The sequence below is a fragment of the Lathyrus oleraceus genome, chromosome 5 (assembly GCF_024323335.1).
Source record: "Lathyrus oleraceus cultivar Zhongwan6 chromosome 5, CAAS_Psat_ZW6_1.0, whole genome shotgun sequence".
Classification (NCBI taxonomy): domain Eukaryota; kingdom Viridiplantae; phylum Streptophyta; class Magnoliopsida; order Fabales; family Fabaceae; genus Lathyrus; species Lathyrus oleraceus.
This window is the reverse complement of record NC_066583.1, coordinates 621673978-621746066: the sequence shown is the minus strand read 5'-3', so window position 1 is coordinate 621746066 and position 72089 is coordinate 621673978. Positions and strand designations below refer to the sequence as shown.

The 72089-nt window shown below is 34.3% G+C and overlaps 6 protein-coding genes and 1 non-coding gene across 8 annotated transcripts; 4 read left to right on the top strand and 3 right to left on the bottom strand.

The window, feature by feature from the left end:
• The first annotated feature begins 21844 nt into the window (after window positions 1–21844).
• On the top strand, window positions 21845–24819 carry LOC127087181 (uncharacterized). Its single transcript, XM_051028046.1, has 4 exons — window positions 21845–22241; window positions 23254–23357; window positions 24221–24350; window positions 24459–24819. The coding sequence occupies exons 1-4, from the start codon at window positions 22140–22142 to the stop codon at window positions 24495–24497; spliced, it is 375 nt and encodes a 124-aa protein (XP_050884003.1). The 5' UTR covers window positions 21845–22139; the 3' UTR covers window positions 24498–24819.
• Window positions 24820–39745: 14926 nt separating this feature from the next.
• LOC127087179 (PGR5-like protein 1B, chloroplastic) lies at window positions 39746–42329 on the bottom strand. Its single transcript, XM_051028042.1, has 7 exons — window positions 41895–42329; window positions 41763–41825; window positions 41590–41676; window positions 40829–41066; window positions 40635–40708; window positions 40297–40392; window positions 39746–40129 (listed from the first exon to the last, which is right to left on the bottom strand). The coding sequence occupies exons 1-7, from the start codon at window positions 42105–42107 to the stop codon at window positions 40046–40048; spliced, it is 855 nt and encodes a 284-aa protein (XP_050883999.1). The 5' UTR covers window positions 42108–42329; the 3' UTR covers window positions 39746–40045.
• Window positions 42330–42513: 184 nt separating this feature from the next.
• TRNAG-UCC (transfer RNA glycine (anticodon UCC)) lies at window positions 42514–42585 on the bottom strand. The gene has a single exon. It is a non-coding gene; the product is annotated as a tRNA-Gly (tRNA).
• LOC127087180 (dolichol-phosphate mannosyltransferase subunit 1) lies at window positions 42548–45367 on the top strand. Of its 2 annotated transcripts, none has more exons than XM_051028043.1 (9): window positions 42548–42790; window positions 42889–43004; window positions 43320–43419; window positions 43557–43590; window positions 43661–43737; window positions 43834–43859; window positions 43942–44106; window positions 44201–44315; window positions 45120–45367. In XM_051028043.1, exons 2-9 carry the CDS (start codon window positions 42895–42897, stop codon window positions 45222–45224), a joined length of 732 nt encoding a protein of 243 aa, XP_050884000.1. In that variant the 5' UTR covers window positions 42548–42790; window positions 42889–42894; the 3' UTR covers window positions 45225–45367. The 2 variants fall into 2 exon arrangements, with proteins under 2 accessions (XP_050884000.1, XP_050884001.1); XM_051028044.1 differs by having other exon boundaries at window positions 42605–42790; window positions 42889–42947.
• A 2922-nt stretch (window positions 45368–48289) lies between these two features.
• LOC127082496 (uncharacterized) lies at window positions 48290–49468 on the bottom strand. The gene has a single exon (XM_051022743.1). It carries the CDS (start codon window positions 49466–49468, stop codon window positions 48290–48292), a length of 1179 nt encoding a protein of 392 aa, XP_050878700.1.
• A 1844-nt stretch (window positions 49469–51312) lies between these two features.
• LOC127082495 (leucine-rich repeat extensin-like protein 2) lies at window positions 51313–52158 on the top strand. Its single transcript, XM_051022742.1, has one exon. The coding sequence runs from the start codon at window positions 51313–51315 to the stop codon at window positions 52156–52158; it is 846 nt and encodes a 281-aa protein (XP_050878699.1).
• A 1108-nt stretch (window positions 52159–53266) lies between these two features.
• LOC127087178 (RHOMBOID-like protein 1) lies at window positions 53267–55939 on the top strand. Its single transcript, XM_051028041.1, has 6 exons — window positions 53267–53814; window positions 54171–54334; window positions 54518–54681; window positions 54786–55042; window positions 55238–55364; window positions 55529–55939. Exons 1-6 carry the CDS (start codon window positions 53483–53485, stop codon window positions 55652–55654), a joined length of 1170 nt encoding a protein of 389 aa, XP_050883998.1. The 5' UTR covers window positions 53267–53482; the 3' UTR covers window positions 55655–55939.
• Window positions 55940–72089: the final 16150 nt, after the last annotated feature.

Genomic DNA, 72089 nt, shown 5'->3' with positions numbered 1-72089 from the left:
ATTTTGAATTGTATTGGATTATGTGAACATGTATGCATATGTGACCTTGCCTTACTCTTTCTATTGTGAAATGCTTGATTTTAATCCAATGGACATGAAATTTTGCATGATGATTCTTGACATATTGGTGGATGTTTTAGGCTTGGTTTGGTATTTTTCTCATTTACCATTTCTGTTTTGTGTACATGTTAACATGGTGTGACAATTTGTGTCACACATTTGGTTGTTTAACTTGTGCAATTTAATTTCCATGCCAATTGATCTTTGATGCTTCTGATTTTTTGTATGGTGATCATGTTGGATGTGTGGAATGCTCCTGAATTTTTCCAGAATTATTTGAATCATTTCTGTTTTGATTGGGAATTTTCATTCATGATGATCATATATGAGCTTTGAAATTGTCTTTGACTTCCTTTGCACATGAAATGCTTTTGCTTGATGATTTTGATGTGTTCCTTTTTAGGACATATTCATATGTGTTTGAAGTTGCATTGTGTTGAATTTCAGCTCCTGTTTTGGATTTTTTCTTCACTTTTGACCCTAGGCTTTGACCTAGTGGTTTGGACTTACATGTGAGCTTTGAATTTCAGGACCAAGCACCTAATCTCCATGGTTGATGTTGCATCATCATTTGAATGTTGATATTTGCTTTTGATTGCTAACATTTGCTGTTTTGTAGGTTGATGATAAGTCACTTGAGTTTGCCTTATGGCTTATGTGTTATACATTGGGATTGTCTGTTTGATATTGACTGTTGTCTGTTTGTCTGAATTCTGTACTGATTGGTTTAGTTGTTTCCACAGGTACCTAAGTTGCTTTAAGTTCATTTGAACTTTGCTTTGCTTTGCTTGTGGTTGGCATACCACTGAGGTATAATCCCTTTTCTTCATGTAGTCTGGAAGACCTGTCATGTTATTTTGGCAGGCACCTGTCTGAAGCCCTCCTTAAGAGGCCATGTTTTTGCTTGTTTAATTTTGTGCCAAGCAGGTTAAGTCCTCTTAAGAGGCAATTGGCAGATAAAAGGGGTGTGCAATCCACCCCCTGCTATACAGTTGTGTCATTCATCTTGCTCACACCCTGTGTTGATGCACTTTGAATAAAAAACCCAAAATCTTGTTGTGTCAGTCATGTGGAATAGAGTCCCACATTCTGGACTCCCACACTTTCATTGTCTGAAGCTCTCCCAGGCCAGGGATAAGAGCTGTGAGGTCTTACCCTCACTTCCCATTTCATCTGTTGCATCCTAACTCTCAATGTTAGGGTTAAGAGCTCAAAACACCCATTTCCAGTTGGTTTGTTTGTCAAGGTCGATATGACCCCTTGACTAAAGCCTAACCTTGCTTGAGCCCCCTTGGTTGTGTATAGTGTGTGCTATTTGCTTTTGATGTTTATCTGCTTAGCTTCTCATCCCCTTTCTGTAGGAGTCGTATGATCAACTTTTGAGGAAGTTGACGTACGTAGAGATAGACTTGAGTTGACTCACTGCCTGTGTGAGTCAAACTCTTGTTAGAGACTTCAACATAGGGATCGAATGCATGACAACTTCTAGGCTCGAGTCGTAGTCTCCCTAGTAGTCTGTTATCTCCCTAGTCTCTGGTTAGGATAGAAGTTCTTTCCATGTTCAGGGGAACTACGTTGCCCTGATCCTCATACCAGATGAGGTACGTAGGCAGGAGATGAGCAGATCTCTCCGGGCACCCTTTTCTTTTTTCAACCCTCTTGTTTGTGTTTGAAGTCTGACGTAAGTCCAATGATTGGCAGTCGGTTTCCTGTGTGTGGTTGTTTGCTTGGAGTCTGACGTAAGTCCAGCGATTGGCAGTCGGTTTCCTGTGTGTGGTTGTTTGTTCGGAGTCTGACGTAAGTCCATGCGATTGGCAGTCGGTTTCCTGTTTGCGTTTCTTTTGTGGAGTCGGATGTAAGCCCAGCGATTGGCATTCCGTTTCCAGTTTGTGTTTGGGTGTTTGCTCTGACGTCTCAGCGTCTCCATTTAGCGTTTTGTTTGGCGTGCGTTAGCCGAACTACGATAGCTCTGATTCTCATTCCAGATGAGATACGTAGGCATAGGATGCGATATCCTAGCGAGCTCGTTCCCCTCTCTTTCCATCTGTGTTTTATTCCAGTGTGCGTGCATTCTTTGAGCGGTTTTAGCAACCTTATTCTATCTTTCTGAGCGTGGATCCCGTCGAGTACGACGGACGTGAGGGGTGCTAATACCTTCCCCTTGCGTAACCGACTCCCGATCCTTGCAATCTCCGGTCGTAAGACCATTTCCTTTCCAGGTTTACTTTGAGCGTTTCCTTTCCCTCTGTTGGGATAAATAACGCACGGTGGCAGCTCTGTTTGTTTTGCTTTTCCCGCCGGTTGTTTTTCGCGTTGCGCCATTATGCTTGTTCTTTATTTAATTGTATTGAATTTTTATTCTTACTTTGTTTATTTAGTACCTTAATCATCGCCGTTTTGCATGGAAACTCAATTGATTTTAAATCAAAAGTTGAAAAGTGTTCTTGAACCTTTATAAGAAAAAGTGATTTATTGTTGTATATATATCTCTTATGCTTGTTCTTTATTTAATTCTATTGTATTTTTACTTTTGCTTTATTTATTTAGTACCTTAATCATCACCATTTTTCATGGAAACTCAATTGATTTTAAATCAAGAGTTGAAAAGTGTTCTTAAACCTCCATAAGCAAAAATGATTTGTTGTTGTTTATATAGGTCTTATGCTTGTTCTTTATTTAATTCAATTGTATTTTTACTTTTGTTTTATTTATTTAGTACCTTAATAATTACCACTTTTATATGGAAACTCAATTGATTTCAAAATCAAGAGTTTAAAGTGTTCTTGAACCTCCTTGAACAAAAATGGTCAAAATGCAAATTTATGTTTGTTTTACATAAATAATGTATCCAATAACTTTCCAACATCATTCCGTGCATGAATCTATAGTTAGTTTGTCACGAGGATGGATAAAATGGTCAAATCAAACAAATATATGTTGCTGCATTTTGTTGACTTTCGAATTTTGTTGTTGTTTATTTTCTAATTTTGATTATACCATTGTGTTTGTAAGATCGAGTAGATAAATTTTCATTATCTATTTTCTTAATTCCGTGAAAAATTGAGAAAGTTATGATATTCTTACGTTTTTGTTAGAACCTTTTTTCTTCCATTTTTGTTGCTACGGGAATATTTATTTAATTACATTTTCATTATTTATTTGCTTTTAGCATCGCCATCAACCTCACATAACTTACGCTTGAACTTTCTTACAATGAGATCTATTTGATTTTGATTAATTGATTATGTGATCGATTCACCAATTATACCCTTAATTCATTCGCGAATGCAAATTCAAATCTCGATCCAACATCGAGTATTTTATCTAAATCAATTCAAAACACCTAATTGTGATTAAACATCATTTATAAATGAAAAGGGGGATGGTTTCTAGCCTTCAACTCCTTTCCTCAATTGCTTGAGTACGAGTTCCCTTACTCGATTAGCCAAACAATTGTCATTTCTCTTAAAAACTTCTAAACTGATTAAATCAAATCATTTTCATAATAAACTAAATGAAAAGGGAGATGGCCTGGAGCCTTCGATTCCTCTCCTTGATTACTTGGATACGAGTTGTCTTACTCGACCATCCAAGTAATAGTGATTCAAACCAAACATTCAACATATTAACTTAACTTCTCGCCCTCGTGCGATCTAAAACCTTTTCAGAAATAACATTGTTTAATTCTTCTAACGCGCATAACAAACTAGTACTTAAGCCTCCACCGAGAGTAGACAAGTCAATGTTTAGCCTTTAGAACACGATTTAAACAATTGTTTATTAAAAAACACCAACAAACCATAATACCCCAAACTACGAATACTCTTATTTCCTTATTGCACTATAAGGATACGTAGGCACGAGATTGCGATATCTTTGCGAGTACACTAATAAAAAACCCTCCATTTTTTACCCTTTAGAGATTTCCTTTCTTTTCTCTTTTTGATCTTTTATTCACTCGAATAAAATAGATAACATTAGCTAACATTCAATCGCAAATTAGACTAAAAGGTTCTCGTTGAGTACAACGGACGTAAGGGGTTCTAATACCTTCCTATTGCATAATCGACTCCCGAACCTGAATATGGTTGCGACGACTATTATTCTATTTTTAAAGGTTTTATCGATATTCTCCTATTCCTTTACTGGAATAAATAAAGTTTGGTGGTGACTCTGTTTGAACATATTTTTTCCACGACCATCGTGAAGGATCTTATTTTTTGAGGTACGACAGTTGGCGACTCTGCTGCGGACTTATGCTCCATGCAAGAGAGAGTCAAGCCTAACCTAGTTAAATTTGTGATTAACGTTAGCTTTATTTATCTGCTTTCTTCTATCTTATTTTGTTTATCTCATTGTATTATTGCTATTTCTAATTATTTGTTTATTCTTATTTTCCTATTAGAGCTCTCTGATTGTTGGCACTTTGTGAGATAAACTCTCTACCCGAGTCTGAGAAAAACCATAGGATTAAGATGGCGGTTGTATAGTAAAGTCCCACAAGGAGCCTTCCTTGTTGGGACGATACGAAGACCCCGCCTAGAGTAGATTCTCTTGAGATATTATTGTCCGATGAGCCTTCATCATGACGATGGTGTTTTCAAGTTTGATCAATGACTCTAGGGACCTTTTAACCTGTTCCATCTACGGTGCTTGTGTAGTATTAGCCTACAAGACTTCGGACTTGTTGCGTTAATACGAAAGCTCCAACCAGATGAGATTCCTTGAGCGTATTACTACCTTAAAATAATTTTTCCAACCTTGACCTATGACTCTGAGAACCTTGTTAGAACCTTGGACTCGATGGTTATGTAGTAGAGCCCCACAAGAAGCCTTCCTTGTTGGGACAACACGAATACCTCACCTAGACGAGATCATCTTAAGGATATTATTGTCCGAAGAGCCTTCGTCACGACAATGATGTTCTCAAGAAAGATCCATGACTCTAGGAACCTACAAACTGTAGAGCCTACCCATGGGGTTCCATTAATCAGAGATACCATTTATTTACCCGTTATTCTGATTGACCTAAGAAAATGATGTACTTGTGATCCTGAACATGGCATTACATCCATTCACATATCATTGCATTTGCATCCATTAGTATTGCATATCATTTTCCACAAAATAAAAAATTAAAAAACTCATCCACCCTTTGTCAATAGCCTACAGCTGATTGCCTGACACTCGTATCAGACTTGAAGCATCCCTTGAAAGATCATGGATCCGTTGGAGAAAAGCCATATTATATTAAGAGGAGATGTTGACTCGATGAAAACCAGATATACCAACTTGGAGAGGCTATGATAACTTTAGTAAAGAGAGAGGACAACATTCAGCGGACTGTAGTCATTGAGAATGTTATTTCACTTCTAGTAAATGATCATACCCAGCCTCAGCCTGTACGAATCCCATTTGATAACTCTATTGTAGAAGAGCGTCATATTGTCTGAGATAGGTGTTCCTCATATCATGATGTTGTTGAGTATCATAACTTTACATTCTTTGTGCCAAATTCCTGTTGGACAAGCCCGATGGTCAATACTGAACGACCACGAGATGATAAGATTGCTGAAAGATGTCGCGTGCTAGAAAAAGACTTAAAGCCATATAATGGCGGGATATTGTTGAACTGAATGCTTCAAACATGTTCTTGGTACCTGTCCTATTTATACCCACAAAGTTCAAAGTGCCAGAATTTGAAAAGTACAAAGGGGATAGTTGTCCAAAGCACCATTTGGTGATGTTTTACCGAAAGATAACCTCTTATGCTCACAACGATAAGCTAATAATTAATTGTTTTCAAGACAGTTTGACCGGGGCGTTGTTGAGTTGGTACATGAAGTTAGAAAGGAATTACATTAATTCATGGTTAGACCTAGCTAACGCTTTTTGAAGCAATACAAATACAATTTGGACATGGCTCCCGACCGCATGCAGTTGAGAGCCTTATCTCAAGAAACAAACAAATCCTTTAGAGGGTATGCCCAAATATGGAGAGAGTTAACGACTTGCATTGAACCATCACTCTTAGAGAAAGAATTGGTTTACCTATTCAAGGATACCTTACAAAGTCCTTACTTTGAAAGGATGATTAGCAGTGCGACATCAGACTTCGCTTACTTGGTGTGAATCGGAGAACGCATCGAATGTGGCCTAAAAAGTGGAAGAATCTAATGAAGCTCAAATAACTAGATCATCGAGAGTAAATCTATTATCAGTTCCCAAGAGGAAGAATAAGATGAAGTTAATGCAGTATGGGAAGCTCTACAAGCTTCATATCAGACACCATTCTCTCCATAGGATCGATATTATCCTACACATCAAGGATCTCTTCAGTATCAACGATAAATTTTGCATCAACAGCCATACCGAAGGCAACACGCTCCACATCAGTAATGTCAACACACCCGACAAAGGCCAAGAAAGCCAGAGAGACATATCAATTTGCTTCCAATGCCATATAGGAAAGTATTACCATATTTAATCAAAAGAGGACTGATAGTGCCAAAGGAACTAAATCTAGTGATTCCTCCATACCCAACAGGTTTTGACGCTAATGCTTGGTGTGACTTCCATGCTGGGGCCCTTGGGCATTCAATTGAAGTTTGTAACATGCTCAAGAGCAAGGTACACATTCTGCTTAACTCCAAGTTGTTCTCATTTGCGCCCCAAGTCCTTAAAATTAACAATACTCCTTTACCTAGTCATGTGGGTCCATCAATCTATATTGTGGAGGAAATTGTCGAGGATAGGTATGAAGATGATCATCATACTGGTCTCAATGAGCAGAACAACCTCCAACTCGGAAGAAGGCTAGCCCAATAGTGAACCAAGCACGAGAGAGCTTCCTCTGCATTGGCAATCATTTGTCTATTTCAACATTTTCATTTGTATTTTCTTTGCATGTTGAACACTTATTTTCTTTTTAGTATTGTTGTTTTCCTTTAATGGTAATATTAATGAGATGATCATACATTTTTCGAATCAATCATTTTGTATTCACCCATCTTTTCCACTTATATCAAAAACAAAAATATTTATCCCATTCACTTATCAAATTGTTGTTTTAGAAAAGATTAGAGGGATGATGATGAAAATGAAATACCCATAATTTCTAATAGTATGCTTTTGGGAAAAAATCCTATTGATGATGTACATGCATTATTTCAAATCCCCAAATACTGTAGATATAAGAAGTTAATTCCTAGTTAACCACTTGGAGCCTAGAAGTAGGAGCTTGTTTCAGATCTAAAAACCCTTACATTTAACCCGGGGCAGGATAATATTCAGCTAATCTGACTACGCACTTAAATTACAAGATGAAACATCCCATGTGGAGATCAACCATATGTCATTCTTCATACATAACCTTAGGTGTTGAAGGAACCATGCAAAATCAAAAAGTTATGTCGGTTGTTCTTCAATGACCAATGACTTGGGAGTCACAACCCTTCAGCAAAATTTAAAAAAAAACCCTGCTAAGTGGAACACCCCAAAGAGGAGACTTAGGCAAAAACCGGGACAATCCTGGTGGACTAAAAGCTTTAAAAGAAGTGGTTCAAGTAAAAACTAGGGATCAATAAAATTAAAAGTAAAGGAGGTCATCAAATCCCCTAGCAAAAACAAAACAAGATTCGGTGACCACCATATCAAAATCCAAAGGGTCATTGACATCCGTGACAAAAAAGAAAATAAGGTGACTGCCATTTCAAGAGGATCTTGAATCATCATCTTCACCATACACCTTTAAACTCTCTTGGAAGATGAATATGTGTGTCTAATTAACTGAATGTAGGACTAAAGACCATCACGAGGAAGGGGTGGGTTAAAACATATTTGAGTTTTATATCCTTTGTTTCAAAAATCGTGAACCAAGCCACGTTACAACCCTTAAAAGACCTAATTGAAGCAGGGTTTATTCTAAAAGCATACTACATCAAGATTGCATAAACTGACTCCTAGAGATTTGCTAATCTTTTGTATCAATATCATATTCTCATTGTATCTTTCACACACTAGCTAAATCGGAACTGCATTTGGACTAATGGCCCATGCCTCACACACTATCACATCATTCCAATAAATGATTTTTTAAACTTGCATGAACATCACATTAAAATTACCATTGTTAAAAGAACAATCTTAACTGCAAGTTATTACTTGACATCAGAGAAATCCCAACAAGGCGCATCAAAGAGGAACTTGATCATTCGTCAAGGTTGACCCAAATCAAAACCACTTCCTAATCCTATGGATCATGGGCATAGCATCCGATGACTATGTGGACCTAAGAGTTGGTCAGGCTGAAACAAATCTCCAAGCATCAGTTGATTTAGGAGGCAAATCATTTCAAAATATCCAGTCCATCTGGGGCAAGCCCTTCAAAAGCTCAATCAGGGGCAAACGACTGAAAGATTCATACATTGGGGAAAATTTGGTTCAGGCCATGGTATAATCATTCCCAGGGTTTCCTTTTAAAGGTGGATTCTTTCAAAGACCCTACAGGTTGGGGAAGACAAGTTACAAAGAGCCTTGGGGCAGAATAAAAGCACAATCATCATGCATTGATCACGGTTCTACGCTAATTAAATCATTTGTAGGCCATCAGGCATATCAGGCAATGAAGTTGAGGTTCTCTCAAGAACAAACATAAAACTTATTAGAAACGGATCAAACTTGGGGCACCAACAACATCCACATCTGCTTCCCAATCATCACATCATTAATAACCGAGTTTTAGGAAGTCAAAAAATTTCACCAACCAAAAATCCAATCCACAATGGCAACTACCAAAAAAACCAAAGTCCAATCCCTATTGGCATCTCCAAAACCAAAGTCTAATCCATATTGGCAACCATTAAAAGTCCATCTTGTTGGAATCTTCATAAAACCAAATCCAATCAACATTGGTATCCAAAAATAATCTCACCCTTGAAAAAGGATGACCAATCCAAAAAAACAATAACCCCCTTGCATTCCCACATATGTTGCATACAACATACATGCATAACTCTCTCGACGAAATGATAAGTTTTCATCAACATGCACCATACGCATACATAACACATTTCTTTCCGTCAACCCCTTGATGAGAAAAAAAACTTTTTCCGTTAACCCTTTGATGATGATATCCTTAATTGTTTCTTTTGACAATGATGAGTTTTTTCCATCAACCCCTTTGATGATGTCACTCATTAGTGAAGTCCTTTCCATCCACCCTTGGATGACGACATACCATAATTATTCTTTTCCATTAACCTTTTGATGATTCCATCAACCTTTTAATGATGATATTCTAATTTGTTTCTTTCTCATCAACCCTTTAATGATATCATCAACCCTTTGATGAAGATATTCCGAAATTATTCTTTCCATTAACCCTTTGACGATGATATTCTATGATGATTCTTTCCACCAATCCTTTGACGATGATAAATTCTTTTCCATAAACTCTTTGATGATGATAATCCTTTTTCGTCAACCCTTTGATGATGTCACTCTATAGTGAGGTTTCTTTCCGTCAACCCTTTGACAATGACAAATTCTTTTCCATAAACCCTTTGCTAGTGTCACTCCATCGTGAAGTCTTTTCCATTAACCCTTTGATGATAATATTATATATTTGATCCTTTTCTGTCAACCTTTTGACGATGACAAATCCTTTTCCGTTAACCCTTTGACGATGACAAATTATTTTCCATCAACCCTTTGATGGTGACATTCACTATCTTCCATCAATCCTTTGATGATGATATTCCCCAACAATCTCTTGTTGGAAAAAAATAAAGCCCTACAAAAAATCCAAGTACACAATTGCATTCCCACATGCATCACATGCATTAATTCATGCATAATTTTCCTTCCAAAATAGGAAAATTCATCAAACACATTCCTATCAATCATTGGCATACACATGCATAACACTCTCGCCGACATGGGGAGTTTCATAAAAAATGAACAAAAAAATTATCTGCATTCCTATATGCACATCTAAATATCCCCAACAATTACATCCTACATACATCTTCATGCATCATTCCATGCATGGTATCTCCATCTAAAGTGGAATATCTTACACAAAAATCATATGTAACACCAATTAGGATCCAGGAGCAATCACAAGTATCCAGGATAGTCCTCATTCAAGGCAATGGTGTTCTCACCCCACATGTGCTAGTGGATTTATTTTTCCAGCAAGTCATTTCTTCAACGTTGATAATGATATTCCCCATCGTTTTTGCTTTATTGCTCCCTAAGCAGAGGTTACCCTAAAAAGTCTCTTATGAGCTTTGCCAGTAAATCTCCTCTAAAGGGAGTCTTTTCTGAACTATTTCTCCCAACAGATGAACGTTTGAGATGCTGCTTTGTTGATTCGGAGAATCTCACTTGTTGCTTGAGATATTGCTCTAAGTATCCTCGAACAATCTTAGATACGATTGAGGTATCGTTCCCCTTGTTGGAATATCTTGATCATATCACCTAAGATATTGCTTCATTGATTTAGAGAATCTCATAAGCTCTTATTTAACTGCTCTAGTATCTTCGGTGAATCTTATATACGATAGAGGTATCATTCCCTTATTGAAATATCTCGATTATACCATGTAAGATACTGCTTTGTCGATCCTCATGGAATCTCGTGTGTTCAGTTTAAGACACTGCTCTACTAATGTTTAGAAAATCCTATATACAATTGGGATTTCATTCCATCTTTGGAAAGTCTCGATTACATCATCCAAAATATTGTTTTGACGATTCTCAGAGAGTCTTGATTGTTTCATTCATCCTGTGATAACTTTTCTCACTATATTTCTTACTACACTTTCTTTTTTCAGTTCATCCATGCAATCTCAAAGGACAAAATTCAGGGTCTTTTCGTATTTAATTATCTTCCACCATGAAGGTACGAAGACTGTTGTCATTCATACCTTCTCGTTCAAGGTAATTAAATAGGGGCAACTGTCATACCCCAATTTTGTCCAACCATTTTAAATTCATCTGATACCATCTGTCCAGTTTTTCATTTTTATCCATATGCATTTTTATCATCAAATAAAGTCAACATAATTATGCATATATGCACATATAGTAAAAAAGTCAACATAAAGTCAATATTTTACATATTGAAGAAATTGACTAAAATTTCATTTTTTTCATTATGCATTTTGAAAAATAAATTCATGATCATTTGATTTATCATCAAAATGTTCATTTGAATTTTATTAATCATTTTCATACATTATTAAAAAAATCAATGTTTATAGAAAGTCCAAAATATCTCTCATTTATTACATCATCATTCCATGCATATATTACATCATTATTCACTATTTAATTAAATAAGTTTCTAGAAGGCACGCACACTCTTTGCATAATTCCTGAACTACCCTTTTTAGAGCCTATAAATAAAACCATCCTCATTTACAAATCTCACCACCAATCATTCACAAAAACTAAGTCAAAACTCTCTTCATTTTCTTTCAAGTCATTTCTTTCCTTTTATTGAATATGTAGACTTTTATGCTTGTTCTTTATTTAATTCTATTGCATTTTCTTGCTTTATATATTTAGTACCTTAATCATCACCATTTTGCATGGAAACTCAATTGATTTTAAATCAAGAGTTAAAAAGTGCTATTGAACCTCCATAAGCAAAAGTGATTTGTCATTGTTTAAATGAATCTTATGACTGTCCTTTATTTAATTCTATTGCATTTTTACTCTTACTCTATTTATTAGTACCTTAGTCATCACCATTTTGCATGAAAACTCAATTGATTTTAAATGAAGAGTTGAAAAGTATTCTTGAACCTCCATAAGAAAAAGTGATTTGTTGTTGTTTATATATCTCTTATGCTTATTCTTTATTTAATTCTATTGTATTTTTACTTTTACTTTATTTATTTAGTACCTTAATAATCACCATTTTTGTATGAAAACTCAATTGATTTCAAAATCAAGAGTTTAAAGTGTCCTTGAACCTCTATGAACAAAAAGAGTCAAATGCAAATTGATATTTTTTATATAAATAATGTATCCAATAACTTCCCAACACCACTCTGAGCATGAATTCATAGTTAGTTTGTCATTAGGATGGATAAAATGGTCAAATCAAACAAATATATGTTGATGCGTTTTGTTGATTTTCGAATTTCTATTGTTGTTTATTTTTTGATTTTGAATATATCATTGTGTTTGTGAGATCGAGTAGATAAATTTTTATTACTTATTTGCTTAATTCCATGAAAAGTTGAGAAAGTTATGATGTTTTTACGTATTTGTTGGAACCCTTTTTCTTCCATTTTTGTTCATACGGGAATAGTAATCAAATATGGGGTTGGGGAAGATGAAGTCTCCCTACACCCCTTGATTTCTCAACACACCTCTGTAGGGGCCCCCTCCTTTGGGTCTAGAGCATTTTTATAACTACACCCCCAATTTTCAGTCTACTTTTGTCTTTTGTCTTTTTTTATTTTTATTTTTTTATTATTGCTTTATTTATTTATTTTTGTTCTTTCTTTTATTTTCTTTAGTTTTTTTATTCTTTTACCTCTTGTATTAATAGTGTGTCCCTTCCCTTTTATTATTATTTTTTATTGCTTTATTTTTTAATTTATTTTATTATATTTTTAGCTGATGCATAATTGTTTATCCAATAAGACAAAATGACCATTAAAATTAACCTTTCAAAAATACTAAAATAAAAGGTGTTTGATTAACATCAAATACATTTTTCAAAATCATACCAAGCCTTTTTCGTTATTAAGAACCTCATATCATTTCAACAATCATTTTTAAATTACCAACTCGATTTCAGTCATAATCACTCCAGCTTCATATCATTTCAAAATTATCTCATCATCGATTCAAAATCATATCAAACCAATTTTAGAGAAAGATCACATAATTCTCGATTCAATATCGAGCCCCATTTCCATACCTTTGTAAGTCGATTGCTTTTAGCATCACTATCAACCTCACATAGCTTACTTTTGGGTTTTCTTACAATGAGACCTATTCGATTTTGATTAATTGATTAGGTGATCGATTCACTCATTATACCCTTAATTCATTCACAAATGCAAATTCAAATCTCGATCCAACATCGGGTATTTGATCTAAATCAATTCAAAACACCTAATTACAATTAAAGATTATTTATAAACAAAAAGAAGGATAGTTTCGAGCCTTCGACTCCTCTCCTCAATTGTTTAGGTACGAGTTCCCTTACTCGATTAGCCAAATAATTGTCATTTCTCTTAAAAACTTCTAAATTGATTAAATCAAATCATTTTCATAATAAACTAAATGAAAAGGGAGATGATCTAGAGCCTTCAATTCCTCACCTCCATTACTTGGATACGAGTTGCCTTACTCGACCATCTGAGTAATCTTTATTCAAACCAAACATTCAACATATTAACTCAAATTCTCGCCCTGTGCGATCGAAAATCTTTTCAGAAAGAACATTGTTTAATCCTTCTAACGCGTATAACAAACTAGTGCTTAAATCTCCGTCGAGAGTAGGCAAGTCAATGTTTAGCCTTTAGAACGCGATCTAAACAATTGTTCATTAAAAAACACCAACAAATTGTAGCACCCCGAACTACGAATGCTCTCATTTCCTTATTGCACTATAAGGATACGTAGGCACGAGATTGCGAGATCTTTGCGAGTACACTAATAAAACTCCCTCAATTTTTTACCCTTTAGAGGTTTCCTTTCTTTTCTCTTTTCGATCTTTTATTCACTCGAAGAAAACAGATAACATTAGATAACATTCAATTGCAAATTAGACTAAAAGGTTCCCGTTAAGTACAACGGACGTGAGTGGTGCTAATACCTTCCCCTTGCATAATCGACTCCCAAACCCGAATATTATTACAACGACCATTATTCTATTTTTAAAGGTTTTATCTCTCCTATTCCTTTATTGGAATAAATAAAGTTCGGTGGCGACTCTGTTCAAACACATTTTTTCCTCGACCATCACGAAGGATCGTATTTTTCGAGGTACGACACCCATGGTCATTGTTTTACATATTTTCATGTGGACCAATTAAGTCATAAAAGGGTTTGGCTTATGCTTAAGATTTCTGTTTTGGATGGTGACATATTTAATGATTGAGGAAACTTTCAATTGGAACCACATGGCGTTTAGAAATTCACAAAGGAAAAAAGGAGAATTTACAAGTTTGACATTTTGAGCCACTTGGTGCAACTTTTGTTCTTAACTTTCTCATCCACATCCAAAAGGACAACAACATCTTTTCATTCTAAAGTCCATTAAAGTGTTACATTACAAAGGCAACCATTGGAATTTACAATAGTTTTGAACATAAACTTGAAAAATTGTTACAAAAACTTTGGGGCATAATACAAAGATAATAAATAAAGTCCAAGCTTGAAAAAAATAGATAAGAAACTTAAAGGAAAGTCCTATAACTAGATTCTCTCTCCAAATTCTCCATGAAGTCATTTTCCCTCATTCCAAACCATTACAAATTTTGCTTAACTACACTAGTTGAAACATGACTGTACAAGCTATCTTAATTCTCCACACAAGCTTTACAAACATTTATTACAACCAAGATGACCTAATTGGGATCCTCCTACACAAACATTATTATCCATATTCAGGAAACACCAACCACAAATTCCCAATGACAAATACCAAACAGAACTTTCAAACAATGCAAACAAAGGCAATTATACAGCAAGTGTAAAGGCACAAGATCAAGAAGAAAAAGTCGAAGCAAGGCATCATTTTCACTAAGTTCTAATGAAGCAAGAGTAGAAACCAATTTTACATTAATAAAATTAATATTTTACTGAATAATATCATTTAGGACCACTTGTATTCTGGAAGGATTTTTTAACTCATTACAGATAAAGTTGAAAATCTCCCATTATCCTAAATTGCCCCTAATCAAATTCTATGGTCCCAAAAAAATCCAAAAAACTAATCTCTCTAAACAGATTAAGATATCCTCTCAATCACAACTCATGATCAGATGGAATTTCACAACAAACTTTCACATGTATGAAATAATATTTTGCAAATTCACACATGCCTAATTTTCCTCACAAGCTCTATAACTAGGGCATTTGTTGCTCACTCTAAAGAGAAGTGAAATCACCCAACTAAGCTCTATTAAAATCCCCTAACAACCTCAATTAAAGCTCCCTCTATCTCTCTTTAGATCCTTGTGCTTCATCTTGAAGCACAAGAGATCTGAGCTAAACCAAATACATCCACACAACAGAGAAGAAGTTGGAGATGGAATGAATATTTACATAAGTGAAAGGAAAGGAACATAAGCTAACCTGAACGAACATATTCATTGAGTGCATCCTTCAGTAGATTTTTATCCTTTTCACACAATTAGCTTGGTCTTTGCGGTTTATTATGATTCTTGTAAATATTTAACCGAAAGAAATGATATAATGGATTTTACAGGGGTTTGGGATTGTTGGGGTTTGGGGTGTTGATATGTGTTGTTTTGTTTTGTTTGTGTTTGATTTAGTTTTGTTCTTGCCGATTTTGACATGATCCTTGCTTGAGTTTTGTTAGTTTTGTTTAAGTTTGAATGTTAGGGTTTGGGTTTTGTTCGCGAGATTATGAGTCTATCGGATTAACTAACTGCAAGTGTACAATTTATCACGTAGTTTTAAAAGATATCGATCCCACAGAGATATAACTGTCAATCTACCATTTCTAGTTGCTACGGTGTTTATCTAAGGCGAATGAATTAAGCAAAGGAGATATGAAATAAATAACTTTAATAAATTCAGACAAATAATACTGGGACATGGCTCTCATCAAACAACATTACTCTTGATTGTTTCTAAATAGGATCGATGTACGGGGCAATATTTTCTACTTTGAAAAGAGTGTAATTAAACAGGAACTGTCGCTTTAGCGTATTCAGAACTGGATTTTACTCTCTAATTTATACCATCCACTGTCATGTGTGACCAACTCTTATTGCATTTGTAAATCTTATTTTAAGAAATCAGACTCTTTACTCAGTTGAAAAGTAATTTTTATTGGAAATTTTAACTTAAAAGGGTTCCATGCTTTCGCTCAGGTAACCGGATCCTAAACCTATAAATGCGCCCGCAAATAGTTTTAAAACCTCTTTCTAGAAATATTATACTTTCCTAATTAACTAACAAAGTGCTTTCGCGGTATTTGTTAATCAAACACAAACCAATTTTATTCTTTAGTGTCAAACGACTTTCGATCTTACCCGACGTTTTCACGGCTCTACTTTCGTAGTGATCGGTTAAATTGAGTTCAGAAAAATTATATTAAAACCAAAACAGTCTGCAATTGAAATCCTAAACAAACAACAGTTAGAGTACCACCGAATGACGGTCCTCACATCCTAGCATCAATAAATAAGATGGACATGTTTATGACAAACATAAAAGCGTAGTTTTGAAACTTAGAAGTAAACATTTCGGAAAGGTAATTGAATTGAAAAGAGAGTTTTAGAGATTGGTTTTGAAAACTAAACAACGACAAAAACATGCGATTATAAAAAGTAAAGTAATATGATGCGAGAAATAAGACTTGAAAATAAAAGAAGTAGTGCGAGACGAGGAAAGTAAAATGCAAGTAAATAAATAAAGAGATAATAAAATGCATAATATAATAAAAACCTGCTCCAAACGGAGGGTTGAATCTGCTACAGAATAAATTGCTGAAGACTTGTAAAGAAATATAAATGGCGGCAAGATTAAAGTGCGGGAATATAAAGTGCTCCAAACTTCGTACAAACTCAATGCTCTCTGGTGCTATAACCCCTCGATGTGACAATTTATAACTTTTAATCGGTTGAGTTGTGATCGGTTGATGAGTTTGGGTGTGAGAGTGTATTGTGATATACTGTGAATGAGATTGTGTAGAACATGTTGTATTTGATATCCTGTCTTGCAGTATATGCCTGTTATTATTGAATGTGATTTCTCACCCCTTCTGTTTGAATGTTGCCTTTACATGGGCATCGTGCAAATGCTCAAGATTAGAGTTGGTTCTGTGTGTGGAAGCTTTTTCCTAGAGCTATTTTTTTTTTAGCTTTGGTTATGCTCTGATATGTAACATTGGGGAGTGATTTCTTTATTTTATGTTGATATTTCTGACAGACAATGTATGCTCTCGTATTTAATGTTTTGGTGTGATAAGCATTTGGATAAGACTTATGAGTCGATGCTTTTTAATTATTATATGAAATTTATTATGAGATTTAAATTGGTGTGTTTTAATTAAGTGTTTCCGATGCGATGATATCCTAAGTAAAGGTGAGCATGTGATGACAGGTGTTGCATGTTTATTTAAATTAAGTGTTACATGATCAACATGTATATGTTTCGAGATGTGTAACATCGTGTGAATGTTGTGAAAAATCTCCGATTTAATTATAATTATGCATTAGGGAAATAAGGTGTTACATGAAGCGCCATTGAAAGGAATGGGTTTTTAGTGAGGAGCTTAAGGAAGAAAAAGCAAGTTTAGGGTTTTTTTTCTCTCTTTCTGTGTTTAAGTAGCAAAATGATGGAAGTAAAGTGAAAATTATTTGAGCAAACACCTAAAATACCCATAAATAAAAACGGTTCAATCCCCCCCCCCCCCCCAAAGTGATTTCAGCCACGTGACGTGTCTGAGTTAACAAATGGCGCCGTAAAAGCCATGGGGAAATATGAAATGGAATTTAGATCATTTTTAAGAATTTCATTTTCATTTAAATCTCCTAGAAAATAGGAAGTAATCATCATGGATTTGCACGCACGTCTGTGACATGACATTTTTGTGTAAAATGGTCATAATGGCCACAATAATAATTAATTACTTTGGTGTTTTGTTGATGTGACGTGTACAAGTTGAACAATGTCGAAGAGTTTCAAAAATGCCACCTTTCTTCCATTCAACCATGATCGAAAGTGTCCTTTTTGGGGCATCTGTTGACTTGGGATTTTTTACTTAATAAGAAAATCAAGTCAATGTTGCATTTGGTGAAGTACTGAGTGTAGCAAGTGATGGACAGGAGTTGACAGTGATGGAACGTCAACTGGAGCTTCTCGTCTGACATCTTGAGATGTAGTTTGGAAGAATATCAAGAGGATGTCTTGAGGAATTAGTTGAAAGAGTCTCAGAAATAGACTTAAGTGACTACTCGACACCATGTCGAGGGAGGACTCTTGATAGACTCTAAGCACTTAAGAAGATTGAGGAAACCAAAGATGAAGGGCTTTTATACGCTCAATGACTTCCTTCGACGAGCAAGAAGTTACTAGCCTCTAAGCAGTTAGAGAATGTGGGATACTGATTTCTGCGGTCTTAAAGCCTTAAGAACGTGTCAAGATGTGAAGGCATGAGTTACATGCATTTGAATGACGTGTCAGTTTCTGTAGAGTAAACTGTTGAAGGCAATTATTCGTAGTTAGTATTTATATTAGATTCATGTAGTGTAATAAGGGTTTGCAAGTTTTCACATATATTCTCTAGAGAACTGGAGTACCCAAGTCAAAGACTGAAACGGTTTGTGTGCGATTATGTGGGTCTGCGTGCCTTTTCTATTATGTACTTTTACGTTTCCTTAATTGAAACACCCTTATTTTCCTGTCATTTACGGAATTTCTTTTAATGTTGTTTATTTCAAGTTCTTTTTACTTTAATCTAAGCTTTATTGTTTTTAAAGTTTATATTCACTTTGTCTGCAATCAGACATCTTTAGTGACGTCTTACACTTACGTCACAATAACTTTTAACGTAGTTACAGAACATGGGATAACAGTTTCAATAGTTTTAAACCCTTGATAACGTGACAAGATGTGAAGGCGGAAGTTGCATGCATTTGAATGACATCTCTGTTTTTGTAGAGTAAATTGTCGAAGGCAGTTATTCCTAGTTAGTATTTATAGCATACTCATGTATCGTAATAAGGTTTCGCAAGTTTTCACATATATTCTCTATAGAACTGGAGTACCCTAGGCAAAAAGCGAAACAACTTATGAGCGATTATGCGAGTCCGCGTCCCCTTTCTATTATGTACTTTTATGTTTCCTTAATTGAAACACCTTTATTTTCCCGTCATTTACTGCATTTCATTTAATTCTGTTTATTTCAAGTTCTTTTTACTTTAATATAAGTTTTATTGTTTTTAAAGTTTATTTTTACTTTGTCTGCAATCATACATTTTTAGTGACATCTTACACTAACATCAAAGTAACATTTTTCATATAAAACCGATCCCAAGATTTTTTTAGTTAATCTCAAAGATTTTCAAACTCGTGATTGTTTGCTAAAAACACATGCGAACACATACATATCTAACTAATGTATAATACATCATATACTTACTGATTTAACACCTAATTATTTATCATGAATCTAAGATTATGTTCATAAAACAAAAACACATCAATAACAACTACAACATTAAGATTCATATCGATCCATCATGTAATATCTTTAGAGTAATTTATAGCACATATTTCATGTTAACAACATCAATCACAATAGATTTATCACCAACTTTTCTTTAAGAACATATAAACATCAACAATAGTAAAAGGATGAAAAACCTATAGGAGGGTGAGAATACCTCTCTATGCTTCATACAATTAACACCTATATTCAAGTAATCCCCCTTATCTTAATTTCCAGTAGAGCAAGCTTGACTATGACTTCTTTTTCTCTCACAAAGTCTTGCTTTGCCTCTTTTCACACTTGCCTCTTTTTCCTAATTTTCACAACTTATACATACCGACAAGTTTGACTCCCCTCACTTTCCAATTTATTTTAACCTAAAAAAATATATTCAACTCACTTTCACACTATTACCCTTCAACCCAATCTACTTCCACTACTTTCACTTATTTTCTAGTAATTCTACTTTATACCCAAATATCATTATTTCTCATATTTTATTATTATTTTAATCAAATAAAACTCCACTGCATTCAAATGAACCCCCAAAAATCACATAACACATGCTATCACCAAAATAAATAATTAAAAGTATAATATTAAATCACCCAAATAATTAAATAAAAGAAATAAAAATTCAATTAAAGAAGTTAATCAAATTCAGGATGTTACAAAGGTCACGCCAATTGCCATTGTGTACTAGAGGGATAAGTTACAGAGGCACATTATCTAGAAAATTATCAAGAGCCAGATCTTTACTTTAGCACCTATAATCCATGGTGGAAAGATCATCTAAATCTTAAATGGAGTAACAATCAATGTCAAAATTTTAACCTAGCTTCTTAAGATCCACCACCAAGGAAGTCACCAATTTTAGAAGAGACTTTGAAATAACTAAAAAAGATGACTCAACGCAACCTCGAAGCATTAAAGGTCAATCAAGAAATATCCAACAAGAACTGTGAAACTTTCATTAATAACCTTCATCAAATTGGGCAGTTATGTGAGCAAGTGGAAACTCAATCAAATGGAGGTTTTAATGAGAATACGTTGGATAATCTTAGGAATGAGGAAGTTGAAAGAGAAGTCGAATAGAAATGAGAAGTAGTCGATGAAAGAGGAGTTGAAAAATAACAAGGAGAAGAAAAATGCATGCATCAAATAAAAAAAAGAATCAAGAATAGAATAATATGAGGTGAAAAATAAATATGTGAAAAGAGCAAGAATGCAAAGTAAGGATAATCTAGTTTTGAATGAAGTTCCAAATTCAATAATTTGCTTAAACATAGATATCTAACAAGAGAATCTTCAACAAAAACATATCCATAAAATTTATTTTAGCAACAAGTTAAATTGAAAAAATAAATTGATAAAGTATTGGATGTTATTTATGTCTTATTCGTTACTACAAAGCTGAAGAAGATATGGGAGCAACATTATCAATACCTCAAGTGCATGAGATTCCTACCAAATAAAAGGAAAGAAGAAAGATGATATATTTTCTGGGGTCATATATGCCGCTCCAACAGAGAATCAAACGGTCACGCTAAGGACCTTAAATAAGTATTGCATGAGAGACAACCCACAAATTCATGTTATTTATTTTTCTTTCATTTTGTCTTTTCTACTTTCCCATTTTATGAACTACATTATGCTTTATTTAATGAATAAATTTGTTTCGGTTGTTTCTTCAGTTTTGAGTACGATGATTTACCAATAACAAAAAGAATAAAGACACAAGGAAAGAAAAAAAAACAAAGTTGTTATAGAAGTGAAGAAGAGTAATATTCAACAATCTTGTACTCAATTACCAGATACCTCGACAAGTATGATTTTAGCCAAATAATTCAATATTTATCTCATTTCTTGTATGAATGTTCGTATGATTGTTCATTTTCTAAAATTTATTTTAATTTTGTTTGTTTTAACTTAGATTCTTTCTGAGATGAATATAAAAATAATTTTTATCCTTTGCTAAATCTTTTAAATCTGAGTCATTATTTTAATAACTTAACCATAAAATTAACCGATTGACATGAAAGAGAAATTGTTTCACCGTTATTATTTCTTTAAAAAATAAACTTGTAAAATTTATCAATAATCAATACATTTATAATACTTCAAATATATATTTTTTTAATTCTTGTGAGGTATTCTATTGAGTTATATTATTTTGTTTTATCGTATGATATTTTTTACCCAAAAAAGTGCATATAAGTTTTAAATTTATATATCCCAAAGTTATAAAAGTGATAAAAAATGATTAGTTATTTATTCCAAAAAAAATAAATTAAATATGGTGTAAAAGTGCTTATATCATATAAATTCAAAACTTAAACTCATGATTAGGTTTAATTTATTATTTATTTTAATTTGCATCCACTTGACGATGAAATTGAGAGATTCATATCTGCAATTTTTAACTCTCCAGTCGTCTTCTAATTCTTCACTCTCTCTGTAACTCGCTTCTCTCACTTACCAAACCCTAATTCCCAATTTTACCACTCTCGCCGCAATACCTCACCATCAGATTCAAAAATCCACACTTTATACCAATTACTTCGTTTCCCGTTATTGATTTTATCTTCTATATATTTAATTTGATTTGATTTGATTTGATTCTTCTCACTCTAATCTCACGATGAAAGAAGGTAAACTAAATCATCAACTTCAGCACCAGAACGGTCACCTTTCTCCTTTCAAATTCGCCAAATTGCTCGATCCCGAAGCTTCCTGGGACAAGGTTTCTGTTTAATTTTTCTTTTTAATGTTATTTTTTCCCCTTATTTTTCGATCTAATTGAGTTGTTTCCAGGAAATTTGATTAAATTATCACTCAACTAGGTTCTATGTCTGTACTATTAATTTACTCTCAATTTTTAAATTGAATATTAATTTGATATTTAAAATGGAGCAATTTGAGTGTGTGAAGTCTCAATTGATTATATTTAGGAACAAGTATAAGTGATTTGGATTATTGCTTGTTTCCTTTAGAGTTGGAAGGGTGTGAAAAGAAAAACAGAACAGAAAAAAAAACATGTCCTGAATATGTTCAGATTCATTAATGTTGTTGGATTAAAAGAAACATAGAATGCATCATTTAATACTAGTTACTGTTATGTGTTTAGCTAATATGAGTTGTGAGTTTGACAGTGATCTCATGACCTAGATTAATCATTTAGTTTTGCTGATTTATTGGGAGTTTCAACTTCCTGTTTGATTCTTGTGTAGTTTCTTTGTTTTGGGTTTTAATGCAATATTTTAATATTATTGGATTCATTAATGCAAAATGGTTGCTGAGGGTTTAGCTTATATGGGTTGTGAGTTGGACAGTGATCTCATGGTCTATGCCCATCATATGCCCCAGATTAAGCATCTTGTTTTGCTGATTTGTTGGGAGTTTCTACTTCCCGTTTGATTCTAGTGTAATTTCTTCTTTTGGGCTTTAATGCAACATTGTAATATTGTTGGATTCATTAATTTAACATGGTTGATGATGGTTTAGCTAATATGGGTTGTGAGTTAGACATTGATCTCATGATGTATGATCATCCTCCGCTCCATATTAAGCATTTGGTTCTTGCTGATTTGTTTGGAGTTCCTACTCCCTTCTCTATAATGAAGAGGGCACTTTAGAAGTCAATGATCCACATTATGATGATTTTGTATTCCTCATTCTAGAGGACCCAATTGTATTGATCTGATCTCATTTTCAATTTCTTTATTTTTGTCTTTTACCTCTCCGACCCCAAATAGGATCAACTTGGAGATGTATTGCATTGGATTCGACAAGCAATGGGCCTTGTATTTGGACTACTTTGGGGTGCCTTTCCAGTGGTTGGGGGATTTTGGTTTATCCTGTAAGTGTTTGTTTTATTAGTCGTGTTTGTTCACTTTAAAGTTGTCTACCACTCTATTCCATATGGCATTGCCTTGCCTGATGATTTACTCGTTCTGAAATTCTCATATTCGTTGATGATGTGATATTATGCATAGACACCTTGATTGGTTTTATTACTTTGTGCCTACATAATTTGATGTCACTATAATTTATAAATCTGAAAATATCATCTGGAATATCAATGCCGGAGAAGATTTTATTGGGTATCTTTGTTCTTACAAGTTGTGGTCTCAATATTTGCATGAGACTTCAAAGTACATTCTGAGGAGAGTGTGTGAAGGCTGTTGTTTTTGCTTTGTGAGGTGAATTTTTTTGTCCAAAGAGAATCCTTACCTTAATCATTTATCTTTCCCAACCCAGATTTTGAGTGACATTCTTTGCATAAATTGGTTCTTTTTGTAATTATGTATTAGAAAAATTTATGAATTGGCGAGACCTTTAGGTATAGCATTTCTTATCCATCAACTGTTTTTTTGTGAGGTGAATTTTTTCAGGTAAATTTTTTGTACGAAGAGAATCCTTACCTTCATCATTTATCTTTCCTAACCCAGATTTAGGACAAATCTCTATTTTCCGTAGATGCTTCTAAGTGTTACAACTTGTAACATTATTGTCAAATCAAAATATTACGAGTATTGTTTTTATTAAACCTCAAATGTGAGATCTTCACATACAAGTGTGAGGAAGTTAAAAATAGTACACACCATACTTTTATTGGAACTTTATCTGAGTTTGGTCTTTAAAAGTAACATTGCAGTATGGTCTAACACTTCTTTAGTTTGTGTTTGTTCCTGAAGTGAAGTTTTCCCGTTTGAATTGCAGCTTTTTAGTTTTGTCCTCCGGGATCATATATGGTTACTATTCAGTAATATTGAAGGTTGATGAAGAGGAATTTGGCGGCCACGGATCCCTTCTCCAAGAGGGGCTTTTTGCTTCTACAACTCTATTCCTGGTAATGTTGTCCATATTACTCTTAACTGAAATAAAATTTTCTATGGCCTCACAAAATTACCGAATTTTTTTGTTCCACGAGCTGAGCATGATTCTCTACTATATGCAGCTTTCCTGGATTCTAGTCTACAGTTTAGCACACTTCTGATTGGCGAGGAACTTGAAGTGTTGCTAATATCTCCGAACGTCTGACTTTTAAAGTTTATATTGGATTTCATATTGGACCGTAGTGTTCTGAAATCAATGAGAAAATGTGGGTTGCGGGTATTTAATTTTCTATGTAAACCATTCTGATTTTGTGGAGGATGAATGAATTTGCTGCTGCTTTCCATGATGGCAAGTAGCTGTTCTAGTTAGCATGTCGAGTGACACCACATGTTTGTGGCAAATTATGGATCGCAGAATTAACGACAATCAAAATTCTGTTAAACTGTTGAATAAAGGTGCTTGCAGGCATATTCTGAAGGTCATTTTTGCAATTGTCAAAATTACTTCATGCTGTGTCTGTCTCAATATTGTCCCACTGATGCCCCAATTTAACACTTGAATTCTGAATTTTATGATCCTTGACTTGCAATATTAAAAAGTTTGCAATTAGATTAGTGTAGCACTATGTTGGATGACTTGTTTACAATCTGAAAACGTTTTTTTTTTTCATGTTCATTCTAAATTAGTAACAATGAAATGGAATACTCGTATAAAAATTGTGATAGATAGAATATGAATAAATTACTCGAAGAAAATGTAAGATCTATTTGTGAAAATTGTAAAAAAAAAATGGTGAAGAAATATTCAATAAATATAAGAGGCTTCTTCTAATGTGCACTTATATGGTGTACAATTTTTTCTACTATTAGATTGAGTGATCCACCAAATTATTTCCTTTTCTTTTTCCTGCTTCGCCTAGAGTCCTAGTCTCCCTCCCCTTCTCACTAGTGGAAAAGGTGCACCAAATTAAAAATTCTTTCGACTATCATCAAATTTACAATAGAAAAATTATCAAAACAATATACTTCAATGCGAAATAAATCCCGATTTAAATAGGTAATAGAATCCAACAAAGAATTTTTTTTATCTCATACCTCTAGAATTATACCTATATCTCTATTTTTTTTTACAAAATGTTAATTTTATCCTTATTTCTTTTTAGTCAATTTATCATTTCACTTTTTATTTTTACTATTCATTTGAGACTTTTAAAAATTACACATCTTAATAATCGCACCGGAAGATTTTGAAAATGACATCCGATATGTTTTTTTTTTCATTTCAGAAGACTTACTAAAAGAGCTCAGGTGTATAGCAAAACTAGTTCTGAAAGACTGACTAAAAGAGTTACAGTTGTTTTGTGAAAAAAATATATTGTGTCCCGTTTTATACACTTATGTGCACCGAAACACATTTATACAAGTTATCCAGTTTGTTCATTTTGTGTACCGGAACTCTTTTATGAAAATATCCGGTTTGCTTTGCTAAATGTATGTTTTTTACAATTTTTTTATGCTTCAGGTATGAAAATTCCTCCGCAAATATGCGATAAAAATCAAATACATATAGATACTTCTGATACTTTTTCAATTACTCAAAAATTTGGTACACAAGAAGAGGTGATAAGGTGGATTAAAGAGGATGGAATCCGAAATAAAGTAATTGTTACCATCACTCGTTCAGATACTGAAACAGACAAGAAAGGGAGAAGTAACAAATTAATATTTGGTTGTGATAAAGGTGAGAAATATAAGGATATTGATAGTGAAACCCAAAGTGCGACAAAATAATATGGACGTCCATTTAAAATCAAGTCGATTCCGGCGGAAGATGGGTCTGGATTAAAGGTTGATGTAAAATGTAGAGTTCATAACCATGGTTTACCTGATAGATTAGAAGTCATTCATTTGTTGGTAGGTTGACCACAGATGAGAAGCAACATATTATTGATTTAACAAGGAGACATGTCTCACCTAGACACATATTACTTTCCTTGCAAGAGCGAGATTCAGAGAATGTACTCGGATCATGCAAATATATAAGCATAAGAGTAAGATAGAAAAAGAGATAAGAGATCCTAGAAGTGAGATACAAACATTTGTTTAAGCTTATTAAGAACGTATGCTATGTTTAATGGAGTAAGATATATTTTGGGCCCATCCAGATTCAATTAAGTTGTTGAATATTTTTCCTACAGTGTTAGTTATGGACATCACCTACAAGACAAACAAATATAAGTAACATCTGTTTGAAATTTTTGGCATGACATCAACCGAGTTAACTTTTATTATTGCATTTGCGTATATGGAGTCCGAACAGACATGAAATATTTGTTAGGTGTTGGATAAGCTTAAACGATTGTTTATGAAGAAAGATTTGTGTTCACAAGTGATTTTGACAAATAGAGATCTTACTTTGATGAAAGCAATTGAAATTGTGTTTCCAAGGTCGATTAATTTGCTATGTCAATTTCACATTAACAAAAATGTTGGTGTAAAATGCAAGCAATATGTGGTTAATGACATGCAAAAGACGATCGACACATTATGGATGGAAGTTGTATGGGCAAGTGACGAGGTTGAGTATGATCAACGGTTGCAACAACTTGAGCAAGCATGTGTTAATTGTAATGAATTTATTGATTATGTGAAAGGCACATGATTGGCTTCACATAGACAGAGATTGTTGGAGCATGGATTAATCGAGTGCTACATTTGGGTAACACCACGACTAATCAATATGTATTTCTTTTAAATATTTTTTACTGTGTATTTTTTTATATTTTTAATATGTATTATTTTAGTATTTTAAATATGCATTATTTTTAGGGTTGAGTCTGCTCATTGGAAGTTAAAGCAGATCTTGGGAAATAGTATAAATGATATGGTCAAATGTTGGGAGGTTATGAATAACAACTTGAAGTTACAATTGAGCAATATTGGAGCTTCTTTTCAAAAACATTTTTATGAAGTTGAGCACGCGTACATAAGTCTATTTTATGGTAATCTGCGTGGTTCAGTGTCTCGAGCTGCTTTGAGACACATTGCTGAAGAGTTATTGAGAGTTGATTATGTTAGAACTAATAAAAAAATATGTGGTTGTACTCTTAGAACATTTTATGAGTTACCTTGTTCTAGTGAGTTAGGAAGATACACACTTGATGGTATACCAATACCAATAGATGTTGTTCATGTTCATTGGAGGAAACTAAGTATGCAAGTTGAGTTAGAGGTAGATGTAGATGATGGATCAGATATGGATATGAGTAGTGTAATAAATGAATTATAGAAAAGGTTTAGGTCACTAGATGTTATTGGGAAAAAGATATTAAAAAGTAAGGTTTATGAACTTGCCTACCCCATAATGACTACATTGTATCCACACCAGAGAAATTAAAAACCAAAGGAGGAGTGAAGAAGAAAGGGACAAGACCCAGTAGGATATGATGTTTATAGGGACCATTCATACCATGAATATGTTGATCAAGCATCTCAATCTTCATAGAGGCAATCTCAACCATCACAGGCTTCGAAAAAGTTGAAATTATCAAAGAAGCAGTCACAATCAAAGAAACATTTCATTCTTCAATTTCCTAATCATATTAGGTCATATATTAAAGATGTAGTTAATGTTGTGTCACATGGTAATTGTAGATTTAGAGGCATTACATCATTGCATAAATATGATGTAGATGGTTAACCAATGGTTCGTCGATACTTGGAGTTGGAGATAATAGACAAAGAAAGATCAAGTTTATATGCCAGGTTATTTGATAATCGGTTAGCAGAAGTGAGAAAATCTTTGATGATAGATTCTGTTAGTCCTCAGCCACCACAAAAATGGTTGACTCTATGATCAATGCATTTTGATGCACATTCTTCTACTATTCTACTTAAGCAACTATATAGTTTATTCTATTATTTTGACTATTTTAGTGTGTTTTTATATTTAAGTTTATTTTTGGTTTTATTTTATTTTCAGCATAAATAGTTATTTGATACCTTGTTACTAGACAGATCATAACTTGAGCTACGATGATCAGATTGATGCGTTCTAATATGCTTGGAAAGCTGAGAAGATAAACTAAAAGTTTCATGTTAAAGTCAGAAGCTGATTCGGAGTGAAGAAGAGTCAAATAATTCGTTTTATTTCCAGACTTAAGAAAATACTTAGTTTTTGGGCCGATTTTGTATTTTTTCGGGTCGATTGCTATTAGGCCCAAATTCCCTTGCTCTATTTAAACAACTTAGTAGTTTTAGGATTGGGGGGATTCAGAATTCATGAAATAGAGAATAGGGCATATGAACACCATGGAGAACTAATTCCCAAAGAGTTGATCTGCTGTATTCGAATTCCACTTTGAGGTTTTTATTAATTTCGATTTCTTTTCAATTCTTCCTATAATTTCGTTTGCTTAATTCGATTAATTTCGTTTTCTTAATTAGATTGTTTCTTATAGGATATAGTTTATTAAATTTGATTGTTTGTATGATCCTTAACTATAATCACGTTAGCGTAGTTTTTTCGTTATCATGTTTGATTAAGTCGTGTTTGCTTAATTCGCGTATGCTTAAATCCGTTTGCTTAATTCGGAAATTAGGAACATACATCATATAATACCAATTGTGCTTGTCAGTGGGTATTGTAATCGAATGTGATCGAATCCGCTAGGAAATTAAAATTATAAGAATCAATGATAAGTCGAAAATCGATACAATAGATTAGCTTATTTATCAATTTTGCTTTTTCTTTTAATCATCTTCAATTTAAGTCTTGAACCTTAAAAAAACCCTTCTTTTCATTCGTTTGGTTATAACCTTCAAGAGTCCTTGTGATACGACATTCGAATGTCGCTTCCGTTTTACTACACTTTTAACTCGTTTTTGACTCGTGTTCGACAATGGATCAAATTGGCGTCATTGCCGGGGACTCTTGTAGATTTTAACCATTATTATAGTCATAGGTGTTCTGTTTTAGCATTTTTCCCCTAACTTTCTTGCGTTATGGTCTTTTTGCATTTTAGGATAAAAAAAAATGTTTTTTTAAGAAAATTGTCTCAAATTATTCCGATTATTTGTCGATTAACTAGGAAAAAAATTCAAGGATCAAAAGCCTTTATTTAGAGACTAAATAGTGGAAGCCGTCATAAAAACCCGAAATTCCTTATTTTTCTATTTTTTATGATTTTTTTTTTCTATTTTGTTAGTTTCAGAAAATTCTGAAAAAAATTTCCAAAATTCTTAATTGACTTTATTAGATTAATTTTCGTGTTTTTGTATTTTGTTTCTTTTATTTTAATCATTTTTTCCATATTACAATTGTTTTTACTTAATATGGACATTGTCGGTATCTTCCTATTTGTTGCTATATTGTTGAATTAATTATGTATTTTCTCATTGTTTGTTGATTTTCTTTTCTATTGAGTTTAACATGGCTGACCAAAGAACTCTGAGAGAACTTGTTGCCCTTGATGTTGATTATAATGCTTTGCGTATTGAATATCCTGCTGTCAAATCCTTGATTGAGAACATGTCACTTAACTCCCAATAGTTCACAACAAGAGATAATTTTGTGGTCCAAGCAAAAAGTGTGAGTGAGATTCAAGTTCTTTCTTCCAACAAAACTCTAGAAATCAGGATTGATGAACTTACCTCTTTAGTGAAACAATTGATGCTACCCCTTCCACCACCACCACCACCATATAACCCTCCACAAGTAACCACCTTTTCACCTTCTGAACCTTCACTAGAGGAACTTGTCAAGCAAATGGTTGTAAATAGTCTCCAATTTCAACAGCGAACAAGTTATAATATTCAGACTTTGCAAACACAAATTGGACAACTTGCCACTTCAATGAATACTATGCAACAAGCTCAAGGATCAAACCAACTATCTACCCAAACAGTAGTTAATCCAAAAGGCCCTAATATGAGTGAATTTTCCTTGAGATCCGAAAAATTTACAGAACCAGCCCCAGAAAAAATAAAAAAATTGTTAGCGTAACACCTGGAAATAAACCTGAACCTTCTATTGTTGTTGAGGCTGAAAAAAAGTATGTATCACCAATCTCTTTCCCACAAAGAGTACTGAAAAATAAGAAGATTGACGAGGAAAAGCATTCTGTTTTCCAAATAGAGTTGCTTTCTGAAGTTGTTGATGAAGCTTATTCTGATTTGTTTTCAGCTGATTTTCCAATTTTTTCGAGATTAATGCTGCCTTGCAGGATCATAGTGTAAACGAAGTTGTTTATGTAGCTGAAGCTCTTGACATCCCGGCTGCCCCAAACATACCATCCATTGAACAACCACCTTCTTTAGAGCCTAAATCATTTCCTGAGGATTCATATTATTCATCAAAGCTTCAACTTAAGCAGAAACATAAGGAAATTGGATGGACCTTTGCTGACACTCGTGATGTTAGCCCATCCATATATATATATGCATATGATCTCACTTAAAGATGAAACAAAAGTAGTGAGACAACCCCGTAATTCTTTGATTCTTGATGTTGTGAAAAAAGAGATCACTTTCACATGCTCATTCAACACTTTTACTTATCGGAGATTCTTCTTTGATCCTGGAATACAAGGCAAATACACTAATCAAAATGTCAAGGTCAATGGACACTATCCAAAGCTACTCCATAAGAACCTGACTTTGGAAGAAGAGACCGTAGAAGAGCTCTCTTTGGGAAAGGTTGTTTATGCAATCACTTATCCGCCTTGACTTCTCGATTTGTTCTTTCCTTTCTCTCACTCTTATTTTATATTTATACTCTTTCATTGAGGATAATGTATGTTTTAAGTGTGGGGGAGAGAACCATTTATTTGATTTGTTTTTTTTTTCTTTTCAGTTTTCCTCTGTTTTGGTTTTGGTTTGTTTTCTTAAAAAAAAAATTGCATGCTTTTTCCTTTGGTTTTTGAGTTACAATTATGAGTATCTTTCTTAGTTCTCTTGACTAAAGTCTTGTGTTGTGATATGAAAAATTTGTTGTGCATTTTTAGTATGATAGGTAGGACTAAACTTTAAATTGTACATCATTTGTGGTAGATCAATTAACCTTGTGAGATTTTGAGCCTTATATGGATAACATACAAAAATCCATCTCTTTCTTTCTTATGTGATTCACTCATGTCTGTCTGTCTCTAAAACTTGAATTGACTCTTGTTGTTGTTGTTGTTTACTTGTGCACACTGATATGATAAAGACAATTTTATTTTTTATTTTTTAGTCAGTTAGCCAAAAAGTCAACCCTGAAATAATATCATCCATTGTTTGAAACCCCTTGAGCCTATTATCTTTTTTTTTGTTTAAAACTCATTACAAATCGAGAAGTGAAAAACAATGTTATCACCCTATTCAAAGGGTTAAAAGAGTCTTGTTTGGAGTTGTGTGGGGTTGAATAATTATGTTTGTAATATTTCAGAAGTTGGTAGAAAAAGAAAAGAAAAATAGAAAAAAAATGAATGAAAAAAATAGAATGATGTATACATATCAATACATACTCCTTATGAAAAAAAAAATAAAAAAAAAAATAAAAAGAGAAAGGAGAAGAAAATATGAATAAAAACAGTTACTATAGAGTTGTTGAAGTGAATGAAATCTTTTGTAAATTCAACTCCCGCAGTTTCTTTCAAGTCTCTTTTGTCTCTTTGAATTTTAGCCCAGTGCCCCCTTAGGATTTATCTCACCCTTATCTTGGTCACGTTACAACCAAATAAAAGTCATTTTGATCTTTGTGTGCATGTATTTCAATTGTGGATGTTAGAGTCTTTCAAGCTTATGGTAGTATTAACTTTCATGTTGTGCTTTGAGTGTAAACATTTAACATAAACACTTAAAAGTTGAGTGAATTTAATCCTGTGAGGATCTTACTACTTTTGGATGTACTCTTTAGTAATCTGTTTCCCTATCTTCTTAGAATGTCACAAGAAATTGCTCACTAACACCATATTTTTGAAGTTTAGGCTTAGAATTCTGCTTGTACCTTGTATCTTGATAAACTTTTGAATTGCATGTTTTATTTGCTTTTTTTTTTTTTTCTGTTTTAAGTTTTGAATTTATAATTTTGCTCGGAGTGCAAAAGTTCAAGTGTGGGGGAATTTGATCAGTGCATTTTGATGCACATTCTTCTACTATTCTACTTAGGCAACTATATAGTTTATTCTATTATTTTTACTATTTTAGTGTGTTTTTTATTAGTATTTAAGTTTATTTTGGTTTTATTTTATTTTAGTATTTTATTTTCAGCATAAATAGTTATTTGATACTTTGTTACTATGCAAATTATAACTTGAGCTACGAGGATCGGATTAATGCGTTATAATATGCGTTGGAAAGCTTAGAAGATAAGATAAAAGTTTCATGTTAAAGTCGGAAGCTGATTCGGAGTGAATAAGAGTCGAATAATTTGTTTTATTTTCAGACTTAAGAAAATACTTAATTTTTGGGCCGATTTTGTATTTTTTCAAGTCGGTTGCTATTAGACCCAAATTCCCTTGCTCTATTTAAACAACTTAGTAGTTTTAGGATTGGGGGGATTCAAAATTCATGAAATAGAGAATAGGGCATATGAATACCATGGAGAGCTAATTTCCAAAGAGTTGATCTGCTGTATTCGAATTCCACTTTAAGGTTTTTATTAATTTCAGTTTAATTTCGATTTCTTTTCAATTCTTTCTATAAACTCGTTTTCTTAATTCAATTACTTTCGTTTGTTTAATTCGATTGTTTCTTATAGGATAGAGTTGATTAAATTTGATTGTTTGTATGATCCTTAATTATAATCACGTTAGCGTAACTTTTTCGTTATCGTGTTTGATTAAGTCGCGTTTGCTTAATTCGCGCCTGCTTAAATCAGTTTGCTTAATTCCGAAATTAGGAAGATACATCATATAATACCAATTGCGCTTGTCAGTGGGTATTATAATCGAATGTGATTGAATCCGCTAGGGAATTAAAATTATAAAAATTGATGATAAGTCAGAAATCGATACAATAGATTAGCTTATTTATCAATTTTTCTTTTACCTTTAATCATCTTCAATTTAAGTCTTGAACCTTAAAAAACCCTTCTTTTCATTCGTTTGGTTATAACCTTCAAGAGTCCTTGTGATACGACATTCAAGTGTCGCTTCCGTTTTACTACATTTTAAACTCGTTTTTGACCCGTGTTCGACAACGGATCACTCTACCAGATATGGGTTACTTGATAGTGAATTGTTATAATGTTGTACTTGTCTGTTTAGGGAATCCGTGCATGACTTTCTTTCCTATGATATGTTCACATTCACCAAATGTCTCCATTAATTGCATTGGTTTTGTAAACCAAAGTCATTGGGTCCAGGTGCTTAGTTTACTTTATTTAATATATGACTTACTTTACTTTATCAAATATATGACTTAATATTTTAATTATTTTTTTAATAAGGTAAATATGAAAGGAGGGTTTCCGTTGCCACCAGTCATATTAGATTGGAAGAAGTTTCGTTCTCCAACAGCAACATCTTGGATGTTAGGATTTGTAGGACGTCTACAACATTGACAACTACTTACGCTTGTATTACCATGAATATGTAATCAAAACATGAATATTAAATTATTTCATTCAATTTTAATTTCATATGTCCCAAGATCGCATAACTTATAAGTTGATCTTCAAATTCAACATCATTAGTTGATCTTCAAAGCTTAATTCCTTAGCCTTTCATCTCCACTGCATCCCTAGAGTAAAGAGGAGCCAAGATCTTAAAGAAATCGTGGCCTGAAGAGCTTCAATTCAGAGGTATACCTTCAAACTTTTTGGATCTAGAACTTGCAATTAAATGTAGTATTCTCTTGTTTGTGTGGTTTTCTGAACTCCTCACACTTGAGGTAAGCTAATGGTGGTTTCAATTTTCCATTTCGCGCATTTTCAGTTTGAACACCATGATCTTCCACTTCACATTTCTCTCAACATAGGAAGAGTGAAGAAGATCTATGGATACAGTGGTGATCTCCATCACACGAGCTTCATTTCCATGTCCTTACATTCCATTTTTGTTAAACTTTTTTCTCTGCAACTGGTGGCCGGATTCTGTTGGCTCGCCGGAGAAGACGGTGGTTTCCACCACCACCATCAACGTGTCTTACTTCCTGGCCCTTAGATCTGAATGCCACGTTTTAATCTCATTCATCCATTATGCTTACTTTATTTAATTCACATTGTGGCGCGCTTGACTTGGTTGTACCGTGTTCCTCATGATCTGGACCGTTTCTCCTTGCCACGTCAATTAATGAAGTCCATCATGTGGCTGCGCATTTTTCATTTATTTCTATTTTCTTTTATTTTCAGTTAATTCAATTGATTTTCAAAAATTCACAAAAAATTTATTTGAAGTCATAAAAATATGAGACCAATTCCAAAAATTTTCTTGAAAAATCTAGTTTCATATTTTGATTTTTAATTATTTTTGTGACTTCATTTAATATTTTTTGTGAATTATTTTATTTTTAATAGTTTTAATTCATTTTAAAATACTTTCTGACTTTTGAAAAATCCAAAAATATTTTCCTAGCACCTATGGATCATGATAAGTCAATGAAAAATAGTCTCATCAATTTCTTATTTGATTTGAGATTTATTTGAGATTTTAGTTCATATTGTGTTATTTTTTTAGTGTTTTTAATTGTTTTTAAATACTTTCTGATTTCAAAAATTGGTGAGAAAATTAGTCAAAGCTTGTTTGACCATGTTGAACCTATGAGAATTTAATCGGACTTTTCAAAGTTGATTTGAATTGAATTTGAGGTTTGACCTTATTTGATTATTTTTTATTTGCATTTTATTTTAATTCAAAAAATACCAAAAAATATTATGGACTTGTTGACTTGCTATCTTCATTTCTTTTCTGTTTGGTATTGGTTGATGTTGATTTGATTCACATTTGACCAATTGAAATTGATTGATGTATTATTTTCCCATCCCTTTCATCTTCATCCCATTCTTTCCATCAATGGTCAATGAGTTAAAGTCTTATGGTTGGTCTTGACAAATGAGAGGTTTAACCTTCTTTGATCCAAACCAAACTCAACTTGATCCATGATCAAGTGAGTTGTTTTGTGTCCAAGATAGGTTGCTTCTTGGTCAAGCAAATTACTTAAAGTCAATACAAGGCCCTTCCCCTTTTGTTTTGGCATGGCAAGTTTATGGAGCTTGGCTTACTAGTCATGATCTCTAACTTGTGTTCTTTGCCTATATTTTTATTGACCGGTCTCAGATAGGTGTGACTACTACATTAGTCCACTTACGACTGCTTAACATAGCGCTACATTGTCTTATGACAAGCTAACATAACCTTTACTAATTACTAACTTTAATTTGAGCATTTAATTTTCTTGTCATTTACTTTTAATGTCATTTATTTTTTGCTCATTATTCATATTGATTTTCCCTTTGCTCACTTGAGCACATATTTTATGTTTATGTCATTTTTCTTTTGCTCATTTGAGTCCATTAACGTATATAAATATATTGTTATATTGTGTTTGCTTTGTGTTTGTTTTGTGTGAACCAAATGCAAAAGGGAGAAAGGACTTAGAATTATGACTTACCTCTGCTTAAAGGAGTTCAAGAGCAACTAGGTCTCATGCCTTTAGAATTCTAAATTTGTTGAAGAGCAACTAGGCCTCATGCCTTTAGAATACTAAAATCCAAAGTTGATCTTAAAGGACTTCTCATCCAAACTTATTCTTTGTCCATTCCCCTTATTATATTGTGAACTTTTTGATGTTTGCTCTTGTGTGATAGGGATTCCATCTTGGGATTGTGAAAAGAGGACCATTGTCATGAGTAGCCAAGTTAAGAGACAAGCCAAATGGAGATCCTAGGAGCTTGAATTCAAATTGTTTGATTGCTTTTTTGTGTGTGCTAAGTCCAAAGGAAAGGAGCATCTTGAATCATCTCTATGATTCCAAGAAAAGGAACTCCAAGGGTTTATCTTTCCCCTCTTATCTTTGTGTGCTTTAGGACTAGCCCTTCTCTTCTTCTCCCCACTCTAACCAAGCCAAAAATTATTTCTCTAAACTTCGACTTTGTCTCAAATTAGAAACCTAGGCCTTAAGCCTTTGACTTTTCAAAACCATTTTCATCAATACTCATTGTGAATAAATCTTAATCCAACTTCGACTTCATTTTCATCAATACTCAAGTTGTTTTGTGGTTCCAATGGCCACTTGTTAAAATCTTTTAAAAAACATTAGTCATAGGTTTGAGTTATCATAGTGGTTGATGTAAATCTCACCTCATCCTTAGTGTTGGATTATAAGCCTTCCATGCTTATTATAGGATTAACCCCTCACTAGCATGTTGAAGCCTTCCTCACATGGTGGATTGTTGGTTTAGGTTGAGTTTTCTCCCTTTAATAACAAAAGATCTTGAGGCTTTTGATTAAAATCAATTCATCAATCTTTGAGATTTTTACCCCGAAGTACAAGGTTTTGATCCTCCTTTGTGATGGTACGTAGGCAATGGGTTCATCCATTCAAACAACAAAATTTGTAAATATAATCTATTCTTCTCTCATCCCTCCAATCTTTTGCACAAATATTTTCACAAATACCAACCTACAACACATATTTGTAAAAAGGATTCCCTTAGAGTACTAAGAATGTTTTTGGTGCGTAAAACCTTCCCATTTCATAACCAACCCCCTTACCTAGATCTCTGACATTTTTATTAGTTTTTTATTTGAAAAACTTCTTACCTCGGCTTTTGTTCGCTTTTTAGCCTTTCCTTTGGACAAATAAAAGTGCGGTGGCGACTCGAATTGTATGTTGACTTTTGGTTTAGTCAATAAACCTAAAGGTAACGAAAACCCCGCTACACTTATCCATCTTCTTCTTCTCGTAGGAGACAGGTTTCACCTCCGGACATATTTTTTTCTTCATCCTCTCGCAGACTTCAAGTTTCACATATTCAAGTGCCTGAGTCACCAGTGTTACAGAAGGCACCACTGCCACCTCCTACTGCTGATGCTGCTGAGTCAGTTCCATCTTCGGAGGTTGAGGCTACCGTGGATGCTGAGCCATAGGCATTTGGAAGATGCCCTGTAGATTTGTCACTATTACCTCTGTATCCAAACCATACTGCCAAACATATCTAGGACGAAGAAGAGGTAGCAGTAGTTGTCTTTATTCTTTTTAATTTATGTTTATTTTAATTGACAAGTTTGTGACATTGTTTTTTATTTTTTTCAAGACCATAATCCGTTGAAGTTTATTAATCACGGGCGAAAGATTACTAGCTTGCCTCAGCCGAATGAATATTAGTTTCATGTTGCTTTTTCCTTATCTGGCCTGAAGGACTTGTGCATGACCGATTATATTACGGTCAACCATGGGATGCTTAAGGTGTTTGTGGAGAGATGGCACATGGAGACCTCGTCATTTTATCTCCCGCTTGGTGAGATATCTATCACACTCGACGATGTCTCGTGTTTGCTATATCTTCCTATTAGGGGGAGACTCCTAGATCATGGGAGGATTACCAAAGACAAGGCACTCGAGATGATGGTAAACTATCTGGGGGCTAACTCAAGGGAGGCGGAGGCAGAGTTGGATAAGACCAGGGGGGCACATGCTAGATTTGCATACCTAAAAAAGGTATATACATAAAAGCTTTAGAGAGCAAATCAGGCTACAAGTGATGACGAACATGTGACTTTCCATAGATCACATGCTATGAAAGCATAATTGCTATATTTAATTGACACTGCGATTTTTGTGGACAAGAGTGTCACTTGTACAAATATCGTCTACCTACGATACTTCCAGGATTTCGAGTGGATACATGAGTACAACTGCGGGGCCACTTGTTTGTTCTACTTGTACTCGAAGCTATCAGAGGGTTGTAGGTGGAAGATGAAGCAGGCCACATGCAACATCACACTACTGACGACAATATGTTTGGTCTTTTAATTTTAATGTGTCATTTTCATTTCATCTTTACAACACCATTACTTATGATTCGAGTATTTCAAACTTTTCAGGCTTGGATTCTCCAGCACTTTCCGCACATCTCCAGCTGGGCGAGTGTACTGCCTTACACTGAGGATATACTGCGTGCTACTGTTAATTTCCCCTCTCAGAGGGAACCATGAGACTGGTCCGTTCAGAGTGTATCTTGACCGCTTGGTTGTCGAGGACATGCACTTCAACAACTTTGTCGATCACCGTGAGATGCGACCATTTGATAAGATAATGTTATACTCTGGATGGTTGGCCTGCAGGTCACGTCTCACTGCTCCTCATCAACCCAAGCGCGTTATGCAACAGTTCGGCTACACTCAGACCATTCCCAAACACCCTGTTGTATCTGCTCTTCCTGCTTTGACACGTAGACAGATGGATGTCATATTTGATGATTATAAGAGTCATGTGGTATCGGAGGAGGCACAAAGTACCATAACCTCAAGCTACTGGAGCTACGTGGACGGGTACATCAGGTGGTTGTTCAGGGTGTCGCATTCGTATATGGTGTAAAGTGTTCTAGGAGACCCACTTAGGCTAGCTCATCAGGAGATACCAGAGGAGAAGTGGACACAGTTAGATCATGTTGAGGATGTCTTGCCTAGATGTCATCATATTGTGGAGATTGCGCAGTCAGATATTGACAAATGTATTTTTTTTTCTGATAGGTATGATATGAGGCAGGTCCTAGATGCCATCATGACGGAGACACGAGGGACATTGATGTACCGGAGATAGCGCCGGAGGACGGGGGGATTGATGGCCGAGGAGGCAGGGCAGAAAGAGGCATTGTAGTCCGACATACACATTAGTGCATTAGTATATAATAGTAGTGCTATGTATTGCATTTTATTTTGACATCATGCTACTTTATCGTTGTTCTCGATCTTTTTTGTCATTTATTGGTCTTTTATTTATATATGACATTTTTGAACCATCTGGATTTATGTACGTCATTGTTTGTATATTGATTGTATAGTTTAAATATCGTCGAATAACACGGTACATAACGCTTATAAATCTTCATTTGAATACGCGTAAACAAAACATAATATAAAACATGTTGTTCTGATACGTTACGGAGATGTAACTCCGTAAAATAAACGGAGATACATCTCCGGAATAATTTAACGTTAAATCAAAAATTGATGCGTGCGGAAATGCATCTCCAGAATCTAATAGCATTTAAATATTTTTGCATGATGATTAAGAAATATATATGGTGGAGGCGAAGGTGGAGAGTTTTATCATCCTGGTGGAGGCGAAGGTGGCAGACTGGCAGAGGAGGAAAACAAGTGTGCAGTGAGGGTGGCCAAACAGTCGGGTATATATAGGGTGGATAGTTAAAAGCATTGTGAAAATATTACAGCGATCCAATATATTTTTGCTGAGACCAGTGTACTTCATTGTACTAATGGCTAACTATTGAATTTCAACTCATGCTGGTTTACATTTGACCTTTCATCTCCAAGATTACATTTCAATATCCATAATCATCCAAAAAAAACTACAACTGTTGACAATAAAAACACAACAAAATCAAATAAATCAGGCGCCCAGTGATTGACATATCAACTCCTTTCTTGCTAGCTAGAAGTGTACAAGTTGGCTTCACAGACAGATAACTGTTTAAAACTAAAATTTAAAACTAAACACAAGTTGCTTGTATTTCTTTCCTTATCCTTAATATTTTTCAGAAAATTTACAGCTCCCTTTGGCGTCTGGATTTGCGCACAAGGTAAATACGCCCATAAACCCACTGTCTACCAAATCTTGAAGTTGATTGCTGCAAATGATAACATCGTGTGTTATACTACAAAAAGAGAATAATTCTTGCAACTCGTGCTTGTCACTGTATATTTCTATCCTCAATAGTATGTGAAATCAAATAGCAGCCTAATTTTATGAACTGCCTTTTGCAAGAAGTAAAAGCAATATATGTTATGTTATTACCTCAACCTCGGTGCAAAATTCCAATAAGCATTCACATACATGGCACTTTGCTCTATGGGGTGAGTTAGAGTTGTCTGTTTTTACAAACGCAAATACCTGAAAAATAATCAAACTCATTTGAGACACTTTGAAAGAGCTTATGAAAATAATTTATGATATGTCTGTTAGTTGTTTTAAACTTTTATTTCCATAAGTATCTCCAAATGGCTAATTGTCATTAATTAATTTTAGATTATTCTAGAAAACTCAATCTCATTCCAATTTCAAGATTAAAGTTTGCATCCAAACAAGATCATTAGTCAAGGACACCAAGCAACGGTTGAGGGGCAATGACTAACCTCTTCTGCACAATTTGGACACGAACCCTTTAGTGCTGCCAAGTCGTTCCTCCACAAGCCTTGAAGTACTTTAACTGTGAAAAAACAAAAAAGGAACTTAAATAACATACAAGTATAGAAACACCGACATTGAAATGAACTAATCAGAAATTTTGTTGTTCCAAGAGTCTGTTTAGCGGGAAAAGAATTTTTACCTGAAGCTGAAGCAACTGGATATCCAATGACAAAACCGAGTGCCATGAAGATAATGGTATTCACCATGAAAAGAAACCCTAGCTCTGATCCTTGGCTACCATACGATAATCCTGAGTTCAATGCATTTTGATGAGCCAAGCGGATGGTGTAAAACATTGGTCCAACACATGCTGAACTACCAAATGCAAAAAATAGGGTCCATGTACTCGCCAATGTAAAAACCATAGATAGATCTTCCTGCCCTACATCCACATCATTCAATATTAAGGTGAATAAACCAAGAATAGAGAGAGAAGAGAAGGAAAAAAGGAGTTGAGGAGCCTTAACAACCAGATGAGTCACAAAACAGGTAAAAACTAGAGATATTCAACAGAAATATAACATATCACAACATGAAAATAGCACCCTCTCAAAACAAAAATCAGAAACATGAATTTTATATAACTATCAGAATTTGTTATTGAACATAACTCAACCAGACAAAATCAATTTCAAGATGAGCGATACCTATTCTTCATAAACTCTTTTTAGGTCTTATCTATAATCAATGCAGCATTTGAATTTTTCTCAATAATAACTTTGATTGCCACATCAAAAGTGAATAAGGAGTAACCCGACATCATTCTTTCAAATTCACATTCTTAACATTATTAAGAGCATCATGCAACCACAACTTAAAGTATCAACAACTGAAATTGTTGAATTTTCATGAATATTATGATGTCATAAGTTATTAATCTAAACTTGTGAAGAAAATTACCTCAGCATCCGCATAGGTCGATTGCCTTCTGATACTGCATCGAGGATACTTAACAACTGACTTGGAACCATACCACTTAAGCTTCAACTGTTTCCATAATATGAGTAAAATTCCTAAGAGCAGTGTAAATATAACAAGTTAAGAAGCATATATGAATTGGGGAAGAAAGATACCTCAACTCTATCAAACATGTCATCAACAATCAAAGGCTCTCCTCTGTAATATGCATCTCTTGCCTATTACCAAAGAGCACCATGTTCAAAAATGAGAAGCAGTGTTATAGAAAAAGTGAAGACTGAAATTACCTGAGAATAAAGAGCTTCAAGGGTCTCTTTGGTGGCGGTTTGAAGAGGACCGACATATATACAAGATGGACCATGAGGACGGTCGTCGCAGGTGGCCGAAATCCGAAGAGAGAATGAAGAAGAAACAGTGCGGTTGCTTCTGATTTTGGATAATTGCAGCACCGTCCATCCACCCAAAGCGGTGTTGCTGCTCGTGCTTGCCAACATATTCATCCCAATTTTGGACCTTCTTTCTTTCTCTCTGATTTTGCGTTAAAACTTCGCGTTAATATATATTTTCATGTCTATCTCTTTTTTTTCTCTTGTAATTTTGTAAGCATATGCTAGTAGTACTTTTTCTATTTTACTTTTTCATTTTACTACCAAAATGTTATGAGATTTCTTAAAGACTAAAGAAACATAGATTGTGCAAGCCACATTACAATGTGAATTTTGAATATAAAAAATAAATACAAACCACACAAATATGGGAAAGAGTTTAAACCACACATATAGATATTAATCTCATTGGTCCTAACTTTGGAGTATGAATTTCTTTGGATTGAGACAAAACCTTTCATAGAGAATATTGACAAAATACTATAACGTGTAAAATTAATATTTCAGGAAAAATGTGAAATGCGTTTGCCGGGAGTCGAACCCGGGTCTATTGCTTGGAAGGCAATTATCCTAACCGTTGGACTACAAACGCTTGTTGATTGAAGCTTTCACATTAATCTCTAAATCAATACATTTTCTGAAGCAAGTAAGTAAAAACTAGAGCTCCAAAAATTAGAAAAAAAACTCAGCCACTTCACCTCTGAGTTGTATGTATCAGAAAGAAACAAATCGGAGTGTCGCTGAACTCAACTTGCCGGAAAACGCCGTCGAAATTGAGTCGTCGACCACCAGAAACAGTGAGAAACTCCGTTCATCTTTTCCATTTCTTATTAATTTATCTGATGCGATTCCGCTATTGTGTTTTCCTTTAAATTGATATTTGTTCCAATTTCAGATTAGAATGGATGAGCAGCATCGGAATCAGAAAAACAAATACAGTATAATCGTTCCTACGTATAATGAACGACTCAACATCAGTCTCATTCTTTACCTTATATTCAAACACCTTTCGTAACTTCTACATCTCTTCAATCTTTTTTTTCTTGTATGTTACTGTGAATATTGTTTATAAGCCTATAGGTATTTTACCTTTTCGAAATATATGCATGTTCCTATGAATCCTATGTGTATAATGCAAACAATTTTCAACCCTAATTTAGTGTAGAATGCAAATTCCGCATTGCTATAGCAGGTTTTTTTTGCAACATTTTGCAGTAAATAGCATACACAGAAGAATAATGACTTGTTTGAATTCTGTTACGATGTAGCACCACCAAAGCCACTATTTTACAAGACTGACAAAACTTCTTTCCATTGATCCTATAGAGATGTTGATTTTGAAGTTATTGTTGTGGACGACGGAAGTCCTGATGGTACTCAGGAGGTTGTAAAACAACTGCAGCAGGTTTATGGAGAAGATCGGATTGTAAGCATTGAGTTTTACAACTTGAACTTTCATATGTAATTTAATGACTAGTAATTTGTGGTCTATTATAGTTTTTGAGATATATCTCGCTCCTTTTGTATCATTTAGAGTAACCATGCTTATTCTTGTGGTTACAGTTGTTAAGAGCCAGACCTAGGAAGATGGGTTTAGGTATGTATCTGATACTTTTACTAATTGATCTTTGATAAAAAAACTGGCATTTGATGTGATTAATTTGCAGGAACGGCTTATATTCATGGCATGAAGCATGCATCTGGAAATTTTGTTGTCATTATGGATGCTGATCTATCACACCATGTAAGTTATTCAGTTCACATGTTGAGAATTTGTAAGTTGCAGCATTGTATTTTTATTTTATTATTCTTTTTTCTGACCTGCTTAGTTCTTCTGCAGCCAAAATATTTGCCAGGCTTCATTAGGTAAGAAAAGCTTTCAATAGTGTCTTTGCTTTATTGTTATTTCTTATTTGCAACAACTTAACTCTTCCTATTATTTTTTCAGAAAGCAGTTGGAAACTGGTGGTGATATAGTTACAGGGACTCGTTATGTTAAAGGCGGTGGTGTGCATGGATGGAATCTTATGCGGAAACTGACAAGCAGGGGAGCTAATGTTCTTGCACAAACACTTTTATGGCCCGGTGTCTCAGATTTGACAGGGTCTTTTCGGTATAGAGCTCGATAATGGATATTAAACAGTTTGGATAGCGTTGTTGCTCCCATGTTGGCTGGTTTGAGATTGATGTATTGTTGTTCTTTGTAGACTTTATAGGAAATCAGCGCTTGAAGATATCATTAGTTGCTGCGTTAGTAAGGGATATGTCTTTCAAATGGAAATGATAGTTCGAGCATCCAGAAAAGGCTACCATATTGAAGAGGTGCAGTTGCTTAATTTGTGAACTGATGGTTATTCTTTATGCGAACTTGGTTGTTATGTTGACTTCATAGCTAATGAACTTGGTTGTAGCATTGATCATCACTATATGTGCCTTTCATTTATACATATTTTGATATATCTGGCGTATTTTTCTTTTTTTGATTTGTAATGTGTACTGCCTTTTATTCATAAAACGTGTAAACTGAATGATGGAACACCATTTTCAATGAGTTATTATTGGCTACAGCTTACAAATGTCTGCTGGTGGAATCTAGAGATGTTTTGCCAATGCATATACACCCTAATCCCATGACTCCGGTTGACCTGGGAAATTGCCTGAGTCAATTGTTATTGATCATGTGTATGTGTTGTGTCTGTTGATGCAATCACATGTATTTTCAAGCGGACATTCTAGTATCCATATGTTGAATATAAGCTGTAGCAGTGGCTTTGCTTTCTCACCACTTTTTCAAATTACTGACTTCGTCGCTGATGAATTCTGTTTTGTATGACATATTATTAATCTGAAGCATTCGTTTGATATTAACATTGCCAATTTGAATGACAGTCATACCTCATTCTTTCCTGTGCTTCGTATCTAAATCTATTTATGCATATATTTCAGGAGAGGATTCGAATGCCTGATGGCTTAGCTTTTCTTTTTCTCTATTGTGTTTGCTACTCGTTTCCTTCTCAAATACTTGTCGAGTAGATGACATAGAGTTCTTAATGAAATTACCTTGTTCAAGCTTATCACCGTGTTCATTATTCTCTTTGTAACTTCCTTATTTTCACATGTGTGCAGGTTCCAATCACGTTTGTTGATAGAGTTTACGGAAGTTCAAAGCTTGGTGGATCGGAGATCGTTGAATACCTAAAAGGCCTAGTATATCTTCTGATGACAACATAAAAAGATAAATGATAACAACTCATGTATGTCTTTCATGTATGTCTTCGTAGTTTGTGTATTTAAGTTTTGTAGGAAGCATCTTATTGAATAACCCGGGTATATAACTCTTGGAAAATATTGATGATATGATTTATTTTGGTTTAGCCGAAAGTGTGACTTAGCGGAGCCAGTTTCTGGTTTTCCCTTTCTGTCACCTACCGTTAACATGTGACTCGTTCTAAAAGGAAATATAACTTCTCAGTCTAGAAGATTTCTTTAACAGGTTAAATTTTAAACCATAGGTCATTGACAAGTTGGGTTTTGTAACTTTAAGTACTAAGAAGGTTCTGTGAACTGTGTTACATCCAGGAACAAAGCTAAAATTTTTTCCCCAAGTGCCCCTTTCTTGAAATTAATCTCCCATTATACACCAGTTTGAAAAAAAAATCCCAATCTGTCCCCTTTTTCTTATTGGGCTCGTCTATCAAAGTGGCGAGTGTGAGAAACCCAATTTTCGCTGGGTAGGCTCGGCCATTCATTGGCCGAGCGTGTGAAGGAAGTTTTTTTTTTTTAAATCTTTATTAAATAGTTTTCTAATTATTATTAAATAGTTTTTTAATTAATTGTATATTTAATTAATATAATTGATTTTTTTAAAAATAATAATAATATTTTTATAAAAATATTTAAAATAAAATGTTAATAATAATAGTTTTTTATAATAATAATAATTTTCTAATATTGTTTTTTTTAAATATTAATAATAAAAATGATTATTTTTTAGAATATTAATAATAGAAATAATTTTTTTCTTATATATTAATAATAAAATTGATATGTTTTCCTCCAAAATATTTAAAATAAAATGTTAATAATAATAGTTTTTTATAATAATAATAATTTTCTAATATTGTTTTTTTTAAATATTAATAATAAAAATAATTATTTTTTAGAATATTAATAATAGAAATAATTTTTTTCTTATATATTAATAATAAAATTGATATGTTTCCCTCCAAAATTTCAATAATTTTTTGGGAATGATATATTTCCCGCCAAAAATTCAATGACCGAACAATTGCTTTGTGTTTGTACTGTCTCGGCCAATGATTGGCCGAGTATTCAAGTATTAATTTTCTAGAAATAGCAGAACTTGTAGAAATGTAACTCAGATCACAAAATTCTTTCTTTTGGTCAGAATGTCTGTTTGTGGTCTTGTATTTTATGGACACGGTGAAAAAATGAGTGTTTGCCTTGATCCACAATGGAATTTCAGAACGCTGATTTCAGCCATCCACACTGCCTTCCGACAGTTGGGCGGGCGTCGTATGAAGGTGAGGAAAGTAGAGTATCGTTGTCCATACATAACGTTGACTGATGCAAGCTCCGATGGTACGTACATGTATTACCTGGATCGTATAGAAAATGATGAAGATGTCCAGTGTATCTTTTCGGCACATAGTGGTGAAGTTAATAGAGGAGTTGAAGGTCCAATTGTGTTAGTTGTTGTTGTTGATTAGTTTTTTAATTACTAGTTGTGTTGGTTGTTGTTGTTGTTTAGTTAATGTGGTCGTACTTTGTAACCATAAGCCTTTGATTATCAAATGTATTTCATAATTGTTTGTTCCCAAAAGACATTATAAATACACAATGGTTTATATATATTACGTGCATAGTAGTTAATAATTAAAAAGAATAACATAATCATCTGGACGGATATTTAAAACAACAACATAATCATTTGGATGGTCGCTGGGATGGTCTTGCAACATTATGACATTTCCTACGCATGTGTCCTATTTCACGGCAAATTCCACACCTTCTATTTTCCTTCTCAACGTCGTCCATCTCGGTTCTAATCCTGGTGCTGTTTGGGCACCCTTTCTTTCTCATTCTCATAGAGTCGTCGTGGCAAAGAGTAAATCCTTCATATTGTGGCCAATTCTCCTCATGGGGAAGTCCTAGGAAACTCTCCTGATAGACCTTGAAGACGTTAAGAATTTTGAAGATGTCTGGAATGTGAATGGAATAGTCCTGGCGTATGCTGGAACATGCTGCGATTACATGGGAGCAAGGTAAGTGAAATGCCTGAAATTTCCCACAGTCACAATGTTGTTTCCTCAGATCAACACTGAATGTTCCGGTTGGTCGACCGTCATTATGATTAATCTTCTCTTGGACTATGAAATAAAATCTCTCTCGATCGAACTGCATGACGTTGTGCGTGTTAGCTTTGATGACTTCCTCAGCCATCCCCTTGTTGCAGTTATCAGTGAAAACATGTCCAGAGGCTAATATTTTTGTCCACTGATGGTCTCTTCTACCAAATAGTGATCCTAAACGATAGTACGTAGATTTGACTAGTGCAGTGATTGGAAGGTTTCAGGTTTCTTTTAGCACCGAGTTCATTGCTTCTGCTAGGTTAGTTGTCATGTGACCCCAGTGTTGCCCTCCGTCAAATGCCCTTGCCCACTTCTCCCGAGGGATGTTGTCTATCCATGATAAATCATCGTTGTTTGTTCTTCGGATTTCCCCCGATAGTAGTTAAATGTTGCCTCTGTTAACGCATAACCCATGTTAACAACTATTTTGCACAAATCCTTGTCTTTAATCTCGCGCATGAAGTTTTGCGCGATGTGTCTAATGCAATAGACGTGTGATGAAGGAGGAAACTGCCATCCATTTTTCGGGTTGTTGTATGCACTCTTTATCGATTCATGCCTGTCTGATATTAGGCATAGATTTGCTTGGGGGGTAACGTGCATTCTTAAATTCTTAAGAAAGAAACTCCAAGCTTCCTTTGTCTCACTTTCAACCAATGCGAACGCTATCGGAAATATGTTCCCGTTCCCATCCTGTGCCACAGCCATCAACAGAGTCCCTCTGTACTTGCCATATAACCAAGTTCCATCAACCTGCACAATTGGTTTACAATACGCGAAACCACGTATACATGGTCTAAACGCCCAAAACAGACGATGAAATATCCTTTGGTCACCCAGGTATGAACCATCATTTGAAATCACAGGTAAGGATTGTAATTCTATAATGGTACCTGGTAGATATGTTTTCATTACCAGTATCCACTACGAAAGATCGTTGTAAGATGTCTCCCAATTTCCATACAGCGACTCAATTGCCTTACACTTTGCAATCCATGCCTTTTTGTAGGATATGATATACCTGTATTTATCAGCAACATGAGCGATGATAACCTTCACCTTAAGAGAAGCGTCCCGATTTACAAGCTCCATTATGCTCTTACTGATCATTTCTGAACTGAGTTTTGTATGGTCTTGTGACATGGAAGTGGTTGTGCACGTATGAGGCCCACCAGACTTACCAACTTTCCACCTTGAGTTGCCCTTACGCAAAGAGACCCTGCATTTGAAATTGAATGTTGAGTTTCTACATTTGATGACAAAACGTACATTGTCAGATTTAACCACAGAAAAATCTAGACTACATTTTATATGCCATTGTTGCAACGCCAGAACACACTCTTCCTTATCTTCATACTCGATGCCCTCCTCTATTTCGTCAGAATTGTGAGTTGGTATGAAACTGCCAAAAACGGAGATTGGTTCAGCATCATCCAAACTTATGTTTTGCATGTGCGCAGGTGGGTTGTACAAACTAATTGGTTGCGCTCTTAGGGCAACGGTCGGTGTGTCGAATATGTCCTCATTGCCATCGTCATCGCTAACACCAAATATATCTTCAAATCGAACCTCCTCAAGATCATCCTCACTATTCCCGCCTACCTCTTCATTTGGTATGAAAGGTTCATTATTTTGAGTCGGCTCTTCGTCAATGGCTTGACTCATTCCATAGTCGTGTGACTGTACAAATTGCGTTGGATAACCGAGTTTTTTGTTGTGAGTCGGTTGTTCTTCAACATCTTCATTGTGACTCGGTTGTTCTTCAAGATTATCGACTAGACGAACATATATCTCAATGGTGGGTAATTGAGATAATGTTACATGACATTGAAACATCGACTTGACATCTTCGTCGGTCTCAATGGGTGTCATTATGTAAAAGACGGTATTATCATCTCCATTAAATAATGGTTGACGATAAATGATGTCTTTAACATAACGTTGCAACTTTTTTTCAATACAGTCTTTTAAATGATGAAAGTCGGAGTTGATGTGGATTTTGAACATAGTTAAATTCGTATTGCAAAATGAGAATCTCTCACTTGGATCTGTGAAAAGGGACCCTTCGGAATGGATAAAAACAATTAAATTTCTTTGAGCCATGGATGTGGAATATTTGATTTAGTTTAGGAGGTCTGAATGTAGATTTGGTTTGGTGAGAATGAACGAAGATGTTAGTGGTATTTATAGTAAACCAAATCCTATACAAATCACATGCAGATATTCATTTAATAGGAAGAGAGAGAAAGCATGATCCCTAGGCTGTACTAGCTCGTCCATTCATTGGGCGAGCCAAAACCCTAAAAGAGTAAACTCGTCACTCCATTGGACAAGCCCATACGGCAAACGCATCACCTCGCCATTCCATTGGACGAGCTCATACACACCAAAGCATAACTCGTCCATCAAAGTCACGAGCCTTAAGATAGGCTTTTGCGCAGTGCAATTTCCCATCAGCGTGGGAATCTCTTCTTGCAGGATTCCTTACCAAATTTTTTTGCATGCATTCCATGCAATGTCAAATCACCAATTAAAATCTTAACCAATATATTTATTATATTTTATTACTATAAATAATCCTTACCTCTACACTTCCTTCTCATCATTTACCTACAATTTCTATTTCACAAATACTTACTCTCTTCAAATCTTTATTCTCTTCAATTTCTACACTTCCTTCCAAAATGTCTTTGTTATGGATGGGCGAATCACACCATGGGACGGCGGCAAACATTGCCGAATACGTAAGTCTCTTTCAAATCTATTTCACAAATTCAATATGTAAATATCACATCAAATATTCATTACCATTTTTTATTTTAATTTCAGCAAGACGGTAGGTTTCGGGTCCATTCGCATACATACATTCAACCAAGTGCGGTTATAATACCGTATTTGGAACTAGTCGGTTTTGCAAATGTGGGCAAGATTGCAAGTCTAAAAGTAGACTCTAAACTAATTGTTGCATTGTTAGAGAGATGGAGACCGAAGACACATACCTTTCATTTACCAACAAGTGAATGTACTATCACACTAGAGGATGTGAGTATGTTACTCGGTCTCCGAATCCATGGTAAAGCTGTTAATGGCCCAACAAACGTAACCAATGATGTTTACATGAAAATTTTGGGCATCGAACCAACAGCTTCGGATAAAAATGGGGCTTCTGTCAAAATAGTTTGGTTAGAAGCAGTATTAACACATCTAAAAAATAACCCTAACCCGACCGAGGCAGAAAATATTCTTCATGCAAAAATTTATATTTTACTTTTAATTGCTACTTTTTTAATGCCAGATAAGAGTCATAATTTGTTGCATTCTTCTTGGTTACCTTTAGTATGAGACATTGAAAAATGTAATACATACAGTTGGGGTTCTGCTTGTTTGGTGACACTATATAGACATATGTGCAAGGCGGCCCATAAAGGAGTCAAGAGCATAGGAGGATGTGTTGAATTACTAACTGTATGAGCATTCACACGCATACCCTTGTTAGCCCCGGTTAGTAACGAGGTTCCATCACATCCTTATGCATTAAGGTAACGATTTTCATTTAAATGCAATTTATATTTCTCAAAATTATTTATACGTCGCTTTAACGTATTTTTTTTAATATGCAAGATGGTGCAAACGAGGTATGAATTATGGAAATAATCCTCGTCATCATCTACGAGAGTACCGTGTTGCAATAGAACACATGGAAGAAAACGATGTAAGAATGATTAATTATAATATTAAACTTATTTAAATTTATTTTATACATTCTAATAGTTATATTTCTTTTAACAGTTTATTTGGGGGCCGTACATACAATATCCAATGCCTGATTATAATGACAGCCGAGTTTGGAGTGCAACAACATATATGGTATGTTTGGAGTCCAATTTGGATTTGAACAACAAATACCGTCTCAGCCAAGATGTCTAAGTGAACATCATAACATGACTATGGTCCAAGCTTGGGACACACATTGGAAAGATTTAAATAAAGAAGAGCTGAAAGAATGGAAAAGAAGAAGACATTTGGTGTTACAAGGAAACTCGGTAATTGGTGAGTCTAAGCCGGGTAGAGAATACATGAATTGGTTTTTATCAATTCCTTTTATGCACGTTGCTCCGACACAGTTTTTGAATGATCCCCGTCAACGTGTAGCTTCTTCAATCCAACAAACAACATCACCCCCACAACAACATAACCAACCATCATCCTCAGCTCAACAAACTTACCAACACACCCAGACCACACAACAACGCACAATTTATTCCACCTCAACCCAACACCATAATCCCCACACTCCATTCCCTCAAACAAACTACTATTACAACCAACAATATCAACAACAAACCAACCTACGCCCACCCATACAATACACTCCAATTCCTCAACCCAACTTTGAATATTCAAACCCTCATTCTCAATCCCAACCTTCTAACACCACATTCACACATCTCACTCCCACATACAACCCTGATGATGTCTATTATCCTCCTATCCAACACACCCAACCCGAAACCTACACACAAGCCACACATTCACTACCTAACTTTGACCTCACCGATGACCATCTAATGAGTATGCCTTCTTTTCGCATTCAAGAACTCGACGGTATGGATATGCCTCCAAACACATCACAACAACATCAAAGTCAACAACATCAACAACAACAAGACACCCTTGATGAATTGTCTTCCGACTCATCTCCGTCTCCTGCAAGACAAAGACAAGAAGACTTAGGCAAGGGAAAACGCAAAAAAATTGGCACAAGATGTGGAACAGGCGGTCACTATAAATAAAATGTATTGCTTCCATTATATCAATAAAATGTATTTCTTCCATTGTAATTCTTAAAAAAATTAATTATTTCTATTATTAATATTCTAAAAAATAATTATTTTCATTATTAATATATTTTTTTTAAAATATTAGAAAATTATTATTATTATAAAAAACTATTATTATTAACATTTTATTTTAAATATTTTTATAAAAATATTATTATTATTTTTAAAAAAATCAATTATATTAATTAAATATATAATTTTAATTAAAAAACTATTTAATAATAATTAAAAAACTATTTAATAAAGATTTTAAAATAATAAAAAATAAAAAAAAAACTTCCTTCACACGCTCGGCCAATGAATGGCCGAGCCTACCCAACGAATATTGGGCTTCACACACTCGCCACTTTGATGGACGAGCCCAATAAAAAATAAAAAATAGGGGGCAAATTGGATTTTTTTTTTCAAACTGAAATATAATTGAAGATTAATTTCAAGAAGGGGGCACTTGGAGAAAAAAGTCACACTACATAGTAATAAAAACATTGCTTGAATAAATGTTTATTTTTTATATTTTATAATGCAAACAATACCATAAAAGAAAAAGAAGTGATGTTTTTTTGTTGACCCAGTAGCGTGGTTCAAATTGACTTAAAAAAAAAGTACTTTTAAGATCATCCAGGAACAAAGCTAAAATTGTTTATTGAACACTACATAGTAATAAAAATATTGCTTGAATAAATGTTTATTTTTTATATTCTATGATGAAAAAATACCATAAAAGAAAAATAAGTGATTTTTTTTTGTTGAGCCAGTAGCATCGTTCAAATTGACTTAAAAAAGTACTTTTAAGATAATTGAAAATAAGTTAGTTTTAATTCTAATTTATTAAATTTCATATCAAATATAATTTTTAAAAATATATGTTCAACTATCCAATTAAATATTTTTGAATTAAATAAATAATATATTAAAAATTATAACATTAAACAGTGAAAATAATTAATTAATATTTATGATAGGGAATTTAATTTGGATTTTTTTTGGTAATGGTGATTCAAAAAAGTACTTTATTTTTGTTATATTAGTATACTTTATAAAGAAGGCGTACAAAACAATGTGAAGCCAAACACACCCTACAACAAACAAACAACGTTAAACACGAGACATGCGAAAACAAACCAATACCTAACTTTGCTGGTCTTGTTTCCTCTTAACTTATTCAAACCCGTTTCCAAATCTATATACACGGAGAGAAAATTCATTTTCAATCATTTTTACCAAAATGTGTTAGAAACCTGAAATCTCTGCCAAAAAGGGTAAAAGGGTCAACCTAATGGGAGAAGGTAGGGACCCACAAGGTGGTAACATTGAGGTTAATGTTCATTCCCACCGTGATGATTCCACCGTCCATAATGGTCATGGACGTGGGTCTCAACCGTCTAATCCTCCCGTCATTCATGATCGTGATTTCAGGCTCTTTGAACGATGGTTCCCATGGTTGGTTCCAACCTTTGTGTTTGCTAATGTTGTTGTCTTCATTGTTACTATGTATGTTAATGATTGTCCTAAGAATTCCTTTAATGGTTCCTGTGTTGCTTCTTTCCTTGGAAGATTCTCCTTTCAACCCCTCAAAGAAAACCCTCTCTTTGGTCCTTCTGCCACTACGTGAGTTTTTCATCTCATTCTACTTAATATAATCTCTGTATCACAGACACTTCAGATTGCAGCTATGTTTGGTGTCTGACACGACAGTCACACCCGTCACATGTGATTACATTCAATTAATTAACTTCTTAGTATTATTATTGGTGTGGAGGTGGTGCCGTGTCTGTTGGTGGTTCGTAGAAAATGACATATTAATTAAGTCATGTATAATTGAAATTTCTATAGTTGTGAGCTTTCGATGGAGATGATGTTTTTGCAATAGCTAATGCATAGTATCAAAGTTTCTTATAGATGGATTTGTCTAATATGGAGATTTTTGTAATGTGATGCCGAAAATCTTATATTTACATTTTCAGATTAGGGAAGATGGGTGCTCTTGAAGTAGATAAAGTGGTTCGTGAACACGAAGGTTGGCGCCTTCTCTCTTGTATATGGTTGCATGGCGGAGCTATCCATGTACTTGCCAACATGTTGAGTCTTGTTTTTATTGGAGTTCGGCTTGAACAAGAATTTGGATTTGGTATGGTTCTGGTAATTATCCTTGTATTGTTCAACTATATCATTATATCTTTAGTGACCAACAACGTTCAAGTATATGTGTATATATATTCATTGTTTGTTACAGAGATGTTCTGAAAGAAGCTTCATTTTAGTCCATTCTCAGTTGCAGATTGTAATTTCTACATTGCTTGTTTTTTCGCAGTTAGAATTGGGATTCTGTATGTGATATCTGGTTTTGGAGGGAGTTTGCTGTCTGCTCTATTCATACAATCAGGTATCTCAGTTGGTGCTTCTGGTGCATTGTTTGGCTTACTTGGAGGAATGCTCTCAGAGATTTTGATAAATTGGACAATATATGCCAATAAGGTGAAAGAACCATTACACTTGTACAATTCAATCTAGTGCTTCCTGATAAATATTTCGTGACAGTCTTTTAATTTCTTTCGATTTTGTCTTGTGTTGTTTTTCAGGTGGCTGCATTGTTGACTCTAATAGTTATTGTCCTAATCAATTTAGCTGTTGGGATCCTTCCACACGTGGACAATTTCGCTCATCTTGGAGGATTCGGTTCCGGGTTTCTTCTTGGATTTATCCTTCTTATTCGTCCACAGTTTAAATGGATTAGCCAGAAAAGATCTCCCTCGGAATTTGCACCTTCTGTAAAACATAAACACAAACCTTATCAGTATGCACTTTGGCTTTTGTCTTTCGTAATACTCGCTGCAGGGTATGTTCTCTTTAGTTTTTCTTTCTTTCTTTTTTGTATATCCATTTTATTTTCTAAGCGATATAATTGCGTTGATATCAACGAGACCGTATGTATGTAGGATTAGAACTTTGATACTCTTTGTTGCAAAAAATTTGCCCGTAGAGATTGAATTATTGTTGTTGCTTATAAAGTACTAGCGTTTAATTTTGACAGATTGATTGCTGGGATGATTTTGCTCTTTAAAGGTGTTAACTTGAATGAACGTTGCTCGTGGTGTCATTATTTAAGCTGTGTTCCAACCTCAAAATGGAGTTGTCAAGAACACAAGATTTATTGTGAGGTGAGTACTCATTTCTTGTGTATCTTCCATCAATTGATTCAATTATATTTCCTAGTTCCTAAAGCTATAAGCTGGTAGAGTTAATTACGTGACTTGTATGTGAAGAAACTATCCTATTTTGTTGCGATTTACCTAAACTGTTTTTGATACAATATTCTATGCAGACGACAGAAATGGGAAGTCAACTTAACATCACATGCATGAGCAATGGGAGAAGTGACATTTATCCTCTGTCAAGTACTAGCTCTTCTGATATGCAACAACTTTGTACGCGACTTTGCGGGGGATAGATAGATAGATAAATACACATGCAACATTTCTTGAATGGAAAGAGCTTGAACAACTTGTGTATATGATTCATACTTGGTAGTGCAGAGAAATTCTTTCTTCTCATGATTGTTATGCCAGCCATCATGAGTATATATTATTTTCACTGATATTTTCTATGTCCTAGCATGAAATGCTTTGTGCTATTATTATTCTTGTGTAAAAGAAAGCAGAGGAATGGAAGTTGTATTTGTGGTTAAAGAAGTAAAAAAATAAAAAAAAAAACTCAAAAATTGTAAATACTGTGAACAAGATTATTAAGGATGTGTTATTCTAAAAAATATTATATTTTAGGTTTATATACTTTTTTGCTATTTATTTTATTCAATATTTGTTTTAGTCATTTATCTTTTTTTTTTTATATTTGTTTCACTCTTATTTTTCTTAAATGTTGAATGCTAGTTCCTCTGAATATTTTAAGTCTTTACGCATTATGTAGAAAACTTTGCAGATAATATTAATTCATTCACAACTTTTTTTATAAATAACTTATGCTCTTATTTGATCATTAATAACCATTTTTACGTTTCTACCTAAATGAACAGCATACTTTAACAATGCCTTATTTAAAACCTCTTTTCTTTCAATAAATATGCCAAATTTTTGTATATAATAAATTATATTTTTAAACAACTTAAAAACAGGACACTTAAGACTTTGATATTTAAATAATAGAAGGACTTAGTTTTGTTATACTTTTAAAAGGTAAATGTACAAAACAAAGAATAAAAAAAAAAAAAAAAAAAAAGTAAATGATGAAAAAACATATTTAAGCCTATAGTCTAAGACTATAGAGTGTTCTCTAATAATATTCACTCTCAGCAAGGGCGTAAACTCACGTGAATGGCGTTTGATTGTTAATTTTGTAGGTATTCCTTCTCTAATAACTAGAGACTTCTACCACCATATTGTAACACCATTTTTAAATTATCTAATTTTATAGAATAATATAATTGTATTATACTCCTATGTGTTTTGAATGATTGAGGTAGTATGGAAGCCTTGGATATGAGATACTGTCCATAGAATATTATAATTTTAAGTGAGGAGTGTGGTAGAAATTAACAAGAAGTAGGAGGTGTTGGGCACAATGAGATTAATAGTATTAATATTATATTTAATTAAATTAGTTTAGTAGTATATATATTATTGGTATTTGATTTTTTAGTTTGATTTTGTATCAGAGTTGCGCAGCGGAAGCTGGTGGGCTCATAACCCACATGTCCCTGGATCGGAACCAAACTCTGATACCATGCTGATATATAAGAGACTAAGAGACATTTGAATAAACCATGTGTAACGTGAAAAATCATAAATAAAGGTGACAAAATACTTAGACTCGAGAGTAAAGACAATACACGATGGACCCAAAACATCGGTGTGAACTAAAGGAAAAGGGGACGAAGCTCGTTTGTTGACTCAATTGGGAAATTGACCACGAGTGTGTTTCCCTAGCTGACACGCCTCACAATGTAAATTAGATACCTTCGATAAATTTGGCACTAACTTATGTAGTTTGAAAAGATTGGGATGACCTAACTGAGCATGGATAATGAGTGAAGAATCTTTGGTTGAGCATGTATGAGATGACACTGATAGGTAATAAAGGCCTTGGGACTCACATCCGATGTCAATCGTCCGTCCCGAACTCTGATACTGCAGGATAACATTATTGTTAGTGAACGTGACACTACAATCAAGATAACGGCTTAACGACTAACTGAAAGTAAATTAAATGGACAATTAGGTACATAGAGGACATAAGTAACAGAGAGAGAAGGTAGAATTTCAACAATACCAATCCCTTCGGATCGGGTTTGAGAACCATTGGCAGAAGTTATAGTAGGTAAGAAATCAGATGTAGAGAGGGAAGATGAAAGATTTTTATTACCGGTAACTTGATCAGACGCACCAGAATCAAGAACTCAAGGTCCAAAAGAAGATGATTGAGAGAGACAATCAGATAAATTACTAGTGTGTGCTACCGATGCAGTAGAATCTAAGTTCTGATAATTCTGATACCACCTGAGGAAATCATTGTAGTTTGGCGTAAAGTTATGAGGAGTAGCCATGAGTATCTGAAGAGAGAAAATATCACACGAATCAGGAACAATAGCGACGACAGTGGACGACCGCAACAGTGTGGTGGTGACTGGAGAATTTTAAAAACTGATGTCGGAATGAGTCACGACAGTGTATGGAAGGCAAACCGGAGTTATGACATGGTTTGTCAGAAAAAATTCACCGGAAGACAGTGGGTCAACCGGGTAAAGTACGGTGAAGAGTTGTCTCTCAGTAGGCTCTGGCTACCATGTTAAGAAATGTGGTTGGACCTAACTCTACCCTACAAAATTGGTGGTAGAGTGAGGACTGCCCCACTTATAAACATATGTTAAGACCATGTATTATCTGATGTGAGACTCTTAACACACACCCTCACGCTCAGAACTATACAACTGGAGCATGAAAGTAAATGGTGGGTGGCCCGATAGCGAAAACCATAGCAGGTGGCCCACCGAATCTTAAACAAGGTTCTGATACCATGTTAAGAAAATGTGGTTGGGCCTAACTCAACCCTACAAAATCGTTTGGTAGAATGAGGATTACCCCCACTTATATACACATGTTCATGCCATATATTATCCGCTGTGGGACTTTTAACACACACTCTCACGCTCAGGACTAGACAACTGGAGCATGGAAATAAATAGTGGGTGGCCTAATAGCGGAAACCATAGTAGGTGGCCCACCGGATCTTAAACGAGGCTCTGATACCATGTTAAGAAATATGGTTAGGCCTAACTCAACCCTATAAAACTGGTTTGTAGAGTGAGGATTGGCCCCACTTATAAACACATGTTAAGATCATATATTATCTGATGTGAGACTCTTAACAGATTTAATATTATAGTAATAATAATAATAAGATTTAAAAATAAATGAAAAACAAGGGATTTAGTTGGTCTACTTATAAGAAGGTGAGGAGAAAACAGAGAGTGGGAAACGTACATGACAGAATTGGAAAAGGGAGAGTTAGGGCAAAAAGTAAGGGTAGGAAGAAGAATACCTCCATTGTAGAAGAGTTTAGAGCTTAAAATTTTAAGATAGGAAAACTATTCATATAAGAGTGTAATCATGAGAGGATAATGATAGATCCTTACCCTCTTAGGTGGGTCTTATGTCATATTATGATTATTGTTGATTTGTGACCATGATTGTGAGGAATGAATTATAATTGTTGTGTCTATAACAATTGATATTTTCTTATGATGAATTTTGAATTGTTGATGAATTTTATGTTTGTTGCATGTTAATGGTTTGTGATGATGATTATGATGATGATAGGGTATGAAATTGTGAATTTATTTGTGTGATTATATGAATATAAGTAGTGATTGATATTAGTATGTTTATGATTGAGTTTAAAACCATAAAATATTTTTAGTGATGATTTCATGGACGTTTTGGGGCTGGAGAAGATGAAAATCATGTTGGAAATTTCAGAAAAACAACACCTTTTTGGTAACGGCTTTGTGCACGGTTTTGATCATAACTTTCAATTCGTAAATCATTTTGAGACGGGGTTTGAAGAGTTGGGTAGATGAAACATAAGGCTATAACTTTGTTTTAGGGATAATATATTATTAACAATTTTATCAGAGGTCGGTAGCAGGTGGAAAAAAAGTGTATGATGTGAGAATATGAACGAGGTCCGTATTGACAAATTATTTGATGTGTTGTGAATGATTTGGTGGGTGTGTTTGATTATATTGGTGGTAGTCCAGAAGGGTGGATTACGTTATGCATGGTGACAATTGTGTGATCGTTTATGGATCACTAAATATTATTATAATTGTTGTGTTAATTGCATTATTAACATGTCATGGATTCATTATTGATATGTTAAAGGATATAAGTCATAGGTCTGAAGGGGGACTAAAGAATTATCCGGAACTTGAAAGGGAGAGTTCGGGATTCCGAAGGGGGAATCATATTTGTATGATTAACCATTTATGAAAATTGGTACCACATGCATCGTGTAATGTTGTCGGGTCTCATTGCATTATAATTATGTTTTGCTTGTGCATTTGTTATGGTGAGAATGTGATTGTGAATGAATGTGATTTGTGTGTATAAATACTACTCTCTTAATTATTATACACTGTTTATTATATGAATGAATTTCTTACCCCTTTTGTGTTTGTTGTGTCTGTGCTCCCACCGGGTAACAAACTGTTTTTTTTAATTTTATTATGTTATGTATCTTTTAATTTACAGTAATTATTGAACCATTTTTTGTGTGGATGATTTGTTGAGGCTATAGATGTCGTACTTTTGTTTAATTCCGCAGTTTGGACTATATTTTTTTATTAAATGAAGTAACATAAAGACTTCTTAGATTGGGAAGTGACATCCTACTTAGATATAATTATATTTTATTTATTAATTATTGAGTCGGGAAGTACGTGTTACATAGTGTTAACTTTGTAGGTACTTCTTCTCTAATAACTAGAGACTTATACCACCATACCGGAAGCTCTTCTAGGGTGGTTACCTTTAATCTATCATTTATTCTCTGTTCCACTATGAAATAATGGTGTCGTGTGAGAATCTAATATGAGAAAACAAACATTCATGTAAAGGAAACTCACACAAGTCGTATTGGTTGCATATCATTTTCTTGGTTTTAGTATGAAACACTTACTAATCTGAAAAGGGACCTACACAAATGACGTTCCCAACATTTCGTTGTCCACTCAGGGATACCATGCAGCATCTTCGGGAAATTCAAGACCTAATTGTGCATGCCACATCATTTATGTGTCATTGTCAATAGATAAAAATGGTTACCGTAAGTACGACATCATGACTGTTCCTCTAACCACTTGGCATAAGCCTAAGCTTTCCGCTCAACTCTGGGATTTTTCGCAATCTTTGTGTCATACATTTGAGTTTCAAGAAAAGTAAACCCTCAGGCAAACTCCATAATGTCCAACCTAGTGGGAGCATGCTCTATAATTTCAACAATGTTTACGATTGGGTTTTTCACTTCTAATGGTGACACCTATCAGTTTATCGAATTTGGGTTAATTACTTCTTCTTCGGTCCGAGACGATGCATTACTAATTTCGACATCGCTACTTAATCAATGAATGGAATATTTGAGCTTCCTATGTTGGCCGTAATTCAAAAAGCTAATGCAAATCAAAGAAACCAAATGGTAAGAAGCAAGCACAATGAATATTCATGTAAGTTCTGAAGAACAAAGAAAGAGCAATGAAAGACACAAAGCTTGATGCTCACAAAGTAGATAGAATAACCATAATTTTTGAAGAATGAAAAACTCATAAATTGAATCCCATAAAATTGTAACGATAACCGCTAGAAACGCAAGGAGATGAAGATAATTGATAGCATTTGAAAGTGAAAGAAGTCCAAAATAAGAATTTAACATCAACTTCCCTATTTATAGGAACAAAGAGTGCCACGATTAATGGTAGAGAGTTCAGGGAAAATCAAAAGCCACGACAAACAATCAAGATGAAGCATCAATCTAGTAATAACACTCAAGTTTATCTAACTTCTCTAAGTGCGTCGTCCCCCTACCCTAGGCGTGTGGGAAGTGTGGTGACCTTACCCAAAGCAAAGCTTTAATGATAATATGACTATAAAATGTGTGTATTCTCGATGTCCCACTCCTACTCAACATCCCAATAGAGCCTCATTCTACTTTCGGGGTCATCTGCTCGATATGCTTATCTCCCCCAATGAAACTCATGCTTAGATTGGTCTCATAAATTTCAGATTAATATTTTTCACCATATTATTAATATCAAGGACTTTGAGGCAACTATTTTAGGCTAGCCAAAGGCCTTACAAGACCGACCCAACTACGGATTCAATCTAGATAAATCATTCCAATGGTTGACGAACATGTGTACCTCTAGTGTAACGCACTACACTAAAGTGTGCCATTGTTTTCATATCCATTGTGATGTGCATCTAACTTACTCCAACAATCCACAATAGGTCACCTTGTGACAGTCAAAGCGATGTGCTAAAATTTAGGATGAATGGTTAGAACCGTCACAAGGTGGCTCGTCATTGATTTCATGTAGTCGTTAGATATATCTCAATGATGGAGATGAAAGTAATGACATGTTTTAGTGGGGTAATTTACAATGGCGGTACATATGTTTGCCATCCATGAGAATACTTTATTTGGATTGGTATGTGTAGTTGGGTTGGTCTTATTCACACTTGCATATTTCCATATCTCTCAAACACTAACTTGAGTGTTGGAGTGATAATTTTTTAGATGCCTCCCCTTTTTAATCACCTGAAACTTATACACCATATAAGAAGCTCTTCTACAATGATTATCTTTAATCTACATACATTCTTTGTTTTAGTATGAAATGAAAATAGGGTTAAATATGCTCGAGGTCCCCAAAAGTATCCCATAATTAAATTTTAGTCCCTAAAATAATTTCCTTAAAACAATGGTCCTTCTAATGTTTTTTCATCCACAATATTCGTCCATCCTGTTAAATGCCCATAACAGAAGCTGATGTGGAGTGACACATGGGAATTTTTTTTTGATTTGTTGAACAACTCTGAAACATTTCAATGTCTTCTTCCTCGTAAACCTAAGGTTATTGTTCTTCCCCCAAATTAGTCTTCTTCTTCCCCAAGATTGATCCTCTTGTTCCTTGGCATTCTCTCTGACTCGCTTCCATCAACCATTCGAAGCAAACCCGTTTCAATGGCGTCTTCTATTTTAAGGAGAAGCAAACCTGCTTCTCTTTATTCAACATCGATGAGTATCCATCCAGGAAGATTGCGTGTGTATCATACTCGTACGGTGTCATACCAATGCAAGAATGAACCTAACAAATGAAGGCTTTTTTGGAGATGTCCATTTTAGCAGGTTCATGTCTTCTTCATTTCTAATGATTTCTGATTTGTAGTAAAGTGAAACATGTTTGGCTATAGTTGCACATTGATGACACTTATAACTTGTTCATATGGGATGAAGACATAGAACAAGGAAAATATGTTTTTGAAGTTCTAAAGGATGATGATAACAAGATGAAGAAGTTGGAAGTTGTTGAAAATTTAAAGGAGTTGTATGAATCTTCAAAGAAGAAGAATAAGAAACTGAACTCAGAGGCATTTGCTGGAAAATTGAAGTTATGTGTTGTATTTTCATGTATGCTCAACATGTACTTGATAATGAAGTATAAATGTTGATGAGTGTATTAAAATGTAATGTTGTTGGTTAGTGTTAATTGGCACTTAATTCATCAAAATGTAATCAAAGTTATTCTTAATGGAAACTTATTGATTAGTTTGGTTAAAACTTGACTTAATATTGACTTATAATTGGTTAGAAATATGGACATGGTAGGCCTATAATTAGCATGGACTTAAAATTTTCTTAATATTGGTTAGAAATATGGACATGGTATAACCTATAACTGGCTTAATATTGATAAAGTATGGGCAGAAATTTGGACATGGTATTCCCTATGTTTTGCTTTGTTTTGCCTATATTTGTCATAGTACAATTTTTATACAACAATGAAATATTCCAAACAAATTTATTATACAACAATGAAATAATAATTGACATCAAAATTTCCAAACAACATTCTCATAAACAGTTGTTGATTCATTAGAAAATACTTGCAACAAGTTTGATAACATAGTGGTGATACACCCCCACTCAATCCTTACATTACATAGACTACAAACTATGGCTGGTAACATAGTGACTCATAATTCATGACAGTAGACATGTTCAAAATATGGATAGTAACTACAAAATATCAGTAAGTCTACATTTAGCTAAACCTTTGAAAATGTATGCCCAACTTTTGGATTTCTTTTTTACTTCCAATGTCATTTATCGTGGTATCCTCTTCAGGAATCACTAATGGATATTCAAGATATTTCCCAGGGGCCTTTAGGTCTCTTGCTTAAGAGTCATTAATACGTCACTTTTTCTTCTTGCACCTGTTAAATAAGCATGTTTCTTCACTTTGTTCTTATTTGGTATCAGTCCCTTGACTTGTCATAACAAGCAAGTGTTATTAAATTGGGGGACATGATGGTTTGAAAGCACAAAATGTGAAGATACTTACAGGATCACTGCTAGTTGGCTTTTTGTGAAGAAACTTTGATAACACCATATTAGGAATGACATTGTCATGACCTGTGGTTGTGGTTCCACATTAGGAATGGCATTGTCATCAACATGTGGTCATGGTTCCACACTAGGAATGACATTGTTATCAACCTGCGTTGGTGGTTCCGCATTAGGAATGACATTTTCATGAACCCGTGTTGGCAATTCAGTCTCACCAATATGAGTTGAAGAGCATTAATTCAAAACCTTTTTCTTTTTTAGAGTCTTTGTATCTTTTGTAGTAGTTTGACTTATGTTACCATTCGCAAATCCTTTAAGTCTCTCATGTGATAAAAGAAGACATCATTAATACCTACACAAATATGTTGTACACATAATCATAATATAAGTTCAGAGCCTAACTGTTTTCTTTGGTGACTTTTGGGCTTTATTAGTTTGGCTGGCTTATGTAGGTGGTTCCTTTGTTTGTGTAGGCTAGTCTGTTTCAGATGAGACAAATATGATTTGTTTGTTTGTGTAGGATGGTCATATTTCAAACACTTCTTACACTTATGGCTAGTATTTGATCTTTACCATTTAGTTTGGTTTGACTTGTCTGGTTCTCTTCTATGAATCTTCTTTGGACTTCTTAGGCCACATTTAAACATGGGAGGAAACTTTCATCATCTGCCCTAATGTCAAGTTCACCAATCATACAGTCTTCCTCAATTATATGTTCCCTACCTATCTCTTGTGTGATAAAGGATTTGTTGGGTGATTCACTTTTAGCATCACCATCAACAACAGGTGTAACTCTAGGTTTCCCTTCATCATGCATTCATCAAAACCTTCATAAAACTCATTCATCCTCTTCTCATCACTATAATCAAAATGTACACCCTTAATAGATTCATCACTTGATTTACAAGAATTATCAACCTCTTCATCACATTTCTTTCCCTTTATTTTATCTTTAACTTTATCCATAAACGTGGTCTCCCGTATAAAGGGGTCTGGCTCAGTAAATATTCATACATCACAACTATTTCTAAATGCAAACGCAGTTAACTCAGATGCATCTCCATCATTCCTAGAGGGTTTTAAATCTTCTTCCAAACTACCATCATCATGTTTCCATCATATTTTCATAACCTTAACATCAAACTATAACTCAACCCCATTGATTAAGTCATATAATTCAAAATAATATCAATAATTTGGATCTTGACCACTACATGCATAAACCTCCACACTCTCATATCTTAAGTTATGGTCTTTTACAAAATAATGATTGGTGTATAACACCACCTTAAATAACCCAATGTCTTGTACATTACACTTAGGGTCAAATTTATACAAGTTAAGTCAAATACAATACAATATACACATAGGTAGTCAAAATACACTCAACATTATGCAGTATAAATACACTAAAAAAGTTTTTAAAAAACAACCAACATTAAACAATCAAAACCTCAATTACTACATAAAAGTGATGGATCTCTAAACTCTAAACTAATACTCAACACAAAAATAACAAATTTAGTAATCAAGTGGACAAACCTGAACTGTAGTGTAAACGACCACAACAGGACCACAAGATGCACTTTTGAAATCTCTAAATGAGACCACCATAAGCTTTCAGTAAAGTGAATAGGGCCACCGCAACGACAAAACAACATTTTGTTCCTCTCTTTTCTACATAAACGACTTCAAACAAAGAATAACTAAAACAACGTTTCAACTACAAATGAGTAAAAAACACAGCAAAGCTAAAAGACCATTCTTGAGTTCGTAGGGTTTCAAATGATGAAGGTTCAAATGATAGAAGGTAAATCAAATGGTGTAGAGTTTCTAGCGTTTGGTTTTCTAACTTAACTAAAATAATTTTAACTTCACAAAACTAGTTTTTAATCAATGTTGGCCAAATCATCACATGTCAAACTAAATGTTATGTCATGTGTGCTGCCACGTTAGCCTCCGTTAGTGTAAACTAATAGGAGGGACTAAATTTATGAAAGGGAAATATTTAAAGGACCATTAGTCAAAGAATTTTCTTATAGAAACTAAAATCGAATGATGGTCTATTTGTAGAGATGAAAAACATATTTAACCAACAAAAATAAAAATTACTTTTTTTAAATAATATAATTGTTCAATTAAAATAATATTATTAATTTATTTAATACATATTTAACTTCTTTCTTTTTTGTTGTTTTAATTTTTAATTTATATAAATAAATATTATTGTAGTAACTATATACCATCATCTTAAATATATTTAACTCAATTACTAATTGAGCTACTGGAAATTTTAATTAGTATCTTATTTATATGAAATGTGATATATAAGGGCAATTATTATTTTATAAATTAATTTTGTAAGATTATATTTGGCTCAACCTAAATTTAAAAATGTCATGAGAGTTTATTTGAATATATATATATATATATATATATATATATATATATATATATATATATATATATATATATATATATATATATATATATTAAACTCAATAGTATTGAACATGTTTTCAGTGTCTTCCATTAAATAGGAAGTTGAGACAATCTTTAATATAAATTGGTTTTATAAGGTTCATATATAGTCTATCGAAATTCTAAAATGCCTCCATCAAAATAAATGCAAATATATGAACTCCATATACATGAAGTAATTATCATGTGAGCTCAACAAGAAGACAGGGCATAGATATGGTAGTAGGTTGGATGATTAAATTATGCAACATGTCCCTACCACAAATTCTCATCCACTCTTTACTTGCATTCCAGATTGTGTGGCCCCATTTTCTCATCAATAGTGGTTAAATATGATACCATGGTGGTTGGTACTTCATGTACACTCAAGTGTGGCAGTTAGAAATAATTAAGAAAAAGACAATAAAGATGGAAGTTGCTTGCTTCATAATCTTAGGAACCCAAAAAAGAGAAATAAAGGGCCAAAAAAAAAAGTGACATAGGACGTCCTAAGTTCTAAGGCATGAGAATATAGGAAAGTGGTGGCAATAGTAAATTGCTTGCTTAAGAAAACTCATTCGACTTTCCAACGATATTAAAGTGTTGTCTGTTGATTTGTGGGCATGTCGAACCTGACACATTATTGATACTAAAATGGTCCAGCGTTAAATTAAGGGCTAGGATTGGTTATGATCATTGTATGTGTGTAGCATGCATATAGCCACTACATCAAATCATAATATTGACACTTAACAAAAGGTTTTGAGGTTTAAATAAAATATAACAAAGGATATTTATTAAAAAAAAAAAAAAATTCCAACCCACTCACCAAAAATAGACTTTTTTTCCTGCCCTGCCCCTTTTCTGAAATTTATTTCCCACCATGCTCCAGTCTGAAAAAAAAAAATCTCAATTTGCCCCCTTTTTCTTATTGGGCTCGTCCAATGGTTGGACGAGGGCCTGAAGGCCCATTGCATGCAGTAAGGGCTCGGCCAATGAATGGCCGAGGGCATGAAGAAGCTTTTTATTTTTATTTTTTAATATTTTGAATACTTTATTAAATAGTAATAATAATTAATATAATTTATTTTTAATTATTAATTCTATATTTAATTAATATAATTGATTTATTTAAAAATAATAATAATTTTTTTATAAAAATATTTAAAATAAAATGTAAATAATAATAGTTTTTCATGATAATATATTTTTTTTGATATTATTGTTTTTCAAATATTAATAATAAAAATGATTAATTTTTAGAATATTAATAATAGAAATAATTTGTTTTTTTAAGAATTACAATGGAAGAAATACATTTTATTGATATAATGGAAGCAATACATTTTATTTATAGTGACCGCCTGTTCCACATCCTGTGCCAACTTTTTTGCGTTTTCCCTTGCCCAAGTCTTCTTGTCTTTGTCTCGCGGGAGACGGAGATGAGTCGGAAGACAATTCATCAAGGGCGTCTTGTTGTTGACTTTGATGTTGTTGTGATGTGTTTGGAGGCATATCCATAACGCCGAGTTCTTGAACGCCAAAAGAAGGCATACTCATTAAATGGTCATCGGTGAGGTCAAAGTTGGGTAGTGAATGTGTGGTTTGTGTGTAGGTTTCGGGCCGGGTGTGTTGGATAGGAGGATAATACACATCAACAGGGTTGTATGTGGGAGTGAGATGTGCGTATGTGGTGTTAGAAGGTTGGGGTTGAGAATGAGGGTTTGAGTATTCAAAGTTGGGTTGAGGAATTGGAGTGTATTGTATGGGTGGGCGTAGGTTGGTTTGTTATTGATATTGTTGGTTGTAAAAGTAGTTTGTTTGAGGGAATGGAGTTTGGGGATTATGGTGTTGGGTTGAGGTGGAATAAATGGTGTGTTGTTGGGTGGTCTGGATGTGTTGGTATGTTTGTTGAGCGGAGGATGATGGTTGGTAATGTTGTTGTGGGGGTGATGTTGTGTGTTGGGTTGAAGAAGCTACACGTTGACGGGGATCATTCAAAAATTGTGTGGGAGCAACGTGCATAAAAGGAATTGATAAAAACCAATTCATGTATTCTCTATCCGGCTTAGACTCACCAATTACCGAGTTTCCTTGTAACACCAAATGCCTTCTTCTTTTCCATTCTTTCAGCTATTCTTTATTGTATGTACGACCTCCAAATAAACTGTTAAAAGAAATATAACTATTAGAATGTATAAAATAAATTTAAATAAGTTTAATATTATAATTAATATTAGAATGTATAAAATAAATTTAAATAAGTTTAATATTATAATTAATATTAGAATGTATAAAATAAATTTAAATAAGTTTAATATTATAATTAATATTAGAATGTATAAAATAAATTTAAATAAGTTTAATATTATAATTAATCATTCTTACATCGTTTTCTTCCCTGTGTTCTATTGCAACACGGTACCCTCGTAGATGATGACGAAGATTATTTCCATAATTCATACCTCGTTTGCACCATCTTGCATATTAAAAAAAATACGTTAAAGTGACATATAAATAATTTTGATAAATATAAATTGCATTTAAATTAAAATCGTTACCTTAATGCATAAGGATGTGATGGAACTTCGTTACTAACCGGGGCTAACAAGGATATGCGTGTGAATGCCCATACAGTTAGTAATACAACACATCCTCCTATGCTCTTTACTCCTTTATGGGCTGCCTTGCACATATGTCTATATAGTGTCGCCAAACAAGTAGAACCCCAACTGTATGTATTACATTTTTCAAGGTCTCCTACTAAAGGTAACCAAGAAGAATGCAACAAATTGTGACTCTTATCTGGCATTAAAAAAGTAACAATTAAAAGTAAAATATAAATTTTTGCATGTAAAATATTTTCTGCCTCGGACGGGTTAGGGTTATTTTTGAGTTGCGTTAATACTGCTTCTAACCAAAGAATTTTGACAGAAGCCCCATTTTTATCCGAGGCGGTTGGTTCGATGCCCAAGTTTTCCATGTAAACGTCATTGGTTACGTTTGTTGGGCCATTAACAGCTTTACCATGGATTCGGAGACCGAATAACATGCTCACATCCTCTAGTGTGATGGTACATTCACCTGTTGGTAAATGAAATGTATCTGTCTCCGGTCTCCATCTCTCTAACAATGCCACAATGAGTTTAGAGTCTACTTTTAGACTTGCAATCTTGGCCACATTCGCAAAACCTGCTAGCTCCAAATACGGTATTATAACCGCACTTGGTTGAATATATGTATGCGAATGGACCCGAAACCTACCATCTTGCTGAAATTAAAATAAAAAACGGTAATGAATATTTGATATGATAAAGAACGGAAATAAAAAACGGTAATAAAAAACGGTAAATTTGAAAGAGGCTTACGTATTCGGCAATGTTTGCCGCCGTCCCACGGTGTGATTTGCCCATCCATAAGAAAGACATCTTGGAAGGAAGTGTAGAAATTGAAGAGAGTAAATATTTGAAGAGAGTAAGAATGTGTGAAATAGAAATTATAGGTATATGATGAGAAAGAAGTGTAGAGGTATGGATTATTTATAGTGGTAAAATATAATAAATAAATTGGTAAAAATTTGAATTGGGGATTTGACATTGCAATACGAATTTAACTAAGTTCAAAATCCACATCAACTCCGACTTTCATCATTTAAAAGACCGTATTGAAAAAAAGTTGCAACGTTATGTTGAAGACATCATTTATCGTCAACCATTATTTAATGGAGATGATAATACCGTCTTTTACATAATGACACCGATTGAGACCGACGAAGATGTTAGGTCGATGTTTCAATGTCATGTAACATTATCTCAATTACCAAGTATTGAGATATATGTTCGTCTAGTCGATAATCTTGAAGAACAACCAAGTCACAATGAAGATGTTGAAGAACAATCGACTCACAACGAAAATCACGGTTATCCAATGCAATTTGTACAGTCACACAACTATGGAATGAGTCAAGCCATTGACGAAGAGCCGACTCAAAATAATGAATCTTTCATACCAAATGAAGAGGTAGGCGAGAATAGTGAGGATGATCTTGAGGAGGTTCGATTTGAAGATCTATTTGGTGTTAGTGATGACGATGGCAATGAGGACATATTCAACACATCGACCGTTGCACTAAGAGCGCAACCAATTAGTTTGTACAACCCACCTGCGCACATGCAAAACATAAGTTTGAATGATGCTGAACCAATCTCCCTTTTCGGCAGTTTCATACCAACTCACAATTCTGACGAAATAGAGGAGGGCATCGAGTATGAAGATATGGAAGAGTGTGTTCTGGCGTTGCAACAATGGCATATAAAACGTAGTCTAAATTTTTCTGTGGTTAAATTTGACAATGTACGTTTTGTCATCAAATGTAGAAATTCAACATGCAATCTCAAATGCAGGGTATCTTTGCGCAAGGGCAACTCAAGGTGGAGAGTTGGTAAGTCTAGCGGGCCTCATACGTGCACAACCACTTCCATGTCACAAGACCATACAAAACTCAGTTCATAAATGATTAGCAAGAGCATAATGGAGCTTGTAAATCGGGACGCTTCTCTTAAGGTGAAGGTTATCATCGCTCATGTTGTTGAGAAATACAGGTATATCATATCATACAAAAAGGCATGGATTGCAAAGTGTAAGGCAATTGAGTCGCTGTATGGAAATTGGGAGACATCTTACAACGATCTTCCGCAGTGGATACTGGTAATGAAAACATATCTACCAGGTACCATTATAGAATTACAATCCTTACCTGTGATTTCAAATGATGGTTCATACTTGGGTGACCAAAGGATATTTCATCGTCTGTTTTGGGCGTTTAGACCATGTATATGTGGTTTCGCGTATTGTAAATCAATTGTGCAGGTTGATGGAACTTGGTTATATGGCAAGTACAGAGGGACTCTGTTGATGGCTGTGGCACAGGATGGGAACGGGAACATATTTCCGATAGCGTTCGCATTGGTTGAAAGTGAGACAAAGGAAGCCTGGAGTTTCTTTCTTAAGAATTTGAGAATGCATGTTACTCCCCAAGCAAATCTATGCTTAATATCAAACAGGCATGAATCGATAAAGAGTGCATACAACAACCCGGAAAATGGATGGCAGTTTCCTCCTTCATCACACGTCTATTGCATTAGACATATCGCGCAAAACTTCATGCGCGAGATTAAAGACAAGGATCTGCGGAAAATAGTTGTTAACATGGGTTATGCGTTAACAGAGGCAACATTTAACTACTATCGGGGGGAAATCCGAAGAACAAACAACGACGCTTTATCATGGATAGACAACATCCCTCGCGAGAAGTGGGCAAGAGCATTTGACGGAGGGCAACGCTGGGGTCACATGACAACTAACCTAGCAGAAGCAATGAACTCGGTGCTAAAAGAAACCTGAAACCTTCCAATCACTGCATTGGTCAAATCTACGTACTATCGTTCAGGATCACTATTTGGTAGAAGAGGCCATCAGTGGACAAAAATGTTAGCCTCTGGGCAGGTTTTCACTGATAACTGCAACAAGGGGATGGCTGGGGAAGTCATCAAAGCTAACACGCACAACGTCATGCAGTTCGATCGAGAGAGATTTTATTTCATGGTCCAAGAGAAGATTAATCATAACGACGGTCGACCAACCGGAACGTTCAGCGTTGATCTGAGGAAACAACACTGTGACTGTGGGAAATTTCAGGCATTTCACTTACCTTGCTCCCATGTAATCGCAGTATGTTCGAGCATCCGCCAGGACTATTCCATTCACATTCCAGACGTCTTTAAAAT

Excerpts from the sequence above, each read along its gene's own strand:
- LOC127087181 (XM_051028046.1), top strand. The coding sequence starts at position 22,140 with ATGAAAGAAGGTAAACTAAATCATCAACTTCAGCACCAGAACGGTCAC. Across the intron at positions 22,242-23,253 it reads CCGAAGCTTCCTGGGACAAG|GATCAACTTGGAGATGTATT; the intron begins GTTTCTGTTTAA and ends GACCCCAAATAG. Across the intron at positions 24,351-24,458 it reads CTTCTACAACTCTATTCCTG|CTTTCCTGGATTCTAGTCTA; the intron begins GTAATGTTGTCC and ends TACTATATGCAG.
- LOC127087179 (XM_051028042.1), bottom strand. The coding sequence starts at position 42,107 with ATGAATATGTTGGCAAGCACGAGCAGCAACACCGCTTTGGGTGGATGG. Across the intron at positions 41,677-41,762 it reads ACATGTTTGATAGAGTTGAG|TTGAAGCTTAAGTGGTATGG; the intron begins GTATCTTTCTTC and ends TTATGGAAACAG. Across the intron at positions 40,709-40,828 it reads TCCAGTTGCTTCAGCTTCAG|TTAAAGTACTTCAAGGCTTG; the intron begins GTAAAAATTCTT and ends GTTTTTTCACAG.
- LOC127087180 (XM_051028043.1), top strand. The coding sequence starts at position 42,895 with ATGGATGAGCAGCATCGGAATCAGAAAAACAAATACAGTATAATCGTT. Across the intron at positions 43,591-43,660 it reads ACCTAGGAAGATGGGTTTAG|GAACGGCTTATATTCATGGC; the intron begins GTATGTATCTGA and ends ATTAATTTGCAG. Across the intron at positions 43,860-43,941 it reads TATTTGCCAGGCTTCATTAG|AAAGCAGTTGGAAACTGGTG; the intron begins GTAAGAAAAGCT and ends TTATTTTTTCAG.
- LOC127082496 (XM_051022743.1), bottom strand. The coding sequence starts at position 49,468 with ATGGCTCAAAGAAATTTAATTGTTTTTATCCATTCCGAAGGGTCCCTT.
- LOC127082495 (XM_051022742.1), top strand. The coding sequence starts at position 51,313 with ATGGTCCAAGCTTGGGACACACATTGGAAAGATTTAAATAAAGAAGAG.
- LOC127087178 (XM_051028041.1), top strand. The coding sequence starts at position 53,483 with ATGGGAGAAGGTAGGGACCCACAAGGTGGTAACATTGAGGTTAATGTT. Across the intron at positions 55,043-55,237 it reads TTCGTAATACTCGCTGCAGG|ATTGATTGCTGGGATGATTT; the intron begins GTATGTTCTCTT and ends TAATTTTGACAG. Across the intron at positions 55,365-55,528 it reads AACACAAGATTTATTGTGAG|ACGACAGAAATGGGAAGTCA; the intron begins GTGAGTACTCAT and ends TATTCTATGCAG.